This window comes from Sapajus apella, unplaced genomic scaffold, assembly GCF_009761245.1.
Source record: "Sapajus apella isolate SASKATOON/1434 unplaced genomic scaffold, GSC_monkey_1.0 scaffold242, whole genome shotgun sequence".
NCBI classification, from domain to species: Eukaryota; Metazoa; Chordata; class Mammalia; order Primates; family Cebidae; genus Sapajus; species Sapajus apella.
Window position 1 is genome coordinate 130,423 of NW_022437182.1, and position 71,452 is coordinate 201,874.

General features: G+C 51.0%; 1 protein-coding gene and 2 pseudogenes across 5 annotated transcripts in view; 2 read left to right on the forward strand and 1 right to left on the reverse strand.

Moving 5' to 3' along the window:
* Positions 1-4,601, forward strand: part of LOC116545024 (acyl-coenzyme A synthetase ACSM1, mitochondrial-like) — a 32,976-nt gene extending 28,375 nt beyond the window's left edge. For 2 of the 4 annotated variants that reach the window (XR_004266152.1, XR_004266149.1), the window contains one exon: positions 4,512-4,601. Coding sequence is in view for 1 of the 4 variants with exons in the window: in XM_032271610.1 (XP_032127501.1) it covers positions 455-520 (66 nt within the window). In the remaining 3 variants the exon portion in view is untranslated. Of the gene's footprint in view, positions 1-454; positions 522-1,778; positions 2,230-4,369 lie in introns of those variants that run through there. The other 2 variants (XM_032271610.1, XR_004266153.1) reach the window with 2 other exon arrangements.
* Positions 4,602-31,095: 26,494 nt separating this feature from the next.
* Positions 31,096-34,943, forward strand: LOC116545017 (annotated as a pseudogene). The gene is made up of 5 exons (XR_004266142.1): positions 31,096-31,230; positions 31,310-31,470; positions 33,142-33,242; positions 33,818-33,958; positions 34,398-34,943. The product of XR_004266142.1 is annotated as a protein DGCR6-like (transcript).
* Positions 34,944-40,218: 5,275 nt separating this feature from the next.
* On the reverse strand, positions 40,219-59,450 carry LOC116545016 (annotated as a pseudogene).
* Positions 59,451-71,452: the final 12,002 nt, after the last annotated feature.

Sequence of the window (71,452 nt, forward strand, 5' to 3'; positions counted from 1 at the left end):
TAATAATTAAAATAATAAATATGTATGCTTTACTACAATTTTAAAAATACACGAGGTTAGATGATAAATGTAGTAGCAAGATATATAGATCCACAGAAGTTAAATAATCCTGTAACATTTCCTAAAATGTGGGGATTTGCCTGGACCTTCACATGGGGCAGCAGGTGTGATGAGATGCTCTCGCTGAGCCATACAGTGCCTTTCTGTATTAACCGGTTCTTAGACTATTCCACACTGATGAGGTTGCCCTAGCTAGAAAGCCAAGGCTCTTTCATTTCTTTCTTCCCCTCTCCTTTGCCTTCCTTCAACACCAAGGAGAATGGTCCAGCAGCAGCTCAGTCCGTGCTTGTCAACCGCCCAGCTCCACACACTCCAGCCCCCGTCCACATTCCCCAAACCTCCTTGTGAGATTCCTCAGCAGCACCAATGCACTGACTGTCTCTCTGTATTCTAGCTCCTGTTCAAGGCCCAGAGGAGTGTACAACTGAAAGGATTCAGGAGGAGCCATCACCTGACATAAAGTAAGATGCATTTCTTTATCTTGAAGAGAAATGTCATTTTCTGGGGCTTCTAGAATATCAAGTGAGTATCATTTTTGACTGCCATTGTGAATCAGGCCTCAGTTGTCATGGACTCTAGCTACAGTCGCTGGAGTTTATGACCAACTGAGGCCTAATTGATGATGTCAGTCAAAAGATGACATCACTTACAAACTAGCAGTGAGTATATTTCTCAGTAGCAATGTTTTCTTTTGGAAAAATAATTTTGTATTTGGCAGCCAACATGGATTTGCTAAATATTCCATGAAAACCCACTTCCTCGGTGGCTCACACATGGAATCCCAGCACTTTGGGAGGTTGAGGCAGACAGGGCCAATATAATGAAACCCCATCTCTACTGTAAATACAAACATTAGCCAGGCGTGGTGGCGGGTGCCTGTGGTCACAGCTACTTGGAAGGCTGAGGCAGGAGAATTGCTTGAACCCCGGAAGCTGAGGTTGCAGTGAGCCGAGATCATGCCACTGCACTCCAGCCTGGGTAACAGAGCAAGAATCTGTCCAAAACCAAAGACAAAAACCTACTGCCCTTTCTCCAAGCATCCTCTATGCTTTATTTGGGGGTCAGTGACTTGATCACTGTTTGATATCTGGTTTTCTAACACCACCAAGTGAATAAAAGACCTGTGTAGTCAGGACCCAGTGTGATCTGATCCTCATGATGGTTTTTCCCCTCTTACTGCAGGTAAACTCCACGGGTGAATATCACCACCTTACATATTCTTTTTTTAACATAGCTTTATTGGGATGTAGTTGACATGCAACCCAATTCACCTATTTGAAGTGGGTGCTTCGGTGTTTTTACTATATTTATAGGCTATGCACGCATGTTGCAATCTAATTTTAAAACCTTTTCATTCCTCCTCAGAGAAACCTCATTAGTAGACACCCCTCTGTTTTTTCCAACCTTGTACCCCTGGTTCTAGGCAGCCCTAATGTGCTTCTTGTTTCTATATATAGTGCCTTTCTGTATTAACTGGTTCTTAAGGTGACTGTTTCACTTTCATGAAGTTGCCCTAGCTAGAAAGCCAAGGCTGTTTCATTTTTCTGCCCTTCGCCTTTTCCTTCCTTCAACAGCAGGAGAACAGTCCAGCAGCATCTCAGTTCATGCTTGTCAACCGCCCCGCTCCACACACTCCAGCCCCTGTCCACATCCCCCAAGCCTCCTATGGGATTCTTCAGCAGCACCAATGCACTGACTGTCACTTTGTGTTCTTGTAGCTCCTGTTGATGACCCAGAGGAGTGTACATTTGGCAGTGAGGAGGAGGAGGTGGCCTCTGAGATGGTAACATACATTTCTTTGTCTGGAAATTTTTTTTTTCTGGGGCTTCTAGACTATGAAGTGAATATGATTTTTGACTGCCATCATAAATCAGGCCTCAGAGGGTCGGGGACTCTAGCGACTGGTCACTGGAGATGATGACCAACTGAGGCCTGATGGATGATGTCTGTCAAAAGAGGGCATCACCTACAAACTGGCTGTGAGCATGTTTCTCAGTATCAGCCTTTTCTTGAAAAATAATTTTATATCTCCTAGCCAACATAGAGACTTGCTAAATATTCCAAACTCACCGCATTTTCTGCAAGCATCCTCTATGCTTCATTTGGTGCCACTGACTTCATCACTATTCTCCATCAAGTTTTTTCGTTGTTGTTGTTGTTGTTGTTTTTTCCTGAGACAGTATTTCTGTGTCACCTACAGTGCAGTAGTGTGATCTCAGATCACTGTAACTTCCACCTACTGGGTTGAAGTAATTCTCCTGCCTCAGTCTCCCGAGTAGCCAGGACTGCAGGCTCACACCACCACCATGTCTGGGTTTTTTGTAGTTTTTAGTAGAGATGGGGTTTCACCATGTTGGCCAGGATGGTCTCAATCTCTTGACGTCATGATCTGCCCACCTCGGCCTCCCAACGTGCTGGGATTACATGCGTGAGCCACCACGCCCAGCCTGACATCTGGTTTTCTAATGTCACCAAGTGAATAAAAGACCTGTGCCAACAGGACCCAGCATGATGTAATCCTCACGGTGTTTCTTTTTCTCTTATTGCAGGAGAAACCTGCGGCCCAGTATCACCACCATACGTATTCTTTTTCTTTTAAACAGTCACTGAGACGTAGTTGACCTGCAAACCAATTCACCCATTTAAAGTAGGTGATTCAGTGTTTTTACTATATTTACAGGGTTGTGCAACCATTGTTACAATCTAATTTTAGAAGCTCTTCATTCCCCCTCAAAAAACCCCATTAGTAGTGACTCCTCTGTTTTCCCAAACCTCCACAGCCCTGGTTCTAGGCAGCCCTAATCTACTTCCTGTCTCTCTAGTACACTGCCTTTCTGTATTAACCGGTTCTTCAAATGACTATTTCACATTGATGAGGTTGCTCTAGCTAAGAAGCCAAGGCTCTTTCCTTTCTTTCTGCCCCTCTCCTTTGCCTTCCTTCAGCACCAAGGAGAATGGTCCAGCAGCAGCTCAGTCCATGCTTGTCAACCGCCCAGCTCCACACACTCCAGCCCCCGTCCACATTCCCCAAAGCTCCTTGTGAGATACCTCAGCAGCACCAATGCACTGACTGTCACTCTGTGTTCTCTCAGGTCCTGTAGAGGTCCTACAGGACCTGATAATAGAAGATCTAGAGGAGAAGGAGATGCCCTCTGACTTGGTAAGATACATTTCTTCGTCTTGAAGAGAAATTTTTTTTTTTGTCTCCTAGAATCTCAAGTGAATATCATTTTTGACTGCCATTGTGAATCAGACCTCAGTTGTCATGGACTCTAGTGACTAGTCACTGGAGTTTATGACCAACTGAGGCCTGATTGACGATGTCAGTCCAAAGATGGCATAACTTAGAAACTGGTTGTGAGCATATTTCTCAGTAGCAACATTTTCTTCTTGAAAAATAATTTTGTATTTCCCAGCCAGCATAGACACTTGTTAAATATTCCAAACCCACTGCATTTTCTACAAGCATCCTCTATGCTTCATTTGGGGCCAGTGATTTCATCACTGTTTGACATCTGGTGTTTTGTTTTGTTTTGTTTTGTTTTTGAGACAGAGTCTCTCTGTCACCAGGCTACAGTGCAGTGGTGTGATCCTAGATCACTGCAGCCTCCACCTACTGTGTTCAAGCAGTTCTGCCTCAGCCTCCTGGGTAGCTGGGACTGCAGGCACCCAGCATTTTTGTAGTTTTTAGTAGAGATGGGGTTTCACCATGTTGGCCAGGATGGTCTCAATCTCTTGACCTCATGATCTGCCCACCTCGGCCTCCCAACATGCTGGGATTACATGCGTGAGCCACCGCGCCCGGCCTGACATCTGGTTTTCTAATGTCACCAAGTGAATAAAAGACCTGTGCCAACAGGACCCAGCATAATGTAATCCTCACAGTGTTTCTTTTTCTCTTATTGCAGGAGAAGCCTGTGGCCCAGTATCACCACCGTACGTATTCTTTTTCTTTTAAACAGTCACTGAGACGTAGTTGACATGCAAACCAATTCACGCATTTAAAGTAGGTGATTCAGTGTTTTTACTATATTTACAGGGTTGTGCAACCATTGTTACAATCTAATTTTAGAAGCTCTTCATTCCCCCTCAAAAAACCCCATTAGTAGTGACTCCTCTGTTTTCCCGAACCCCCACAGCCCTGGTTCTAGGCAGCCCTAATCTACTTCCAGTTTCTATAGTACACTGCCTTTCTGTATTCACCGGTTCTTCAAATGATGATTTCACAGTGATGAGGTTGTCCTGGCTAGGAAGCTAAGGGTCTTTTCTTTCTTTCTGCCCCTCTCCTTTGCCTTCCTTCAACACCAAGGAGAATGGTCCAGCAGCAGCTCAGTCCATGCTTGTTAGCAGCCCACCTGCATACACTGCAGCTTCGGTCCACATCCCCTGAGCCTCCTTGTGAGATTCCTCAGCAGCACCAGTGCACTGACTGTCTCTCTGTGTTCTCCTAGCTCCTGTTCAAGACCCAGAGGAGTGTACAACTGAAAGGCTTCAGGAGGAGATGTCACCTGATATAGTAAGATGCATTTATTTGTCTTGAAGAGACATGTCATTTTCTGGGGCTTCTAGAATATCAAGTGAATATCATTTTTGACTGCCATTGTGAATCGGGCCTCAGTTGTCATGGACTCTAGCGACCAGTCACTCGAGTTTATGACCAACTGAGGCGTGATTGACGATGTCAGTCAAACAGTGGCATAACTTACAAACTGCTCGTGAGCATATTTCTCAGTAGCACCCTTGTCTTGAAAAATTATTTTGTATTTGCCAGCTGACATGAACACTTGCTAAATATTCCAAAACACCCCACTGCCTTTTCCACAAGCATCTTCTATGCTTTATTTGGGGACCAGTGATATGTGGTTTTCTAATGTCACCAAGTGAAAAGACCTGCATCAGCCACACCCAGCATGATCTGATACTCACGGTGTTTTGTGTTTTTTTCTCGTTGCAGAACACCGCTATAGCCCCAAGTGACCACCATAAGTGTTCTTTTTCTTTTAAACTGCTTTATTGACACATAGTTGACATGCAAAACAATTCACTTAAAGTGGGTGATGTAGTGTTTTTACTATGTTTACATGATTGTGCAGCCATTGTCACAATCTAATTTTAGAATCTTTTCATTCCCCCTCACAGAAACCCCATAGCCATTAGTAGTCACTTCTCTTTTTTCCCAAGCCCCACACCCCTGGCCCTAGGTAGCCGCTAATCTACTTTCTGTTTCTCTAGATTTGCCTACTCTGGCAATTTCTTTTTTAATTTCAATTTGATTTTAATTTCTGGGATACATGGGCAGGATGTGCAGGTTTGTTACATAGGTAAAAGTGTGGCATGGTTTGCTGCACCTGTCAACCCATCACCTAGGTATTAAGCCCCGCATACATTAGCTGTTATTCTGATGCTCTCCCTCTCACTTCTCCCCCAGCAGGCCCCAGTGTGTGTTGTTTCACTCTCTAACATTGTACATATTCTAACACCACTTTCTTCCTAATGACAAATCTAAGTGATGGGTCGGGGGATTTTCTTGCTTGCTTTTGTCTGGAGAACCCCCTGGCTTCAGGTTCCTGATAGGTGTGAGGATCTGGGACGTGGTATGAGAAACAGATATCTCCATGAAGAACTCGGCTCTGGGACAGGAGAATCTCCATTATGACCTATTGATGCTACTGTTGAAATAGGTTTTTGTTTCCTTCTGAAAACCTTCACACAGAGAGAGCCAAGGTAGCTGCTTTAGGTCAGGATGAAGATCAAGTGGACCACATGATGGTTTGAGGGGTTTTTTGGAACATGCATTCTGTGGAAATGCATTGCTTTTCAGTAAAATTTGATTGTCCTGTATTTGTTATTTTTTTTCTTTTTTTTTTTTTTTTTTTTTCTTTTTTGAGAAGGAGTTTCACTCTTATTACCCAGGCTGGAGTGCAATGGCGTGATCTTGGCTCACCGCAACCTCCGCCTCCTGGGTTCAGGCAATTCTCCTGCCTCAGCCTCCTGAGTAGCTGGGATTACAGGCATGTGCCACCATGCCCAGCTAATTTTTTTTTTTTTTTGTATTTTTAGTAGAGACTGGGTTTCACCATGTTGACCAGGATGGTCTCGATCTCTTGACCTCGTGATCCACCCACCTCGGCCTCCTAAAGTGCTGTGATTACAGGCATGAGCCACCGCGCCCAGCATTTTTCCAATGGAACAAAAGAATGAAACTGTTTCATTGGGCAATGTCACTGGTTCACCCCAGAAGTGATTTTCTCATGACCACATTGTCCTAGAAATCTTTAATCTCTAGACGAAGCTTCCCAGTGGTGCTGCAGGGGCACTGCTGTGTGTGAGTCAAGGAAAATGTCAGTGTTACCAACATTGAGGTTCTCAGAATTCATGGACAGCTGCTCAGTGGGCTCCAAGGGAGAGAGCAAGAGAGAGCCTCGTGCTAGACCTTAAGGGAACATGATTTGGAGGATCAGAGGGGAAAAAATGAGGACATTTGGGACATTGTTAAAAGAGAATATCAGGGTTGCAATGTTAGGGGCATCAGTTCAGCATCATCACCAGGGCCCAGGCAGGATATGAGACCCCTTCTGGGGAGGAGTGAGTAGGACTTGGCCTTCCTCTCTGTCAAAAGCTTGGTATGAACATCTAATGCTTTGAGAAAGGAGCTTCCTTCCTGACCCATGTATTCTCTATCTCTTTGTGTGATGATGGCAATGACACCAGCAGAAATTGCTGAGAGGGGCAGAACAGGAATCAGGTCCCCATTTTTCTGACACAGAGCAGACAGGACATGAGTCAATAGGAATGGACCTCAGGGTCAGGCCAGACACAGAGAGGTCCCATGCCTGATCTTCTTGAGGCTGAGACAGGTAAGTTTTTATTTTTCATCTCTTCTGGAAGTCTCCTGAGGAATGTTTCTTCAGTAGACCCTGTTGGCCAAGAGTCTTCTGGCCCAGAAATGCTTTTCAACTGGACAGAGTCCCCCAGCTCTTGGCCTGGGCAGCTGCAGCACTCCCAAGTAGCAGAGCAGGTGGGGAGGGACATGAGCTCAGTGCAGGGTGACCTCAGCAAAGGGATGGGGACTGATCCCAGAGTCCAGGTCATCCTTTCAACTCTTGTGTGGAACCCATAACATCTCAGTTTCTACTTATTTTGGAGATGGTTTAAAATCTTCCGTCTCAAAGTCTGAGTCTTCCCACAGGTGAATAGAGGAACCCTGGCTATGGATGTTTACTAGCAGGGCAGTGACTGTGTTTTCCTCATTTGTCCTTACCCCAGAGCTCAGTCCTGGGAAGGACACATGGTTAGGCTCCATGGATGTTTTAATGAACACACGCCTGGGATAAGCTCTAGGTCACCCCTGGGCTGGGACCTAGTGCAGGTGTGGAAAGGTATTCTTCTCAGCCTGTCCAGCCTGTTGAGCTCCACACTCATCCTGGAGCCTGCCCAGCTTCTGAGTCAGGGTCCCTGGAGATGAGGGCGAGCTCCTGAGGACAGTGAGACACCCCCACCCCTCTGTTCCTGCTGCTCTGATCTAGTCTAGACAGGGTGTACAGGGCCACGCTCTTCCACTGGTTGCAAGTGCGTCCCTGCTGGAATCCCTCTGGACCTGGATGTTGTCCTCACTGTCATATCCCCAGCCCCACACAGTGACTGGCCCTTGTGCAGATGCCCAGGAAGTAACCATAAATGTGTGGTAGGATCAGAGCAGCAAATGATTCTGCAAAAAAACACCAGGATAGGGGAGGCAGGGCTTCCTCATGTCTGGATCTCTGGAGCTGTCCCATCTAGTGTGCTTCTGTTATATACACGTCTCTTTGTAGTTAAATTTAAATATATACAATGAAATATTCAAAACCTCATCACAACAGCCACCATGCAGTGGTCCAGCAGCCGCACAGCAGAGAGCATTTCCATCCCCACAGAATGCTGTCTTGCATGTCTGCCATGAGCCTGGCCCAGGGTCTGATTGTTGGACTCATCTCACTGAAAGTGTGCACATCAAAGTTGGGATCTCAGGGTTGTGAGATTGGAGGTGAGACCTATAATGGGCCGGTGGAAGGAAAATGGAAAGGTGATTCCTTCAGCTCCTCTTTCTCACTTGAAGGCTGGAAAGTGTGAGCAATGCCTTGTTGAAGACCTCTGGCTCCACAGAGCCTAGAGAGAGTGTGAGAACACTGAGGAAAGCTCAGGGTGATCTCGTGTAATCCAGTGTGACCTCACCTGGAGTAGGAGGGTGGGTGAGTCACTCTCTGAAATAACTTCTTGCTGAGATTTGTGTCTCTAAAGATTGGCCAGTGGACACCATCCATGACGGAAGCTGCAATAGGACAATTTTTGCAGGTAGAAAATGATACCCTAGGCTGGGCGCAGTGGCTCACGCCTGTAATCCCAGCACTTTGGGAGGCTGAGATGGGCGGATCACGAGGTCAAGAGATCAAGACCATCCTGGCCAACATAGTGAAACTCCATCTCTACTAAAAATACAAAAATTAGCTAGGTGTGGTGGCATGCGCCTGTAGTCCCAGCTACTCGGGAGGCTGAGGCAGGAGAACTGCTTGAAACCAGGAGGCGGATGTTGCAGTGAGCTGAATCCCGCCACTGCACTCCAGCCTGGTGCCTGGTGACAGAGCAAGACTCTGTCTCAAAAAAACAAAAATGAAAATGATACCCTAGGAGTATTTCTGGGAGCAGTTGGGTTACACCTGTTGCCTTGGAACCTAGGAATGGGGCTATGAAGCCAGAACAACAACAACAACAACAACAACAACAAAAATAGCTATAGAGGTCTGACTTGTTCCTGTTGTATTTTAATAAGATAGAGATGAGAGGATGTGTGTCCGTGGGCTTTGTGGGCTGCGTTTGTAACCATCGTTTCTTGCTCTGGTATTTAATGATTACTTTTCCCAGGAGACCAGTTTTTCCTGCCTATGTCACATACACATTTATATATAGTTGTTTTAGGACACTAAAAATGCTGATCTTGAGAAAAAAGCATTGGCTACATAAATATTGAAACTATCTGGCATAGCAAAAGTCCCCTTTAAGAAAATGACTTACAAAGCGCAGTGACAGAAAATGCTCATGGCGTGTATATGTGAAGAATGTGTCATGTTGGCCCCAGCAGGCAACATTGCCAGTGTTGTTGCTGTCCTCAGTGCAGATAGCTGCGGCATTTGTTCAGAACCTTCGGATGCTGAAGGTGGCTGAGCCAGCCCTGCCTGGGCCACAGACCCTAAATTGGACAGAGGGGAGGGACTGTGGGTCAGAATCAACATAGTGAGGAGGATGGGTGTATGGAGCAGAGCTGACTGTGGATCCCCTGTCCCCAGGTGAGGTGCCCCCTCTGTACAGTGAGTGAGGAGGGTAAAGACAGGAGCCCTGGGTATGGTTCAGATGCGACTCCGCTTCCTGACACTCTGCTGTGGAGCCTGAGCTTTCTGAAGCCACCTTACATCTCCCAAAACCTTCACGGGAGCAGAGCCACTGCATTTAAATAAGAGCTGCGACCTGCCTGTTCCTGGGCCCCTCTGCCCTGAGTTCTCACAGCTGACCCGGTGGGGTGAAGGTGTGTCCTAGCAGGTCAGTGTTGCCACCCAAACCTACCCAGTGGGCACCCTGATGACCAAACTCCCCTGGAGGCTCTGAGTCATTTTCCAGCTGGGAGAGGCCATCTTAGGAGTGTCCCTCACTGTCCCACACTGCCCTCAGACCCCAAAGCCTTCCTGTTTCTGACACACCGGGGCATCTCAGGTGGAGAGCCTTGGCTGTCCTGATCCTCCTTTCTGAAGCTGCTCACAATGTCAGAGAGGGGCCAGGGCAGCTGGGAATCCTAAATAAATGGGGCATGGGTTGAAGGGAGGTCACTTGTTCCTGCCAGCTGTGCCAGCAGAGCATGTGTGGCACTTCTGTCAGTGTTTCCTGGGACTCAGAAGCACAGAGTTTACTCACACTATTAACACTCTCATCAGCCACCTACAGGCCTCTCTTTCATATTTTTCTTTATCACCATTTCAAATCATGTTTTCCTCCATCTCTGAGTCACCAACTCAAGTGTAAATCATGTGGTTCCACTCCAACTTCCAAATCATCTCTACAGATACTTAAAGAATTCATAGTGTGTTTCCATTTCTTAAGCAAATAATTTTTTCTCTTTAGGCCTCATCTGGTTTATTTTTTATCTTTTCTAAGATTTAAACTCATACTTAAACATTTAATTTCATTCATATGTGCATATGAACCATTTCCATTACTTCCAACAGGTCAGCATTGTGTAAACTACACTTTAGTTATAAACCCTTGTGCTGAGCAGCCAGGTTGCTGCTGATACCACGTAATCAGTGAGGACTTCCTCCTGTGCATTTCCCTCCATCTCTGAGCCACAGTGGACTAACTGCACGGAGGGTGCACACTTAATGTTACTATGTGCTGAGGGACGTCCTGCAGGATGGCTGACCTTGTTAATATCCCAGTTGTAAGAGCTTCTGAAGTTCCACAGCCTGACTGGAAATTTGTTTTATTTTTATTTTTTAAATTGCAACATCAGTTGTCTGCTCAACACTCACTGGTTTCATGCCTCACTCAGAAGTAAGTGCACAATCCTACGGCATCCGCAGGAACCTATAGATTTTGCCTGCCCCTGCCCCTTGCTGGCTGATCTCCAAACCCTCTCCCTGGCTTCCCACTGAGGGGGCTCTGGCAGCTCCTGCCACTCCCATCCTGCTCCCCGCAAGCCCTTTTGCTTTGCTCTCTGCTCTTCCAGGCAGCTCCTCCCACACAGATGTGCTGGGCTCCACAGGGGTTTCTTTCACCTCAGGTGGATCAGAACATGTGTTCATGTGACTTTTATTCATCCACATTTTGCCTTCTCTAAATTGCTTTGTCGTGATATTTGTCCATTTTTAGTGACATTTCCATTTTATCTGTCTTTTCTATTTTTTTTTCTGAAATCTTGATTGTCCTCGCTAATATCTTTCCATTGTTCCTTATCCCTCTGCAGTTTTGCCTGTTGGATCCTTCTTCTAACAAAGCACCTTAAATAGTCATTCAGGAACTCATAAGGTTATGTGACTTATCAAAATCCTAGAAACCTCAGCAAGTTCAGCACATTAAAATGCACTCAATCCCAAGTCATTAGCAGAGTACACATTGAAACTAGTTTCTCACTCTTACACCCACCAGAATAGGCACATTATCAGAGCCAAAAATGCAAAGGTTGGTGAGGATGTGGAGAAACTTGAACTGTCATGTTACTCTGGGAACATACTTAGTTTCATCCATTTTGATAAATGGGTTTCTAGTGTGTACTACAGTCATCAGCACCTGTGACCCTACAGTCTCGCTCCTGCCATCTATGTCCAAGAGACGTATGAGCCAAGGATGTTGGTGTCCACCTGGGGGACTTTACAGAAGCCTTGTTTCAAGCAACCATCATGAGAAACAGCAGAATGAATGTAAAAAACACAGAGGTGTAAACTAGTTGTGCCAACTTTCTACAATGTTATATACTGACTGTTATATACTGACTGTGATGAGCACATGGAACATGGGTGAAATTCACATATTCACATATAATTTTCAACCAGAAACAAAAGAGTACATACTGTAGGTTTGCATTTATATGATGTTTAAAAATAAATTTAAAATGTGTTGATCATGATCAGGGTAGGTATGTCCTGGGGTTACTGCCCGGAAATTAGCTGTAGAGGGACTGCCGGGGGATTTACATCTGTGTGGTGGTAAGACAGTGTCTGTAAGAAGGCAGCCGTCTGCGCATGTCATATGTGTGCACTGTGCCACAGGTAAAACAACCATCACCTAAAAACTAATGCAAATAATATCTTTCCATCATGCACACGTCCATCCTTATTGTCTCCCTGTGAGTTTAACTATATTTTAAATAGAAGTAACTTCAATTTTGTATGTACAAGAACACGCTCACACTGCTCTCTTTTAACTGGGATAATCATGATAGCAAATTCTGTAAAATACATGACAAGAAAGGTGAATTAAAAGTCAAACTCTTTCGAATACTGTTGCCAAAGTATCACACAGTACATTAGCAATCTTGATACCGAGGTTTGTTTTTTTAATTTTACTTTAAGTTTGGGATACATGTGCAGTATGTGCAGGTTAGTTACACAGGTATACATGTGCCATGGTGGTTTGCTGCACCTATCAACCCATCATCTAGGTTTTAAGCCCCACATGCATTAAGTATTTGTCCTAATGCTCTCCCTCCCCTTGCCCCCTACCCCTGACAGGCCCCAATGTGTGATGTTCCCCTCTCTTTGTCCATGTGTTCTTATTCAACTCCTACTTAAAAGTGAGAACATGCGGTTTTTGGTTATCTGTTCCTGTGTTAGTTTGGTGAGGATGACGGCTTCCAGCTTTATCTATGTCCCTGCAAAGGACATGAACTCACTCTTTTTTTTTTGTGGCTGCACAGTATTCCATGGTGCATATGTGCCACATTTTGGTTTTATAACGAAAAGGCTGGGGTTTTAATGTGGATATAAATGTGGTGGGATGAGGACCAAATCCCTACTGTTTAGGATGCTGCTGGGGAGAGTGGTGAGAAGAGACAGAGCCATCAGTTTAAAGGAATGGACATTTGGTGACAGAGGGAAGAAGGGCCTGGGTGGTCCTCAGGGACAGTCCTGGGGTGGGGTCTCCAGGCCATAGCTGTGGAGAGTTCCCTCTAAGAGGAGAAGGGACTCTGCATTGTCCCTGCAGGGCTCAGGATGAAATAGGAGTCTGAAGACACTGACCTTTGGTTTGGAAGAAATGAACAGGAAGAAAGGTCCACTCTATGCTGGTGCAGCCACTGCCCATCCTCAACCAGGCCTTAGTCCAGCTGCACAGACAGTGGCTCAGATCAATATTAAGTCAGGTGGGAAGCTTTATAAACTGAAGTCCTCAAACCACTGACACTCCAGCCCAGGTGCCCCTTATCAGTTAAAGGGCATTAACTGCTCACTCAGAGTTGGCCAAGTGGAAGGAAGCTAAGCAGTCTTGTGACAGTTTAGAATGTTGCTTTCTAATACAGTTAGGGGTCAGTTGGCTGCAGGGGTCCCTTGTAGCCAACTGATGATTAGAAACGTGTAGCCCATGGCAGCTGACTATAATGCTGCTATGAGAGGATTGCCCTGTTTTGAATCACTCTCATCCTTCCAAGGGGCTTCATTTGAGATAAACCACATCCTGTTTGGGGTCTGGGATGGAAAGGGAGAGACAGAGGCTGGGTCTTGTATCCAAGCTCTTTTCTGGGCTCAGGCACGTATTCCAGGACATCCGCCCTCCCACAGAAACCGTGGGCCAGGATGTCTTGAGAGTCAGGGGAGTTCATGTTTTGGGGGGTCTAGAGCATGATCTGGAGGTCTCAAGTGTGAAGACATCTCTGGCCCCAAGGCCTCAGTTACATTTCTGCCCCAGGTGCATCACACAGCAGTGTGGTGATTGGAGAGTGGCATGACTGCCTTTAAAAGAATTTCTTCCAACTGTGAAGCGCAGGCCACAGCTCCTCCTCTGCCCACCCTCAGGGCTGATGTGGGGATCATAGGAGATGATCGCGTGTACTGTCCATGCGCTGTAAAGCCTCCCACACAGGCAAATGAAGAAAAGCCAACCTCCACCCTCCCCTGCCCTGGAGCATCCATGTCCCCTCTCTGGTCACCCACTATCAAGTGTGTAGCTTCTTCGCTCAGGCATTTAATGATGGAGGGGTCATGGAGCATTGAAGAATCAGCCACTTTTTCTAAAGCTTTAGCTCTGTTCAATGATCTTTGGCCTCATCATGCTAACCAGTCAGCCCTATTAAAGTGTTTAGATGGCAGTGCAGAGAACCGGAGGCTGAGGGGTTGCAGGACGTTCCCCGGTTCTCGTGGCTCTAAGTGGGACTGAGCCCAGGCCCTCAGGCCCCAGCCCCCATGCTCAGTCACTCTGCTAAGCTGCCTTTCTGGACCATCTCATCTACATAAAGGCATTTTCCACACAACCTTTCTCTTAGGTGTTTCAAGTGCACATGAAAACCCAAAATCTTCCGAAAGCCCAGCATTGGCTCAGAGGCTGTCAGGGAGTCTGTGCAGTGGGATCCACTGTTTGAGCTCTGCATCAATTATGGTCCATTTCCTCTGCTCTTCTGCCAACAAGATGTCAGCAGCTCTCTTTACTGCGAGTACATTTCCCAGGATCTTAGCTGATGGATTTGAGAAGAAAAGCATTTTCCTCCTTCAAGAATCTATACAGCCTAGACCAGCAGCAAGTCAAGAAAGGGCCCCCGACCAAGCACAGGTGCACCAGCAGACGGTGAGCTGACGGCACTGTGGATACTAAGCTCTTATGTTGATTCAAGAATAACGATTGCAGGTTTGTTCCAAAGTTGAATATTTAAAATAATAAGAATGCTGAGCCATATTGTTATTCATGTTAGAAAATTTTAATTTACTATTCTGTCATTAGTGTTTCAACTGCATAAAGATACATTCACAGCTCAGCTTTGGTTGACATTTAATAGCAAAACACATCTGAAGCTCCTGATTATTAAACATTTGCTGCAATAGATCTGCCCCTAAAATAGTGTTGTCAAATGACTCTTTAATTAATAGATATTATTATTTGGATAAATTTTACATTAACAAAAAAATAGAACAGATACTGAAGTTAGCACGTGGCCTTTTCCTCCACTTCCCCTGTAATTGACATATTGGAATGGTGCATTTATGGTTAATGAACCAATGTTTACACATTATTAACCATATGTGTTAGTTGACATTATGGATTACTCTTTCTATTGTGCATTTTCAAGGTTTTTTAAAAAAATTTACAATGTCTTGCTCCACCTTGCATGCACTCATTGTTCTGCTGTTGACAAAACCCTGTGCTTCAGCTGTTTTTCCTTGTCTTTTCCTTGGAAACAGCTAAATTTCTTTTTGCTTTTTTAAAATAATTTTATTGCATTTTAGGTTTTGGGGTACATATGAAAAACATGCAAGATTATTGCATAGATACATACATGGCAATGTGGTTTGCTGCCTTCCTCCCCATCACCTATATCTGGCATTTCTCCCCATGTTATCCCTCCCCATCTCCCCACCCCCTTCTGTCCCTCCCCTAGTTCCCCCCCCACAGACCCCATGTGTGATGCTCCCCTCTCTATGTCCATGTGTTCTCATTGTTCAACACCTGCCTATGTGTGATAACGTGGTGTTTGATTTTCTGTTCTTGTGTCAGTTTGCTGAGAATAACAGGTTCATCCATGTCCCTACAAAAAAAATGACTCATTGTTTTTTATGTCTGCATAGTATTCCATGGTGTATATGTGCCACATTTTCCCTGTCCAGTCTATCCTCACACACTGGGGTCTGTTGGGGGGGAACTAGGGGAGGCACAGCGGGGATGGGAGTTGGGGAGGGATAACATGGGGAGAATGCCAGATATAGGTGATGGGGAGGAAGGCAGCAAACCACACTGCCATGTGTGTATCTATGCAACAATCTTACATGTTCTTCACATGTACTCCAAAACCTAAAATAAAATAAATTCAAATGTAGTCCACGGTGGACAAAATATCAACTCCTTGATTAAAGCCAGTGTCTACCCAGGCCCCTCTAGGGGATAAGCTTCCTCCTCGCCCCTCTGGCTTGTCTCCCCTGCAGGACTCCCACATTTCCTGGAATATCTCACCCTTTACTGCCCCACAGGCTCTGCAGGCTGGGCTGGACTCTTTCCACCCAGGCTTGCAGCTCCAGCGGGGAGGAACAAGGTGGGGCCTGTTTATGAAGGAGCCATGCCTCACTGTGCCTCTCCTAGTACCTGCATTTTAACTGTGCAATGTGGAGCCCTCTTTCCCGTGGGACCCCAAGTGTCTTCAAGACACCTTGGCCAGAGCCTATGGCTTCCCATCACCTTTAGTGACACAGCTCTTTTTGGTGTATAAGACACTGGCCTACACGTTAAGTCTTCTGCCTCAGAGCTGACTCCAAGCCCTTCCCCAGGGCCAGCCAGACCAGTCTGGGTTGTCCAGTGGCTTTGAAATACTTCGGGTGGGAAAGGGGCTTGACTGGCTCCCACACTCAGGGGCAGGGTAGGGAAGAATGGAGAATCTCCTCGTGTGCCTGGGCCCAACACAGATGAGTTCCTGACTTTCCCAGGGGTGGCCACTGCCTCTCAGAGTATGCCTGCTATGGCAGTTGACTCCTGAGACACTGGTGACCAAAAGCTGGTCCTTCCCAGGTCCTCTGCTCCTCCCTTCTCAGCCTCTGACATGACTGTCACTGGCAGTCTCCTGCTGGCTGCTCAGGCCTCTGGCTGGGGAGCCGAGGGACACTTGAGGATCCTCTTGTCAAAGCCACCACCTGCTCTGAAAAACCCTCCATGAGACCTGAAGACAAACCGGCATGGGTGGGTGTATGGCCGACCCTCCCTCAGCATCCTTTCCTTTCCTGCAGGGCCAATGGCATCAGCAAAGGTCTATCCCCTTGCTGGTGTGGAAGCTGTATGAAGAGAAGGAGCTCCAGGATCTCATCCTGGACCTGCTGGCCCCTGCCTACAGGAGGAAACAGGACGTTGTTAGGCCTCCTCTCCATGAGAAAGGTGAGCACAGAAGCAGCACTGGTGACAATCATGACACCGAGTTGTCACTTAGTGCCTCTGATGTGCCAGGCATTGTCTACAAATCTAACATTTAGACAACTCTCTAGGAAGGTGATGTCTCCTTTTACAAGTGAGGAAACTGAGGCACAGTGTCTTGTCTCTCACCCACAGTTCCCAAGGCAATGGGAGGTGCAGGGCTCAGGCTTGGTAAAGGTCCTACCAGGAAAGGAAAGAATTCAATGGGTACTGCAGGAGGGTAGTTCCACTGCTCCCAGTCAATTTTTAAATCTCTAATCAAATAATTTTTGTCTCTGAAAACATGATGATAAAGTATATGTTGGCAATGTAAAAGTTGAACTGAATAAAAAGTTACATTTTGAGATTTACTGGTTTGAAGAAAATTAGGTGTTAGTTGAAGATGGAACAACAACAGTCACTTCCTGACCTAGGCTTCATCAGAGCCACCAGCAGGGTGAATGGACCAGGTTGGGAGTGCGGGGAGAGGTTTTTTTTCTTGCTTCCCTGAGGGTCTGGAGCACTGTGTAAACATCAGTGCCATCATGCTTTAGTTCACAGTAATAGCCTCATCCTCAGGCTGCAGCCCAAAAATGTGCAGAATCTCTGAGCTAGTTGAGGCATCTTTGGATCTGGAAAGGCAGCTGGAAACTTCGGAGCCCTGCTGCTATATTTGACTCTGAGGAGCACAGCTCAGGAGATACCGGGGACTGCTCCCTGGCTTCTGCTGGCACCAGTATTCAACTTTTCCACCGACATTGACATCACTGCTCAGGGTGAGGTGAGTCTGGCAGATGCTCCCAGGGATGCAGAGAGGGAAGATGAGTCAGCACAGGCTGGAGAGGGACCCTGCAAACACAGACACATTGTTGGTGGAGCTAAGTGTTAAACTCCCTGGGGTTCAAAGCCAGAGATGGCTGACACAGGCTGGAGGCTGCCCCAGGTCCTAGAAAGCTGTCCTCACCTGTGCAGTGGGAGAGAAGCACACGGAGAAGAGATATCCATGCCATGGTGGGCACAGCTGACACGCCAGCCCCAACTCTCACCTGAGGCTGCTTTAATCTTCTTCATGGGCCTGCCAGGGGAGGGGCTGTGCCCACACCTTTGTTTCTCCCCCTGGTGATCTCAGGCCCACCCTGAGAAGCAGCTGCCATCTGACCTTGGTTCTTGGTACAGAGAGGACTAACATGTGAGACTCAGAGTTGGCCCCATAGGAAGGGCCAGGAGGAAGCAGCTGCTGGGACATTCCACAGTTCTGTGGGCAGGAGTACACTGCCCTGCGGGGTTTCCGGGGGTGGCACAGCTGTGGGTTCCCTCAGTGCAGACCCTGAGGTAGACCCACAGTGCCCCCTGCTCCTCACTGGTTAGATTACAGTCTCTCAGTGGAAATTATGTGAGTGGAGTCCCCTGAGAGCCTGGCCCCAGTCGATCCACAGCATCTATGGATCACACACTCACACTGTCTTGAGTTACTGATATTGATAAATAGCTTTTCCATGAGGATTTCTGAGTTACTAAAAGAAGGGCATGTAGGGAAAATGAGGACCATTTAATGTGAGGAGGCTGCAGTGAGGGGAGAATGCAGGGGGCTCTGGAAGCAAAGGCCCGAGCAGCTCCTTCCATAGAGAATGGATTGGTTAATTGTCTGGGCTTGTTAGAGGTATAAACAGGAGACAGGATGGATGAAATGGACGCTTTATAGAGACATCTTTGGTGCCACTTTCAACAAAGAGCCTGAAGGCAGCAGAGCAGGTGAGGATGTGTCAGGGGAGCTGAGGGCTGTCCTGTGGGATCTGGATGAGGCTGAGAAGGAATCCATGGGTGACTGTGGCCTTTGACAAAAAGTGAAGGAGGCATGGGGATGAGGCTGATGGTTGCAGCTGGGTTGATTGGGTGGTTTTTGTCTTCATTTGCTGTTATTGCAAGATGAGAGAGAGTGAGAGAACAATATGAAGAGAAGCAAATTCATTTTGGCTTCTTTTTGTAAAATCAAGTAGGAAACAGGCACATTTTAGTCCACTTCGTGCAGCTCCACCAAAATCCCAGACAGGGTGGTTTCTAGAGAACAGATCTTCATCTTCTCCCAGGTTTTGAGGCTGGGAAGTTCAGGATCAAGGCTCTGGCATCTGAGAAATGTCTTCTTTCTGTGTCCTCACATGGCAGATGGTGGAAAGAAGAGAGAGCACACTGTTTCTCCAGCTTTTGTAGAAGGGCCCTGATCGCAATCATGTGGTCTCCATACTCAAGACTATATCACCTTGTCAAGGCCCACCTCTTAGTACTATCACATTAGCGATCCAAATCTATGCATTTTGGAAGGGAGACATTCAAACCAGAGCATGATGAGAACAGCAGCACTGGAAGGCAGGGTTTCTCATGTCAGTCACTTGCTAATGGGGGTATGGAAGCCACCCTGAAGATGCAGCTCAGTCTTGGGGAGAGAGAGGACAGGATCAGAACAGGACTAGAAATAGACACAGGAGCGACCCTGCTCACAGAACAGAGAGGAGAAGCCTCATATCAGGTAGAAATAATGAATGCCTCATTTATTTCTTCATCCACTTATTCAGTCATTTTAATAACATATTTATTAGCCAACTCCTCTTCAGATTTGGGCCCCTGGTGTCAGTCAGTCTATTTGGATAATCAGGTTGGTCACATATTTTGATGTGTAATTTTTTTCTGCTGATTCACTCAGTTAATAAAAGTGTGACTTTTTTGGGGGACAGGATTTCACTCTGTCACCCTGGCTGGAGTGCAGTGGCACTGTCTTGGCCCACTGCAGCCTCCATCTCCCAGGCTCAAGGGATCCTCCTACCTCAGATTCTCAAGTATCTGGTACTACAGGCACATGCCACCACACCTGGCTAAATTTTTTTTTCTACTTTTTAGAGTGAAGTTTTGCCGTGATGTCCAGGCTGGTCTAGAACTCCTAAGCTCAAGCAATCCACCCACCTTGGCCTCCCAAAGTGTTAGGACTACAAACATCAGCCACCACTCCTGGACTGATATGTATTGTATAATTGTTATGTGTTCTTGTTGAATATTTCATTTTACACACATACAATGTCCCACATTTCCTGATGTCAATAATTTTTATTAAAATTAATTGGTCTAATAGCAAGATAACCACAAGAGCTTTCTGCAGGTAAATGTTTGCATAATGTCTTTTTAGCACCCTTTTACATTTAACACACAAGTAACTTTATTTTAAGGAAATGTATTTTTATCTGGCTCATCAATACATTTACATTTAATACACCTGCACCATACACTTCTTAAAACAGGATTTCATAGGGAAATCGCTATGCTGTCACTCACAAACCTATTTCTAATAAACACAGATACTGAATATGTATTAAAGAAGACTATATTAGATGAACCACACCCTGCTAAACACATTGATTCTCAGAGATAATGCGAGGCTCATTCACTCATGTTAAACCTGCTAAACTTAACATTTAAATATGTATCACAGAAGATGATAGCACATGAACCTCATGTTTCTAAATGCAATGCTTCACAAGGTAGCATTATTCTCAATCACTCATACATCTACCTCACTTCAATACAGAGCAAATACGTATCAATGAACAATGCACCACACACACTATACGATGCTAAACACAGTGGCTCATACAGTTAACATAATGTGTTCATTCATGAACCCAGCTCTCTTTTTTTTTTATTTTATTATTATAAGATGGGGTTTCACCATGATGGCCAGGCTGGTCTTGAACTCTTGACCTCAGGTGATCCACCCACCTCAACCTCCCAAAGTGCTAGGATTACAGGCGTGAGCCACCGTAACCCAGCTCTCTTAAACACTGAAATCAAACACATATGTGGGACACAGCACACAGTGTGATTTGTATCTGCATCTCCCTCATGCCTGTTGTGTATTTCATCTAATGTAGGTACAAAATGTGACCTTGGTCTTCACCCCCATCAGCCATCACCGATCACGTTACAATAGTGACATAATGCAACTCAGTTCTGCATCCTCCTCTATCATACGATATCATGTGACAATGTGACCCAAGGTGAGTAATGACTATCCCCTCTCACCTGCTGTATCACGTCGTGACATCTGTGACTCACATGCACTGTGAATCAGGCCTGCAACCCTTCTATCAGTTGTTGGATGACATTGTATGTGCCATAGTGACATAATGCAACTGAGGTCTGGGCTCCTTGATGTCATAAGTGACGTAGTGACATGGTGTGAACAGGGCGGCCTCCCCCTTATCATTGGCTATCATATATGACATCATGATACAAAGTGACAAGTATGTGCCCCCCTGAAGTGTTCTATATCATATGTGACATAGAGTAAGGTGAGCCTGAGTCCCTCTCTTGGTTGTCTTACATTATTTTATTTTATTTTTTGAGACAGTGTCTCACTCTGTCCCCCAGGCTGGAGTGCAGTGGTGCAATCTCAGCTCACCACAACTTCCATCTCCTGGGTTCAAGTGATTCTCCTGCCTCAGCCTCCTGAGTAGCTGGGACCACAGGTGTGCACCACCTCACCCAGCTAATTTTATTTTTTAGTTACACAGTGACATATGTGACTGAGGTCTACCTGCCCTCTCAGCTGATGCATGGCACCCTTATTGCCTAAGGGTTAATGTTTCTCAGGCCTGCACCCTGCCTCTTCTGTCACACACTAACATATGCTATGTAGGATGAGGACACAGAGCAGACACACTTAGTCACTGCACCTTGTATAATATAACACAACAGCTGAGAGAGTGGGAGACATTTCTCATCGCATTCTGCCAGTGTATCATAGCATACAGCAGCTGAGAACGGGGTACATCCCTGACTCACATGCTCACATAATGTCACAATGTCACATATAATATCATAAGTCATACAGTGGGCCAATCATGGTGGCTCATGCCTGTAATCCTCACACTTCGGGAGTCTGAGGTAGGTAAATTGCTTGAGCTCTGGAGTTTGAGACCAGCCTGAGCAACATGGTGAAAACCTGTCTCTACTAAAAACACAAAAATTAGCCAGGTGTGGTGGTGTGTGTCTGCATTCCCAGCTACTCAGGTGGCTGAGGTGAGAGGATGGCTTGAGCCCAGGAAGCAGAGGCTGCAGTGAGCCAAGATTGTGCTACCGCACTCCAACCTGGGCAACAAAGCCAGACCCTGTCTCAAAAATAAAAAAATAAAAATGAGTCATCCAGTGACGTGTGACTCACATCTGCAGGCCATCTCTTGGCTGCCATATGATATTGTCAACCTTAAATAACAAGTTTCAGGGAATATGGTTAAATGGGGAGTTTGAGCACAAACCTTGTCAACAGCCATCAGAAACACAGATTCCAAAGAGTGCAATTCAGTGCTCCAAAGTGGAGAAGATTTGGGGCTTGTTTACATATATAAGGTTTGGGAAGCTTAGCAGGGTTTCAACATACTCCCCACAAGGCTAGCACACAGTTACAGTAATCTGATTCATCAACGCAGTATTCTTTTTGAGAAAGGCATATTTAACCTTCCACGATGAAGATGTAAAAAGTGTAGGGTCTTTTACACCATCTAGTCTGAGTTAGGTACAGGACAATAAAGGACACAGTTAATCTATGACCCAGATCAGCAACTAGAAGGGGAGGCCTGGTCTCTGTTTTCTCCTGGTCACTTACAGAATGTGGACAATGAGGAAGAGACACTTTATAATCTAGGAGGCTGAAGTTGCATCTATCGCTACACGGCTCAGACCAATCACAGCTCTCTCAAGGCCCAAAGTGTCTAGGAGGTCCCAACAGCGTTTACATTTTGTCTACTTTCACAATTGCACATGTTACATAGCGGCATAATGTGTCTTCGGTATGTGTCCCTGGTTTTGGCTATTTGTGATGCCACATGTGACACAGTGTCACAATTGAGTCCGGTTCCTGTGAGTGATTTGCCAGTCCTGACCACAGGCAATAACAAAGGCTTTACTTGGCAGGGCTGATGGGAGAAACCCCCTCCCACACCAGGTGTGGTGCATGGCCAGTGCATGGGCAAGCCCTGGCTGAGCACAAAGGCCACACACATGGCCTGCTGGGTGGTCTCTAGGCTTGTTGACTGAGTGGCCACGCAACAGTGGCTGCCTTTTAAAAGATCTTATGCAATAAGCTGAGCAATGTCCCCAGGTGAAGCGTGAGCTGCGGACAATACTTGAGCAAGCGAATTGCAATTGGAGTATCGGTGCCTCCTCTTTGTTCGCTAGAGGTTTCTCTCTAGCGAGCTCAGAGATTGTTCATCAACCCCCATGGTCCTGTGGTGGTTAATTTTATGTCGACCATCCTGGCTGGGCATTTCCAGGTGCATTTAGCATGTGAGGCAGTGGGCAAGGCACATGGTCCTCCCCAGTGTGACAGGCATCACCCAATCCACTGAAGGCCTGAGTGAAACAAAGGCTGGGGAAGGAGAATTCACTTCCCTTTTCCCCACGTCACTACTGGAGCTGGACATATTTTCTCTTGCCCTCAGACTGCCATTTCCACATCCACCCTCTTGGTTCTCAAGCCTGGGGAGGGAGGTATAAAGGTGCCGGATGTACAGACACCAGTCAGAGCAGCACAGGCCTTCGGGAGGTGTCCAGGGCCTCCAGGAATGGAGGAAACAGGTCATGCCCAGGAAACAGCAAGGGAGATGGGGATCTTTACCTTTATTTCTTTATTATTTTTTTGAGACAGAGTTTTGCTCTTGTCACCCTGGCTGGAGTGCAATGGCACAATCTCTGCTCACTGCAACCTCTGTCTCCTGAATTCAAGCAATTCTCCTGCCTCAGCCTCCTGAGTAGCTGGGATTACAGGTGCACACTGCCATGCCTGGCTAATTTTTATATTTTTAGCAGAGACGGTTTCTTTTTTTTTTTTGAGACAGTCTCACTCTGTCGCCAGGCTGGAGTGCAGTAGTGCCAACTCAGCTCACTGCAACCTCTGCCTTGGGTTCAAGCCAGTCTCCTGCCTCAGACTCCCAAGTAGCTGGAACTATAGATGCATGCCACCATGCCCAGCTAAATTTTGTATTTTTAGTAGAGATGGGGTTTCACCATGTTGGCCAGGATGGTCTCGATCTCTTGACAGACATCATGATCTACCCACCTTGGCCTCCCAAAGTGCTGGTATTACAGGCGTGAGCCACCACACCTGTCCAGGTTTCACCGTGTTGGCCTGGCTGGTCTCAAACTCCTAACCTGTGGGGGTCCACTAGCCTCGGCCTCCCAAGTGCTGGGATTACAGACATGAGCCGCCACGCCTGGCTGAGATGGGAATCTTTACATGTGTGGTCCTTCCATGGCTTGGGAGGGAGAGAACCTCCTCTGTGGGCAGATCATCGATGTCTTTGGGGATACCCTGCTGTCACAGCCAGGCCTACAGGGTCCTCCAGCCTTGTCAGAATCTTCCATCGTGGTCTTTTCTCTGCCTACACAGAAGGGCATTTCCTTTGGCCTAGGTCTAGTCTTCCATGCTACGAGCTTGTTGCGAGGAACTGAAGATTTCCCAAAGGCTGACTCTGGCCAAGAGAAGACTGCATGTCCCCAACAGCGTGGAGGTGCTGATGGAACACACTTATCCATCTCACCCCGTGACTGCCATGGGTTCCATTTTGTCTCCCCTTCCAATTCATATTTTGAAGTCCTGATCTCCAGTTATCTCAGGAGGCGACTGTGTTTGGAGACAGGTTCTTTACAGAGGTGATTAAGTTAAATGACCTCAGGGTCAATGGGGTGAACCCTAATCCCACTCTATAACTAGTGTCTTTATCAGAAGAAATGTGGAAACAGACTGTTAAATCAAGTTTAGCCTAAAACTACCTCCTTATGTATTTTAAGTTCAGCCTAAAAGTTTCTCTGTACATTGTAAACTATAACGTAAATGGAATTGTTAACAGACTCTAGCCTACTTTTGTGCCAATCACTGAGTTTTGGCCACTTAAATGTGGCCCACTGTTCAAACTGTGTTGAAATGAGGCAAATGCCAAGCCGTGGCCAATCTGCCTGTTTCTGCCCCTCACTTCTGTTTTCTGTGGGTCACTTTCCTTTTTCTGTCCATAAAGCTTCTTTCACCACATGCCTGTGTGGGAGTCACTGAGCCTACTCTGGCTCCGGAGGCTTCCAATTCGCGAATTGTTCTTTGGCCAACTAAAAGAAAAATGTCAGCCATATTACATTTAAAAGAGTTAAACAAGACACACAGAGGGAAGACATTGTGAAGTCACAGGGAGATGTCAGCCATTGATGAGTCAAGGAGAGTCAGAGAACAGACCCTTCACTTGCAGCCCTCAGAAGGAACTGGGAGCCCAAAGGCATCTGAGACAGGTCTCATTCATCTAGAAAGTTCATTGTGCCAGGTTAAGGACACACCCATGACACAGCCTTAGCAGGTGCTGGTGACACCTGGGGCACAGCTTGCTTTTATATTTTTTAGGGAGACAGGGGACATCAATCAGTACAGTAAGATTTACTACTGGCTCTGTCTGGAAGGGCAGAGCAACTCAAAGCAGGGGACTTTCAGGTCATATGTAGATTTGAAGGCTTTGATTGGCAATTGGTTGAAAGTTAAGTTATCTAAAGACCTGGAATCAATAGAAAAGAATGCCTGGGTTACCACAATAAAGGATTTTGGAGAGCAAAGTTTGATGCAGATGACGCCACCAGGTAGCAGGCTTCAGAGAGAGTGGATTGTAAATGTTTCTTATCAGACTCAAGGTCTATATTGATGTTAATGCTGGTCAGCTTTTCCTGAATTCCAAAAAGGAGCCCACTCCCTACTGCTTCTGGTCACTGCCTGAACTAGTTTTTCAGGCTTACTTCAGCCAAGAGAAGGGGTCTTAGAATTTTATTTTTGGTTTACAGAACTGACCCTACCAACAACTCAATCTGAGACCTCTGGCCTCCAGAACTGTAAGAAAATCCACTCCTGGTATTGCCCTCAATCTGTGGTCCTTGGTTATGGAGCCCAAAGACACACACAGTGACATCTCATCACCTACGTATGCGTGTTTTCCAATCTGAACCCAGGCTGGGGTTATAGTGGCCTGGGAAGATACAGCTGCCCCTCACATTGCCCATGGCACTAAGCAGATGAGGAAACAAATCTGGGCAGGCCAGTGTTCCCTTGTGGAGGTGAAGACCCTTTGCACAAGTCTGGTGGGTCATTGTAAGTTTTTCCTCATGCTTACTTCACTGGCACATTGGTCATGGCCTGGCCGGCTTGGGTCATGGTGGTGGCCATTGGGCAACTGAGTGACATTTACCCCTTCTCATCCCACAGACTGAAGGGCCCCAGTGTGTGCCAGCCAGAGGAGCAGCCCCCTAGAGTCTCACAGGGCTTTTGCCCAAGCCCGTTGGCAACATTCCTCCTCCCATTGGCTCTAAGTGCAGACCTCAGAAGCTGCATGTATTACTGACTGCCCTTGGAGTCTAGGGAGAATTCTCTCCATGTTCACACCCTCCAGTCAGAAGGAGCAATCTCACTCTCCCGTGGTGCAGAGGCTGAGCAGCAACTCTTGAGCGTGGACTGCTTTCCTGCACTTCCAGGGTCTCCCCTGCATTATCTCTAACTAGCCATCAGTGTGACCAATTGGGGGTCTCTGGCACAACAAAGACCCCTTGGCCCCTCATCACCAAACACTTCAACAACCAGGCCCATGCCGCCACCAGGGCTCTGCTTCCCACCTGGCTGGCTGGCATGCAAGGTCTCACCTGTCATTTTTCCAAAGAGCACTATAACCAGGTCAATCTCCAGGAGGGGACATGAAAGGCCCAACGGCACGGATCTGTCTGAAGCATGCAGGGCAAAGGCCCATGGCATGTGGCCTCTTTTCTGCAAAACAAACATACCTGCTTTTATAGGACTTGCAGCTTTGGTGTGAGGAGCCTAAAGTTCTTTACTCTCTAAAAGACACAGGTTGCTCTCTGAGTGCCTGAGGGACTCAGGGCTGTGAGTCCACCAGCATGGTTTCAGGACCTCTACTCAGTCATCCAGCAGAGGCACCATGTATAGTCAGCACTCCACACATCCTCACTTCATGAGCATCGACAGTGCAAACCAACACACCCATCACACTCACACAACAGCACACGCCACACATCGGTCTGAGCCTCCCTCACAGATTGCTTTCATCTCTTTTTCTCTCTTCACTGCAAGTTTTTTGCCCAAATGCAATTAAGCACTTTTGTGTGGAAACACAAACCAAAGAGTTTTAACGAGGCACCACTCTAGCAGTGGCTGTGGACCATCATCTCCTGGCTGGAAACAGGGAATTCTGTTGGTGAGGGAGGAGCAACGCAGCAGCAGAGTGGGTTGATGCACTCTGGGGTGGGTGGATGGATGGGTGGAAGAACAAATTTACTTACTTACTTACTTATATTTGGTTCGTGCTCTGTTGCCCAGGCTGGAATGCAGTGGTGCAATCTCAGATCACTGCAGCCTGGACATCCCGGGCTCAAGTGATCCCACCTCAGCCTCCCAAGTAGCTGGGACTTCAGGCACATGCGACTACACCAGCTAATATTTTTTTTGAGATGGAGTCTTGCTCTGTTGCTAGGCTGGGGTGCAGTGGCGCCATCTCAGCTCACTGCAACCTCCGCCTCCTGGGTCCAAGCAATTCTCCTGCCTCAGCCTCCCAAATAGCTGGGTCTATAGGTATCTAACACCAGCTATTTTTGTATTTTTTAGTAGAGATAAGGTTTCACCATGTTGACCGGGATGGTCTCGATCTCTTGACCTCGTGATCCACTAGCCTCAGCCTCCCAAAGTGCTGGGATTACAGGCATGAGCCCCCATGCCCAGCCTACACCAGCTAATTTTTTAAAAAATTTTTGTAGAGAAAAGCTCTCACTCTAGTCTTGAACTCCTGGCCTCAAGCCATCTGCCCACCTTGGCCTTCCAAATTGCTGGGATTACAGGTGTGAGTCACTACACTCAGCCCACTCAATTGTAAGTGGCTATTTGCTTTGACTCAACAAACACTGCTGATGGTAACAAGCACTAACTCAGTCCTAATCTTGCCACCCAACACAACATTTTATCAACACGGAGCAAACGTTCTCAGATCTGAGGAGCTGGCCGCACTGCCCATCTTGCTGGTGGGGCAGTGGGAGGCCCCGCCCTCCTCCCATTCCACACCACCTAGGTGAGAGCTGTGCCCAGGCACTGCCACTTGTAACTGGTCCACAAGGCGCTGTCTTCTAAAAGGGTGCTGGACCTCCACTGCCCCCGTGGGCAACACATTTGCCAAGCACGCACAAGACACACCAAGGCCAAGGCCTGTCTGATTTGACAATAAAGACACAATGAGCCCCTCTCATTCAGAGCTGATTACTCACAGAGTAAAAACAAGAGAAGCCTGAGATGGCAGCTCCCTGCCATCCTCATGCCACACACTAAAAAGGACAGCACCGAAACAAAAGGGGTCAGAGAGCATGTGTTTCAGGACACCCACTGCAGAGGAGCCCCTCCTCACTGCAGGTGGGTGGTGCCCTCTTCTGCAGCTCTGTTGTGCGGGTGGGGCAGGGAGCCTCACACTTACCAGGGCCAGTGAGGCAGGCAGTGAGGAACAGTCTCAGGAGACAGAGGGAGTGAGTGGGGCCTGGGTCCAGCCTGATGTTCTGGGAGGAGCAGGCTTAGGTCAGCTGCTGTGCACACCTCTGTATGGTTGCTGGTGATCCTGCAATGGCTCCAGGCCCCACAGCAGAGCTATTTTTCCTCCCACACAACGGACACCCAACCTGACACAGGAAAACTCACAGAGAAACACAGAAAGGCACATGTGACACTCAAAGACAGACCCACACAAAAGCCATGCAGCAAAGCCTTTTGCCACACGTGCGTACACGCATGCGCGCGCGCGCACACACACACACACACACACACACACACACACACACACACACACAGGTGCTCGTCCCTTTAAAGCATAGGCTAGGTGTGCTTGCCTAGACATACCTGTGTCACAGACCAGGGACCTGCAGCCCCCAACACACACCAGCCACCCCACACTAACCCAAGCTGTCACCAGCCAGCCGGGAAGACTTGGGAGGCCAAGTGGAGGTGGACAGTGGCCTCAGAGCAAAGGCCTTCGGTGGATACCACCTGACATGAAGAGCCATGGGGCCCACTGTGTCCACACACACAGGGGACACGCATGTCTGTGCACCAGTGTCCCCATTCCTACACACCCATCCCTGGGGCTCTAGGGGATGAGACCCCTCTTTCCAGATCAGGCCCTGCCTGAAGACCCAGAGATGGCCCAGGAGTCCCCATACCTGAGTGACCCATTGCTCATGTCCATGAAAAAGAAAAGGAACTTTTTATCTGAGGAATTTGAGCTCTCTTTAGTTATCAGGCCCAGAGAGGCACTGGAATGAGACAGCAGTCACATCTAACTCCCACTTGAGCTAAAGACCTCGTGAAGCCACTTGCTCTGTGGGCTCCATACTGATGCCGGTTGACATAAAAAGCCACATGCTGTACACCATAACTCTTACCCTGTCGTTCAACACTGTCTAGCCCATCACTAAGGTTCTCTCTGGAAACCAGTCAGAATTCCTGCTGACTTCATGTCAGCCCACTCCTTGTCCCCTTCGGTCTTGAAACACTTCCTGGTAATAAGGCTGAATGGAGCACTCCCAGGGCACCTTGGCGTCCTGGGCAGCTCTCTTAGCCTTGGCCCAGACAAACTCTCTATATGGATTGTGGTTCCATTTCTTTCTTTAGGTTGACATCCACATTAGGGGAGTGCTGTTGCTGGGCTCGGGGGGCTGGGGAAGCTGGTTCAGGTCGGAAGTTGCACCAAGGGTGGGAGAAGAGGCCTTCCTACATCAGCGGCCAAACAAGGCAGAGGAGCAGGTGTCCAAACCCAGGCCTGGCCTGCTCCTGCTGTGGCTCACAGCCTCCAACTCACCTGGCAGAACCAGGAGGAGCTCGCGACAGGGGTGCCCAGCCGGCCGCAGCATAAATCATTATCACGTGGGGCTGCCCTGTTTAGGCCCCAGTCCTCACACACGCCCTGCATGGACTGGGGGACTGAGGTCAGGAACACTGGTGAAAATCTTCAGGCAGGCATCTTCACCCAGCTGCTTATCCCACCCACGACTTCTGGGGGAGGGGACAGTGTGACCAGGCTCAGCCCCAGCTGGCTCTTACCACTCGCTGCAGGCTCAGCTCCCACAAGCTGTCCCACCTCCAGCTCCTGCCACTCTGAGGGGCCTGGAGGGCAGGGTGCCCGGCGCATGACCAGCTCTCGGTTGTGGCCCACCCTCCACGGCAGTGGCAGTGGCCCGACTGCTTGTTGGCACTTTATTCACTTCTGGTTTCTGGCTGGAAGGGATCAAAAAGACAGAGTACAGGGGAGCGAATCCTGCCAGGGACTGAGGAAACAGATCCTGGGGAAAACCAGAGACCACGCTGGCACTTCAGGGGGACCCCAGTTGGCTCAACGCCCCCACCCTCCCACAGCCAATCACTAACCAATGTTCTCTCTGGAAATCGATCATAATTTCTGACCCAGTCAAAGCAGCGTCATCTCAAAGAGCCCAGCCACCACACAGGCAGCTAAAGAGTGCCTGCTGAAATGCAAGCCTGATCATTTCTGTGTCCCCAAGCACTTTCGTGTCCCCTGGTGCTCTCTGGACAAGCCCCCAGCAGCCTCTGCAATGCACACCCCCTGCCCTTCTCTCCCGCCCTGGCTGGCTTCCGCAGCTTGGCCACACTGGTCCTCATGCCTATCCACCTGACCTGGTTCTGGCAGGACGTTTGCTGGAGCCGTTCCTCCACCCGAACCCCTCCTGTTGAAGCCTGTTGGTTGCTGGTTCAGCCCCAACACCAGAACCCCCACCAGCCCCGGCCCAGCAGCTGGCCCGAGTAGCCGGGAGAGCGCAGTCTGTTTCGAAGGTTCAGGCTGAAGGCCGGGCAGCCCAGGGCGACCAGAGCAGCCCCACATGGGGACTGCGCCTCCGACTGTTCTGGCCCAGAGGCTCTAGGGTGGTCCTGTCAGTCTCATCCCCGGAGGCGCCACTGCTCGCCCCAGACAGTGCCTTAGGCCCAGGTCCTGTGGGCCCTGGCCCGAGACCCCTCCCTCCAGGGGAAGGCCAGTGACCTGGACGTCACAGACGCACCGGCTCGGAGCCCGGACCTCAGCCCGCACTGACTCAGCGAGGGCCTGTGGGATTCTGTGGGATACGAGTCCCACCTGTAAGGTCGTGCAGGGAGCACGCAGGTGCAAGCACTGGCAGAGCGAAACCCTCCTTAGAGCCTCCGCGGAGGGGGCTGGGCACGCCTCCTTCTGAATGACGCAGGGGGCGGGGCGCGCGGCGGGGAGGGAGGGGCGGGCGGGGCTGGCGGGCGGGCACGCTGTGCTCGAAACTGTCGTAAAAGGTGCGGGGCGCGCTGCCCCTGTGACTGTCGTAAAAGGGGCGGGGCGTGCGTCGCTGAAGCAGGCGACTAGCGGACACCCAGGTCATGGAACGCAAAGCGGGCGCCTTGGAGGAGGTGGCGGACAGTACCCGGCAGCAAGAGCGACACTACCAGCTGCTGTGGGCGCTGCAGAGCCTGGTGAAGGAGTTGCCCAGGTACACAGGCGGGGCGGGCGGCGGCCTGCCAAGCCAGCCTGAGTCCCGCAGGCGCTCACCTTGCACCCCCTGCCCGCAGCAACTGCCAGCAGCGCCTGTCCTGCACCACGCTCAGCGACTTGGCCCTGGCGCTTCTCGACGACACCATGTTCGAAATCGTGCAGGGGCTACTGGAGATCCAGCACATCACCTAAAAGAGCCTGTAAAACCAGCGCCTGCGCCTACAGAACGAGCACCGAGGTGAGCCGGGGCAGCGGGATGAGGCGCCTCCTCCTCCGAGTTGGAGGGTCCTGGCTGCTCTTGATATCTGTGCAGATCGGCTCCTTCCTTTGGAGTGTTCGGAAGAGGTCCCTTAGATTGACAAAATCAAGGGCGCAGAGACCGAGCGCCTTTTTGGTGACCAGTGGGTCCAAACAGTTTTGTTTTCAGTTGTGCAGCCCCCCTTCTTAGCAAAAACTGCCTGCTCGGGCTTTCCTGTGCCCCACCCCATTCCAAGCAGGATGGCCCTAGGCCTCGGTGCTTGGTTGGCCTGGCGCTAACTGCGTTGCCCCTCAGTAGTTGAAGGTCTGTTGACAGCTGTGCAGCGCTCTTCAGGGTTAGTTTCCTCTCACGCCTCGTAGGGTCTCATACCAGTTGCACATCAAATTCCTAAGCACTGTCCCTTTTGACACCCTTCCAAACCCGAACAGTTTCCCATTTGAGCCGCATGCTTGGTGGGCTTAGGAGCCCTTTCCTGCAAATTACACAGGTCGGGTCCCCCTGCACCATCAGATTTCCACCTATGCTGTTTTATTTTTACCAAAGTTCTTAAAGTTCAAACATTTAGAAAAGCTGAAAAGATAGTATAGTGCATACCCTTGTGCTCTCCACCAGAAGTTCAATGGTTAGCATTTTGCCATAGCTCTTGATATCCCTAAATACATACACATAACAGCTTAGCAGTTCACCAAGAGTCTTCAGCATTCCTGGAGACCAAGATTTTCAGCCCAGGAATGTTGACAGCTTCCTGGGGAGATGTAGCCATTTGGCACTTACTGGTCACTGGTGCTAGCTGCCGGGTGCTGCATGTTCCCTTTCGCCATGGTGGTTTCTTTGTGTCCCGTGATCACTTCGTCTGTACATTCCCTTCAGACTAGACAGTTTTCGCTCATCTGTGTTTATGCACAGTTCATCAGGGACCATGGAGCTTTGCTTGGTGGCCGAAGGTGAGCCCCTCAGAGCCACACAGAATCCTTGGCCCAGAGCCTCTTGGCACCCCAGGTTCATCCCAAACTTGGGCCTCCCAGGTCTGTGCCCACCCTTCTCCCTCAGGTGCTGTGGGGGGCTGGGAGCTGCAAATGGGGGAGGGAGCTGCCCACCCTGAAGGGCAGCACTGAGGGTGGTGGGGCCGACCACACTCCTGGTATGCAGAGGCCCCACAGTCAGGCCCAGTCCAGATGCTCTTCACCAGTTCTTCAGTGTCCTGTTTCTTTATCTCTTGGATCCTTTCTCATGCCTTTGCCTGAGGTGGTCTCCGACACTTGAGTACATGTCCCATGGATGATGGGGCAGAGCACACACAGCACTGCTGGCCTGTAGCCATGTGAGGCCTGAAGCCCTCAGACTGCAGCCTCCCTCCCTCCCACTGCCTCCAGTTGCCCTGGGTCTGGGACTGCAGCTCTGGCCCCACCTAGCCTTCCCCACCCCACCCTCTTTCAGTGCCCTGCACCTTCTGAAGTCCCCTGGAGACTTGCTGCCAGAGGAGGGCCCGGCCCTGGGTAACAGTGGGCCTGGGAGGATGGAGGAGCTTGACGTCCTCTCCAGTGCAGATACCTCTTTGGCTTGGCTGCTCTGCTTGGAGCAGGGCAGGTGCCCATGGGTGAGGGCTGCTGTCGAGTCCCACCACCTGCTGATGGGCTGTCATCCTTCCAGTGCTCAGGCAGGCACTGAGGCAGAAGCACCAGGAAGCTCAGCAGGCCTGCTGGCCCCACAACCTGCCTGTGCTCCAGGCAGCTCAGCAGCGATAACTAGAGGTACTGGGGGCACAGGCAGGGTGGCCAGCCCAGCTCTCCTGTGGGTACCACCTGGCTCTGCTGACTGGGCTGAGCTAAGGGGTACAGGGGGGCTCAGGTGTGGGTGGCTACCCTGTGCCTGAATGGGCCACTGGAGGCCTAGTGAGTCCCACTAGGTGTGCTGGGGCTGGGTGGAGGGTGAAGGCCCACCAGTGCTCGCCTGGATAGCAGCTCCTTGTGCATTGGGGCCTCTGCAGAGCAGGTGGCCTCGGGGGTACAAGGGCAATGGTGGGGTAATGGAGCCAGCCAGGAAGTGGCCCATCCTTCTCCCAGGGAGCACAGGGACAGCTGGAGACTGGCATTTAACCAACAAGCCATGGGGCAGTGGGTGCCTGCAGAGATGCGTGTGCAGTCCCAAGGCAGCCCCAAGTCGGGCCATTCATGGAAGCCCCTTGAAGCCCCACTTCAGGGTTTGGCTGGCCAAGGAGAGGCCTGGGTGTGGTAAGGATGCATCGGTGGTGTCAGAGCTGGTGCTACTGGGGACAGCAGCAGGCACTTGTGTTTGAGCCGCCCTCACCCTCCCCCACCCACAGAAGGTGGTGGAGCACCTGATCCGTGAGGAGCAGTGGGCGATGGACGGGAAGATCATCCTGGAGCTGGACCGCAAGGTGGCTGACCAGCAGAGCACACTGGAGAAGGCAGAGGTGGCTGGCTTCTAAGTGACCACCAACCTGCAGGTCAGTGCCTGGACCTGCTCTGCCCTAGCCTGAGTGCCCCTGAGCCCTGAAGACCCCATTCCATCTGAGGTTTCACCACTGGTCCCTGGGAATCCAGGCTTACAGTATAGGGGTGAAGTGGAAGGACTGAGACTCCAGAAAGGATTTCTGTGCTGTTCCCAGCACAGAGGCTGGGCCCACTCCCTACAGGAGGGTGAGCCAGCCAACCATGGGGCACTACCCACCCTCCCCAGGCCCACATGGCCCTCTTCTGCTCTCCTCCTACATGCCATTCTGAGCAGCCCTGCTGGGGGCAGAGGCCCAGATTCCACCCCTTACTGGCAGGCCATGATTGGCTTCACGGGATGGTTGCCCCATGGGCTCACTGCCTGGCACCTCTAGGCTGGGGTGAAAGGGGCCTGGGTCACTCTGATGCTCGTAGGGCCCCTCTGTATCCCAGGAGCTGATGCTGCAGATGAACCTGCTGGAGTTCATCCAGAAGCTGCAGCAGAGGTGCTCCCAGGCAAGGAAGGCATCCCTGGGACTGGGAGGTTGCTGGCAGCCGCCTGCTGCCCATGTGACCAGGAAGGCAGCCCTGTCCCAACATAGCCACAGGCAGCAGAAGGCTGGGCAGAGTTCATCTTCTTGACCTTTGGCCACTGCCTTCGCAGCTGCCTGCAGGGGTCCCCCTGCTGAGGAGAGGCCAGGTGGACCCTGACTGCCTGTCCCCCACCTTCATCTGGGACTTTCTGCCAAATGCTAGGATGGACTCATAAAGGGGAGGTGGGCCCAGCCTGCCACTGTCTGCCTCAGGGCCAGGCAGAGTGGGCCTGGGGCTTCTCACACCTTTTCACTCCACGGAGCACATCCCGACCTGCACTGGGGCCCACCCGAGTGCTTGTTCTGGTCTCAGCCACTCCCTTGGCAGCTGCAGCCCCCAAGCAGAAGAGGCTTCGAGGCCCAAGCTCTGTGTGACTCAGAGACATAAAGATGCCTCAGTGTGGCCTGCATGTGGCTTGTGTGACAGCTGTGGGTTCTGCCATAACCAGGGCCCTGGTAGGGCCCCCACCTCTGCTGCAGCAGAGGCCTCTGCCTGGGGGTCCCTTCCTGGGCTGTGTGCCCAGCCCACCATCCCTCCCCCTGCATGGAGACTGGGAGCCTCCAGGCCTTTCCTGTCCCAGCCCTGGTCCCAGGATGCTGTCACTACCATCTGCATGGGGACTCCACCCAAGCCCCAGGGCCTGAGGACCACATCAAGCCTGCTTCGTGGGGCTGGGGGCTAGAGAGTGTGGGAGAAGGCAGGGGGCTGAGTGTGTACCTGCTGCAGCCTGGTCAGTGTCCTGTGGGAACCACTAGGAGGAGCCTGATGCAGGTCATAGTTGCAGTGGGGGGCGGGGAGTGTGGAGGACTCAGGATGCCAGGGAATGGTCTCAGGAGGAGCCCCAGGGGGAGGGGGTATCAGGCCCACCTGGGGAGCTTGGCCTCTGCATCTGCATGAGTCCCCTTCATGCTGCCCTGAGCCCAGGGGCCCTGCTGGATCCTGAGTTGTAGAGTCAGGGTTGGGGGTGTCCAGCACCCTGGGTGACAAGGTCTGCACAGGGCCTAGCCTCCAGGAACAGATGATGCTGGAGGCCAGAGTCTGGACTGAGACTTCTGGGACCTTGTCTGAGCCCCTCCCTCTTGCTGTCCAGAGCTGACCCTGTGTGAGGGCAGGGGCTCTCAGCTGCAGGAACAGTGGTTTATTGACCAGGCAGGCCTCCCCAGCCTGGCTACTGCTCCCCAAGGGGCTCGAGCTCTGTGGGCTGCCCCTGGCAGAAGGCAGACAATCCTCTAGGTCCAAGGACATGTGGGTCATGGAGGTAGGGGCTTGGGCCCACACATCCGAGGAGAGTTCCCAGCGGCTTTCCCAGGCAGGTATCAGGTTTGACCCACACCCTGGGTGGGACTGTGAGGTACCTGGTCCACATCTAGCAGCTCTGAAGTGTGGGGTGTAAAAAGGTGAATCTGTGTGAGGATGGGGTTGGCTGCAGCTGTGGTGATGGCCTGGAGGGGTGAGGGTCCCTGGAGGCCACAGCTGGGTTGCCTGGAGGCCAAGGGTGGGCTCTCGGGTGCTAGGCAGGGTGATGGAAGAAGCTGCCAGTTCGAAGCCACTGCAAGAGCTCCAGCCATAGCAGCTGCCACTCCAGACAAGCACACTTCATGAGGCTGCTGTTCTCCAGGGTGCGGCGGAATGGGTAGGGCAGCACGTCCATCACCGGGCCATAGGGCACATACTTGGACACGGGTTAGCCGGCCTGGCGTGCATGGGGGAGAGATGTGCCATGAGGCCCAGGCCCAGCACCCCACCCCTCCGTACCAGGGAGGGCCCCACTCACCCAGCAGGAAACTGATGTCATCACACATGCCTAGCAGCTGGCCAAAGTACACCTGGTGGCCAGCAGGGTGCAGGCACAGCTACAGCTACTCCATCCTGTGCAGGTGAAGCCAGGAGCTGAGGGCCAGTTCCAGGACACTGCCACTGGTACAGGGGTACAGGGCTTCTGTCCCAGCTCTGAGTCTGTCCTGCCACCCCAAGTCCACCATCTATACTCTCCAGACTTCATCGCCTGTGAGGTGGGGCTGGGGTATAGGCTCTGTCCAATGAGTCCTCTTCCCAGCAGGACTCTGCTGGGTTGCCCTACTCTTCTCCCTGGGGAGGCTCAGCCCTTAGCCAGCAAGGCCCCCTTCCTGCCAGCCCCACCCTTACCTCTCCTCCACCTCCCTTCTTGGAAGTGCAGCCCTTCCTGAGGCCCTGACCCACCCAGCAGCCTGCTCCACGGGGCAGGGAAGCTCCTTGGCTCTCCTGCCATCCCTCCCTCAAGTCCTTCCGGGGTTCTGCGAGGTGACTGGGCTCCGGCCCCTGCCCTTGCACTCCTCTGTGCCATCCCCACAGCTGCTCTGTCCCACACGGCTGCCACCAGCCCCTGAGTCCTTGGAAGGTGGCTGCTGTGAATCGAGATGTGTTGCAAGTGTCAAATACTCACAGGATTTAGACTTTGTAGTAAAATAATGCAAAAATGCCACATCACTTTTCTAAAAGCAACTTGAATACAACTTGAAGTGGCAATATTTTGTATATTTTGGGCTACTTAAAATGTATTACTGAAATTCATTTTATCTTTTAACATAGCTACAAAAAAATTCTAAATTACAGATGTGACACTGCTCAGATAGGGTTGGGGGCCCTCAACTCTGTACTGACACCACCCCTTACAGGGTTTTACAAAAATTCTCATGGTTTGAAATATCCATGTAGTGACAGTTCTCAAGTTTCATCTCCAGCTTCCTATATCCAGGTATCCCGGCATAGCTGGTCTGCACAGCACTGGGGCCCCCACCCTGGGACGAGTTCTACCTGTTCCTCACACATGACCCAGGTGACTGGTGGGGCCTGTGCTGTGCTTCCCACTCCCTCCCCCAACCCACCCCAGCTCAAGCTCCCAGAGTACCCATCAGCCATAGGCCCTTTCCCTCAATCCCTGGGCTGGGTTCCGGTGTTGGGACCACCCAGCTAAAGCAGGCACCCACCTCTGCCACATTGCCCTGATCTCCAGCTTGTGCCTTCCTCAACCCGAAGACATGAACCCTAGAGCCAGGCTGCCACTGCTGGCAGCCCCCTCCCCTGCTGGTGTGCACAGCCTCTGCCATGTGACTGCGCTCCTCCCAGCTTAGGGCAGCAGCTCACTCCACCTGGCATCTGGCCTTGGCCTCATGAGGCACTTTGGCCAACAGGGAGGTAGCAGAAGTGACACAAGCAGAGGCTTGCCCTATCCAGAACTTCTGGAAGCCTGAGCCCACCACACGGTCAAGCCTGGGCTGGCCTGTGGGACACTGGATACAGGACACAGTCTCCTTTACTGCCCCGGCCGTGAATGAGGTTATTATGCCCCACTGGCCCCAGCTGATCATAGGTGTAGGTGGGACACAGGCACGGCCAGCAGCAGAAGCACCAGCTGATCCAGCCTGCCCCTGGCCCATCGAACATGCCTCTGTTTCAGCCTCTGAGTTTGGGGCTGGTTTGTTCCTTGGCTAGAGCTGCCCGGGGTTGTTTGAGGGTGGGTGGGGTGGTGGTCTGGGCCCGGCATAGGACAGAACAGCCACCATAGTCTAGAACCACTTCCCCCAGCTAGCCAGAGCTCCCCAGCCACCCACAGCAGGGGCACAGAGCTGAAGCCTGCAGGGTTTAACCCTCTCAGGCAGGGTTGTGAGCGTGGTATTGGTGTCCAGTGGGGGAGCCACTGCCACAGCAAAATAGTAAGGACAGACAGGTCCTGGGTGGGGTCACAGGGGAGGAAGCCCTGCTGAGGACAGGCTGTCCTTTGAGAGTTGGATGGTGATATGCCTAGTCAGAATGTGAGTCCACCAGCATTGAGAGTCCAAGCAGAGGCTGGGAGTCCTGATGGTAAGTTCCCGAGTGCTAGGCACTGCTGGCCATCAGGCTTGTGTGTGTGGAGAAAGTGAGTCTGTCCCATCACCAATACATCTATCACAATTAGCAGGGGATCGGGGCACAAAAGGGGGTGTGCTGCAATTTCAGGCCATGAAAAAGCAGCAGCGTCATGAACAAAGGCCAAGTGTGGACATCACTGAATGATTTCTGAGCTGTGAGTCAGCTCCCCGAGCAGTGCCAGGACGTGTCCTATTGGCCGCAGCCCTGGCCCTGCGGCTTCACAGCTACTTGGGGAGTCCCCTTGTGCCTCAAGCCCTGGATCTGGGGCAGCCTGCCCTGCTGTGGAGTAGAGCCCCTGCTCAGCTTCTAGGAAGGCGAGAGCTAGCGAGGCTGCTGCCCAGGCCCCTGAGGGTTCTGGGGATCCCATCCCTGGAAAGGCGAAATCTGGGAGGGGAGGGGAATCTAGGACCCCACTGTGGGCATAGCTTGGGCTAAGGCATGAGGTAAGACCAAAGTGACGGTACTGGAATATCCAAAAACTGACTTCACCTAACTTCTGTATTGACTTGTTAGAATTCTACCAAAGTTGTGCTCCTCAGGACAAACATTTAAAGAGAAAACAAACTGTTACATTTCAGATGTACTGAAAATGTTAAGGGAATGGCCAGGCACAGTGGCTCATGCCTATAATCCCAGCACTTTGGGAGGCTGAGGCAGGTGGATCACTTGAGGTCAGGAGATCGAGACCAGCCTGACCAACATGGTGAAACCCCATCTCTACTAAAAATATAAAAAGTAGCTAGGTGTGGTGGCATGCACCTGTAATTCCAGCTACTAGGGAGACTAAGGCAGGAGAATTGCTTGAACCTGGGAGGCAGAGGTTGCAATGAGCCAAGATTGCACCACTGCACTCCAGTCTGGCAGAGCAACGCTCTTTCTCAAAAAAAAAAAAAAGAAAAAGAAAAGAAAAAAAATGTGAAGGGAATTGCTTATAAATGATGCAGTGCTCTGGAGGCCTCCTGAGGGACTGGATTCCAATACTGCATTTGTACCTTTCCGGAGCCATGTGAATCCCCTAATGAAATTTAATTTTTTGATTTGGAACTTTAGTAAGTCAGTTTCTAAAAGGCTGGGTACAGTGGCTCACACATGTAATCCCAGCACTTTGGGAGGCCGAGAAGGGAGGATCACTTGAGGCCAGGAGTTTCAGACCAGCCTGGCCAACATGGTGAAACCCTGTCTCTGCTAAAAATACAAAAAATTGGCCAGGTGTGATGACACACACCTGTAATCCCAGCTACTTGGAAGGCTGAGGCATGAAGAATTGCTTGAACTTGGGAAGCAGAGATTACAGTGAGCTGAGACCACGCAACTGCACTCCAGCGTATGTGACAGAGCAACATTCTGTCTCAAAAACTAGTAATAATAACAAAATGTTACTTTTAAAAACCAAAGTAACTGCAAAGGGCCTTTGCACTCTCATGGTACAATGTTCAGAAAAGCAGCAGGCCCAGGCCTGTGGGTCACTGAAGCTGCCCTCCAGCCCATTTCACTAACCTACCCCACAAATGCCCAACTGCACCCAGCAGGTTGCTCTGCCCACCCTGAGCTCTGCGCTGATGCCAATTCTCCCCAACCAGAGGAGCCAACAGCTCGGGGTGGGGTGACAGTGCAGGGTGGGGCACACCTAGCTCTGGGTGGGGTGACAGAGCAGGGTAAGGCATACCTACCTGCTCATCGTGAAGCACACTGAGTCCTCATTGTGGGTGGCTACCATCACCTTGGCCTTTGCGTTGCACTTCAGCTCCTCCAAAACGTAGTCCAGGCACCTGTGGAGAGTGCCATGTGAGCCCAGTTCCAGGCCTGTGGTTGCCTGTGCCTCTCATTACCAGATGCACATGGAGGATGCCAAGGCCAGGCCCAGGGCCATCCAGTGAGCCGGCTCTTTCCAAGGGTGCCCACAGCATCAGGAGAATTGGGAGCAGCATCTGCCCCTCCCAGCACCTCAGGAAAAAGAAAGACCAGCAACCAAGAACAACTGAACGATGTCTGGGGCAGACAATTCACTCAGAATTGGGGAGCAGCATCTCTGCATCTAATGTGCCATGACTCAGGACCAGGCCAGTCATGCCCATAAGCCTCATGACAACACAGCTTTGCTTCTGGGGAGGAGTCCTGCAGTGTACCGTTGGCCCTGCAAGGAAATTAAAAGGAAGCAGGTCCGTAGGCCACAGTGGGGTTGGGCATCCCAGGGCACCAGGACGCCCAAGCAGTATGGCCCTCCTGCAGAGAGGACACTCAGCAGGCCTGACCATGCATACATTTTCCCTGACCCAGCAATTCCATTTCCGGGAACCTAGGACAGCTGCATCCTCTGACACAGAACCCCTGACAGCCCATGTGTACTACAGATGGTGACAGTATGTCCAGCGAGTCCCTATGACAACAACCAGTCTGAAAACCAGTAAGATCAAAGACGCTGGACACAGCCCTGGGCACCCCATGCTGGCAGTTAAAAGTGCCGCTCTGCAAGCGCACACAAGGGGACCCAGATGGAATGCGAAATAAAAAACGCATTGGGCAGAGGACACACTGTACAACGCAAACAACAATGCTCCAGATGTGTACACTGTGGCACAACATGCCAACCAAGAGACACTTGGGATCTTTGCATTCGCAACATGCACACTGACCTCTAAGGAAAAGCCCATGGTCACTCGGCCTGTGCTACATGAAAGGATCACCAAGAGAACTAGAGAGTAAAAGGAGGTGCAGAGCAGCTGATGGGCGATCCCGCTGTGGAAACTGAAAAGCACAGGCTGAGCCTGCGGGGCAGGGGAGCCGGGCGCTCGTGCACAGCTCTGGATCTAAGTGTCTGTAGGAGCTGGCTCAGGGAACGGTGGCTGATTTTGCTTTAATAGGCTTTTTTATATTTCTAAAAGAATAACCTTAATGTTTTTGAAAAAGCAATACATAACACAAAAGCAGAGGAAATATCAGTTCTGACCTCGGGTCACATGTGGCTGCCACTCCAGCTGGGGGCTTATGGCTCCAGCAGGGTGGGACAGGGTCAGCCCCAGCAGCTTCTCCAAGCCCCTCCCTCAGTCCCGGTTTCTTGGCACCCTGCCCTTGGAAGACGGAGTTGCGGGAGAGCTGCGGACCTATGGTACATGGTGTTGGTGACCTCATATGTGGGGTTGATGGGGTCCTCATAGCCGATCTCTGCCACATGGGCTTGCTTCTGGGTCATGTATGCACCCCACACCAGCTTGGCCCTAAAACGCCAGCCCTCACGGTGAACCAGCTCCATGTCCAGGGTCACACTGTCATAGGCATCCTGTGGGACCAGGGCCAAAAGTCGCAGGGAGCCTGGGCAAGCCCAAGTGACAGCAGGATGGGGCCTTCCTGGGCCCATGTGCCCCCAGGTGCAGTCACCAGAGCCAGGCAGCAGCTGCCTGGGGTGGTGCAGCTCAGGGCACCTGGAGCAGATGTAGTTGAGGATGGGCCTCCAACCTCTTTCCCCAGGAGAAATGGCGGTGGGGACATCTGCAGCATCCTGTGTGGCCGGTGGACAGCCCTGTGGGGGCAGCCCAGGCACCAGTAGCCATCACATGCTCTAGATTCCCAGGCCGACCGTGGGAGGGGTGTATACTGCAGCCTCCTGCCTGGACACCTCCCCATGCCATCTTGTGTCCTCTGGGCACCCGGCTCACCCCTGAGAGCTCTGGACCTGCTAACGTTCCCTAAGCAGCTCGGAGTCCTCAGGCTGGGCTGGGGGTCCTGACTTGAAGCACTCCTGGGCTCCCTGAATTCATGCAACATCCTAGGTGAGTCATTTCAGCAAGGGCCCAAAGAGGGGTGCTCAATTGAAAACAAGCTTGAGGAAATGGTCATGTGAAGCCTTCCAAGTTTGGGGTGTCGGGCACATCTAGTGGATCCTCATAAAGATTGTTGTCCTCCTCCTGCCCATTAAATACTCTTGGCTGATTCTGAGAAGAGGAGGGGCTGCAGGCAGCAGGCATCATCAGTGGCCTTTCTTCCTACTCTGAGGCAGTCACCCCGGCCTCAACCTCCTCTGCAGGCCTGGCCGTGGCCACCACCCAAGGGCCTCTTTCCTGGACCCTGGGGTCCACCCTGGATAAGCTGTGCTGCAGAGGAACCCAACAGCCCCTCGGGGGCATGGCCCACTCTCTCTTCCATCCCATGAGCTCCCTGGCAGGTGCTCAGCATGGAACCAGGCAAATACCACGGAGCTCAGATGAGAGGAGCCCCTCCTGTGGCCGGCCTCCAAGCCCCCAGGCAGGCAGAGGCTGGGTGGGAGCTGACCTTGAGGTAGCACTGGTGCGTGTTGAAGATGAGTGGCTTCTCCACGTTGAACCTGCGCTGCATCTCTAGCATCAGGCGGCTGATGGCCAGCTGGAAGTAGGTCTGCTCAGTGTCCACCAGTAGCTGCACACCTGCCTCTGTGGCTTTCTGAGAGGCACAAGGGGAGGGGGAGGGGGAGCAGCTTTTGCTCAAGTGAGGCAGGTGTCCTCCTGTGCATGAGTCCCAGGTCCCCAGGGCCCCAGCCCTCTGCCTGAGCAGGGCGGCTCACATTGGCCAGGACACCCATCCGCTGCAGCATCCTCGTCATCTGCAGCTCCTCCTCCTCAGTAAACCAGGACAGCAGGGGCTCCAGCAGTCCTGTCTGGGAGTGCAGCACACAGGCCACAGCAAGGGCTGGAAAGTGCCACCCCAAGGCCCAGGCTAAACCTCTCTCACTGTTCCTGGCCCACAGGAATCCTCTCAGCGCCTCCAAGCAGGGCCAGGAGGGAGGGCCTGTAGGACACAGCAACACAATGTCCTGGAAACCCCAACCCAGCTAGTGTACTGCCCTATGTGGTGCCTAGTGGCACCACGACGGAGCTCAGTGCCCATGCCCCTGGGCCCCAGGCTCAGTTCAGGCCTGCACCCCAAAGTGTGTACTCTAACAGCCTCCCCAGTTCCCACTGAGGCCCCACCATTGTGGGAGGGCCCCTGCAGCTACCATGTGACCCTGAGGAAGTGAACACTGATCACCCAATCATCAAACAGAAGGGCTCCACCCAGAGCAGGGAGAGGGCCCAGGAGGAAGAACCCCTGGCTACAGGCAGACAGGACGGCTGTGCAGCACTCACTCACACATGGCCAGAGACCAGGGCACCCTCCAGGGTGAGGCCTTCAAGGAGCTGGTGCTCAGAGGCCATGGGGACCCATCCCGCAGTGTCCCTGCATCACTGGGCCTACCGCTCACCCCTTTGCTGGCCCCAGCAGCCTTGTCTCACTGGGCACAAACAGTACCTCTTGATCCCTTGCTACACCATGCTAATGTCTCCAACAGCTGGCGGCCTTGGTGCAAGGTCGCACTGTACACACTGCACCCCAAGGCTCTGGGTCGGGAGCTCTAAGTTTGAGGCTGGGCCCTCAGTGGACCGGGGCTAGATGTCTGATGGAAAGCTGCCTCTGCAGAGTGTCTTCTGAAGGTGATTCTGTTCTTTCTTCCAATCCCTGCTTAGGTTGTTCTTTCAAGCAGTTTGCCACTTCCTGGGCACCCTCCCACAGGTGCCCAGCATGCCACCCAGCATACAGGCTGGCCTGGTGACATGCTTCTAACAAACAGAACTTGGCAGAAAAATACCATGTGACTCCTGAGGTGACGCAGGAAAAGGTAACCCAGTTTCTGCCTGGCTCTCACATCTCAGGGGACACCAACCTTTATAACCCAGCTGCCATGTTGAGAGAAAGCCCAAGCCACAGCCAGCACCAACTTCCAGACATGTAAATGGGCGCCTCCACCAGGATCTAGGCCCACCACTCTGTGACTACTGCCACCCAGGAAACCCCAAAGGAGGACTGCCTCCCCAAGTCCTGTCAACCCCAGAACCATGAGGGAGAAGCAGAGTGACTGTTGCCATCTCAGGCCTCTGAAGTTTGGGGTGACCTGATGCATCTTGGGGAAAGCCCCCAGACACCCTCTTCTTGTGGTACCTTAAGGCTCTGCATGGGTCTCTGTCCCACCAAGCCTTCTGTGGACATTAGTGGGTTTGTCTTCTTCTCCCTGGACCATAGGGGCTCTGTAGGGCCATAGTGTGCAGTGACCTTGGTTATATTACATTCCCTAGGTGGGCAACAGGAGACACTTGGAGCACGCTGAGTTCCCTTCTTAGCCCAGCACTCTGCTGAGCTGGGCCTCACAGAGGAGCGGAGGTGTTACCTGTGCGTTAGGGACCATCAGGTGCTTGGAGAGCTTGGTCCTGCTGTTGATGAGGCTGTTCCAGTCCTGTAGGTCCACGATGCTGTGGGAGGAGGTGCATCAGCAAAGTCGGTGACCCCACCTGTGGGTGCTAGGGTCCGGTGGAGGATCCGGGCCCAAACCAGTCCATTCACCAACCACCACAAAACCCACCTCGGTGTGCATTTTCAAAAGACAGAGAAAATGTAAATATTGTTATCTGTTTAAAAATCTCAAACCAGTGGCATGCAGTGGCTCAAAATTGTAATCCCAGCACTTTGAGAGGCTATAGTGGGCAGATCCCTTGACCGCAGGAGTTTGAAACCAGCCTGGGCAACATGGTGAGACCGGGTCTCTATGAAAAATACATTCATTTAAAAAATTTAAAACAAAAACACAAACAGTCCTGTTATCTAGGTGGCTATGAAAACACTGAGTACCCTAGGGCTGTTTTGAGCTTGTGGAGAGGCTGAGCAGAGGCAGCCAGGCCAGAGGCGGACACAGTGGGCAAGGCTGGCAGTGCATGAGGGGATGGCTCACTGATGCACCACCTCATCACCTCCTCACTTCAACTGGGGGTCCTGTGACCTTGGTCCCAGTCCCTGGCCCGCAGGATGGTGTGTGGGGCTCTGACCCTTCACCTGCCAGCGTGAGCTCCAGGGAAGGCTGAGAGTGACACCTTGCTCTAGACCCAGATAATTCTAGAAGGAGCCCTCTCTGGGGTCTCTGCTGGTCCTATGTCTATCCTGCCCAGCCCAGCCCCAGCCTCCGGGACTCCTAAGGCCGTCAACTCCTGCTGTGTGAAAAGCAGTGCTTCAGCACTGTCATCCCCAAGGCCCACCCTCTCAGGCAGTGCAGCCAATACCGGAAGACACCACTGGGGCTCTGCTGGAACCATGGCTGATGGTCATGTCCTCTCAGCCTGGGGGCTGTTCTCAGCAAGACACTCCCAGGGTCTCTGCCATGAACCAGTCCTCAATCTCAGCCCTGGATGTGATGCCCGTCTTTGTGACGCTTTCCTTGAGAAGTGAGAAGACCTGGATCAGTCCGATCCACTCACATTTTATCCTTCCCCCAACTCACTGGCCTCTGGTGGCATTTTTGGCTTTATTTATTGTTGGCGAGAACAGGATCCATTTCTGGTTTCTTTCTACTGCATAGACAGGTCTACTCCCGCCCTGATGCTAATGCACACCCACTCCCTGCCGGGCTGGCTCCCCAGCTCTCCTGCCAACATCTCCTCTATTTGTTCACAGTCCCTCAGACCTCCTCTTCCTCCACAGGCCAACCCCAGGAGCTTTGAAGTGAGCCCCATGCCCTGGATGAGTTTCTAAAACCACCTCAGACCAGTACCTGTCATCCCCCACTGTGGGCCCCCACAGTGCTCATGCCCTCACAAGCCCCAGGAAAGGACAAGGGAGGGGGCTGTCCCACCTACAGCACTGCCACCTCCAGCTTGGTGACCATGGCATCCAGGCCCATTTGCCCTTGCTTTGCAGCCATTTGGTGAAAGAAGCATCTCCACTTGGTCAGCACGTCTGAGAACTGCCGCTGCAAATTCAGGCCTGAATGCCATCTGCACACACCCCGTGCCTGCCCCAATCCCCCACACAGCCCCTGTGGCCAGCTCAGGCCTCTATGGCATGGGCACCTGCATTTTTAGTGGATGCCCACAGCTGCCTGAGGACTCTCCCAGTGCCAGACTCTACAGTTGAAAGGTTACAGCCCTTACCAGAAACTGGGGTCTCCCCAGTGCCGTGAGCTTAATGGCTTAGAAGTCGTCGTCGTTGGCTGCACCTGTCAGAAGCCACAGGAAAAGCCTTGAGGGCCCTGAGAGGTGCATGGAGGCAGCACAGGGTGGGACTGGGAGGGCTGGGGCCTGGCCAGCCCACAGCAGGCTACTGGCCCCACCCCACATCGCCCATGAAGGCCTCACACATGGTGCTCCAGAGGCCCTATGGAGATAGGAGGGGGCTCCGTGGTGGGGTTTGTGTTTGCCATGCAGGTGCGGGACACCAGTGGGCACAGGAGCTGCCTGTCCCCTGCCGAGCAGCCCCAATGGGGTTCCTGCCTCAGTTTCCCCCCGTGACACCAGCAACACAGGCTGCTCACACCTGGGTCACAGGACCCAGAAACACCAAGCATAGCTGACAGAAACATCCCAGTGGGGACCCTTTGTTCAGGCCTCTGCCCCAGCGCCAGGCTCTCCCAGGAGGCTCTGATGCAAGTGCAGGCTCATGCCCCCCTGGGCAGCCAGCCCTGCAGTCCCACCCTGTCCTCCAGGCCAGCCCTCCTGCAGCATCCTTGCCCCTGACCCTTCTTTCCAAGAAACACCAGCAATATTCCTTTAAAGTGAAAGCAGATCTTACCATCTCATCATGTATGTTTACCACCACCCCAAAGGAGCATCTGCTTCTGCAGGGCCTTCTCCTTCCGTCTGCCCCCGCAGAACAGGAAATGGGCGAGGAGAAGACACCCTTCACCCTGATGGCCCAGGATTCAGCTGGCCACTCTGACCCCCGCCCCAGTCAGGAGGCAGCTTCCGAGCACTGCTCAGAAAGGCCAAGTGCAATGGCATGCACCTGTAATCCCAGCACTTTGGGAGGCCGAAGTGGAAGGTTTGCTTGAGCCCAGGAGTTTGAAACCAGCCTGGACAACACAGCGAAACACCATCTCTCCTAAAAATATGAAAATTAGCTGGGTGTGGTAGTGTGCACCTATAATCACAGCACTTTGGGAGGCCAAGGCGGGGTGATCACTTGAGCCCAGGAGTTCCAGGCCAGCCAGGGCAACATACTGAGACCTCATCTTTTTTTCTTTCTTTTGAGATGGAGTGTCGCTCTGTCACCCAGGCTGGAGTGCAGTGGCACAATCTCGGCTTACTGCAACCTCCGCCTCCCAGGTTCAAGCGATTCTCCTGTCTCAGCACCCCGAGTAGCTGGGGGATTATAGGAGCATACCACCACACCCAGCTTATTTTTTGTGTTTTAGTAGAGACAGGGTTTCACCATGTTGTCTGGGCTTGTCTCGAACTCCTGAGTTCAGGCAGTCCAGACACTTTGGCCACCCAAAGTGCTGAGATTACAGGCACTTGCCCGGCTGTGAAATCTCTTCATTACAAAAATTAAAAAAAAAAAAAAAAAAAAAAACTTAGCCAGGTGTGGCAGCATGCACCTGTAGACCCAGCCACTCAAGAGGGTAAGAGCATGGCTTGAGCCCAGGAGGTCTAGGCTGCAGTAAGTTATGATCCCACCACTGCACTCCAGCATGGGTGACAGAGCAAGTCCCAGTTTCATTTGGGGAAAAAAAAAGAACACAACAGGCCTGGGACCCACTGCCCTGATGGAGGGCTGCTGGGGCCAGCATGGGGCTATGCAGGGTCAGGTGTATCTCTAACACTGAAGGACACTGGGCCTTGGTGACCTCTGGCTTCGCTAGCCCTGGAAGCAGCTGCTCTCCCCACCTCTGGCCCCCAGAGTCGGGGTCATGGAGGGATTCATAGGCGGAAGATGCGGTACCAGCTCCCTGAATGGAATCTCCACCCTGGGTAAGGGTGGCTCCACAGCTGAAATGGACCAACTTCCTGCAGTTCCTGGTCCTGACCCTGAGCCAGGGAGAAGGGTGGGGAGCATGAGGCAGGGTCAGGGAACAGGGAGCTTGGGCGGGGGCAGGAGGTACCATCTTGGAGGCAGCGGGGCCCCTCAGAAGGGGCTGAACAGTGTGGAACCCAAGTGAGACCGAATCCCGGCCCTCTGGCTCCTGCCCCAGCTTGGCGTTCACCCACCAGCACCACCATGAGCCCAGGGGTCTGCCCAGACCAGGACATGGCAGGAGTATAGCCAGCAAAGAGGAGGCTGCACCTGAGGCCTCGATGCAGCTCAACAATGTCTCCATGTGGCTGTTGCACTTGGCCTTGTTGGTGTAGAAGTAGGTGTGGGCACTGATGATGCCATCCCTGCGGTCCCCGAAGGCCCCAGTGGGCCTCGTATTGCTTCTCCTGCTTATTCGTGCCTGGAATGGTGAATGCATGGCCTAGGCACAGCTCCAATCACCCACCCCAGAACCCACATGCCAGCGTCTGAGCCCCTGCCCTCGGGAGGGCTCCAAGGGCAGTGGCCTTGCCAGCTTGGCCCCGGCACTGCACTGCCCCATAACTCCCATCCCCAAGCCCACCCTCCTCTCTGCACCAGGCTCTTCCACCTGGAGTGCTGTGTCCCTGTGGCAAAGCCTCCTTACAAAGGCCTGGGTCCACCAGGAGGCTGTAAAAAAGAAGCAGGGCATCTCTCTTCAGATGCTTGTGAGTATGTCAGAGCCCAGAGCAACAGCGCAGGTGCCCTGGACATAGGAACCCAGGTACCAACTTGTGTTCCAGCCTAGACACTCCTGAGCCACCAGGGGGTGTGCAGGGTAGGGAGGGCATCTGTTTATGCAAGGAGGCCTCTCACTCACCACTGCCATCCCTCTCTGCAGCTGAGGTGCAGAACCTGTGGGAAGGAAGGGGAGGGCAAAGGTCAGAGTCACAGCACCTAGGCCACAGATGACAGGCAAGTTCCCACTGAGGCTGCCTGGAGGGCCTCACCACAACCCCAAGGAGGGCAGGCTCCAAGGGCAGGCCTCGGCCCCACCCTATCCTGGGGTGGAACACCTGGGCCAGGGAGGGGCAGCAGTTTATGGGCTGCTGTGTCCTAAGGTCTCAGGAGCCTGGAGCTCCTTGTGGGTGGAGAAATCCAAAGGATATGCCTGAGTTCTCTGAACAGCCCAGGGCTGGCCGCAAGTACAGGTGCATTCCTGGTTCCGAGACAGAGCCAGTCAGGGCTGAGAGGAACGGAGGCGGGAAGGCACAAGCACACAGAGGTCCCCAAATCCCAGCGAGGCCCTCTTCCTCAGGCCTCTGCCCCAGAGATAGGGTCTCTAGGCACCACTGATGCAAGTACAAGCTCCTGGCCCTGCACAGCCGGCCCTGCAGTCCCACCCTGTCCTCTAGGCCAGTCCTCCTGTAGCATTCTTGCCCCTGGCACTTCTTTCCCAAGCAACAACCAGAAAAATTTCTTTAAATTGAAAGCAGATCTTACCATCTCATCTTGTTTACCACCACCCCACTGCAGGTTCCCATCACTTCCTAGTAATGCCAAAAGTCCTGAGCCCCTGGCTTGGACACGTCGAGACCAGTGAGGCCAGGATGCAGGCTGCCCCCAACGAGGCTGGCCACACTCTGCTCAGCCAAGCCCCTGTCCTTCCTGCAGGTGCCTCTCCATCCATGCCTGGCCAGCACACCCATGCCCGCTGGCCCCTCCCTCCTTTAGGGTACCTGGCTCCGCTCCCCACTAGCCCCACACCTCTGCCAGAGCCACTGTGAACACCCTCTTTCTCCTCCTCATGGCCACAATCTGCTTTCTGGCACTTGGTTTCAGTGCTGTGTCATTCGGGCTAACAAGAGTTGCTGTGGCTGTTAAATCTACTGTGACAAAGTGACCATGATCTCCCTGGCCCCAGGAGCAGCTCTGTGGTTATCTGACTTTGTATTCAAAGCCTGATGAAGTCAGTGGCCATGGAGAGAGCTCGGCTGCATGGACGACAGGATCCACAGCCTCCCTGAGGCTCCCCAGAGGTGTTTGGACCCATGGGGGCAGCTTTACCCACACTCAAAGGAAAGGACAGGGTACCCCTCAAGTCCTGGGAGGAGTAAAGGCAGAGCAGTGGTCGGTGAGCTGCATCAGAGAGGCCTCCATGTCAAGGGGTGTGAGGTGCCCACTTTCCACCTAGCTGTTCAAGGAGCAAGCCCTGGGCCAGGAGCTCCCACCGGGAGGCCTTCCTTCCCACCCACTCCTGGGCAGCCCCATATGGGCCAGGGACTCCCCACATGCTGCCAGGGCCCCTGAAGCTACAGCCCAGGGATGGGAGCTGGCAGGCAGATATGCTCTGACTGCCTTGTGCTGACAAAGAGAAGTAACCGAAGAGGGTGGAATGTCACCGTGTGACTAGGGAACAGGCAGGTAGCACATGACCCCCTGCCTGGGACAGGGAGCTCCTGGGCCCCTGGCTTAGGCACCTTAAGACCAGTCATGAGGTCAGCCCCATGACCTTCACTCCAAGGCTCAGGCACAGCCAGTCAAAAGCCATCCCCAAGGGGGACCCATTGTCTATGCTAAGGCCGCTCCCACAGGGAAGAGGGGGGCACGTGGCACTGGCAGTGACCCGATGTTAGAGGATGAACGGTGAACTGGTGGATGTGGGGTCCTGATCAGGTGGGGACCACATCACAATGCTTCCTTAAAGCCAGGACCTACCTCATGCTATCCCAGCCTCACCCTTCATCACACCTAGGGCACAGTCTGTGGAAGGGCACGTGCTTGCACATGTGGCCACAACCTGGGACACAGAGGAGGGAAGAGCAACAAGGGGACATGGGGCAGAGGAGGATAAGCAAGAAGGCGTCTTCAGAGACAGCAGGAAGAACCTGACCACCCCCTTGGCCTCTATCGAGCTCAGTTCTGGGTGCTGTCCCTGGTGAAGTGATGCCTGTTTGAAACAAGCAGAGCATGGGGATCCACACCCCATGCTTGTCCAACTCTCCCCAGGAGGGAAGCCCAGCAAGCCCCTTTCTACCTGTACCCACCTCTCCAGCTCCCCCAGCCCCTGCCCACCTCCCCAGCCCCTGCCCACCTCCCCAGCCCCTCACCCCAGCCACTTGCTCAGGACGCACACTGCACATATATCCCAAGTGAGCTGCCCCAGCCTGGGAACCAAGGCCCAGACCCTGCCTCCAGCCAGCCCTGGGCCTGCATAGCCAGACCGATGCCTTCATCCACCCACTGGAGTGTCCCCTCACAGCCTAATCATCAGGAAGATGCCTTGGTCCCTGACCCATCCCCAAGCCCTCAGCCTGCTTGGGGGGCCCCTGGAACTCCTCTCCTGGGGTCGGGTGGGCCCTGGCCTCTGGGAAGCATGGTCCCACCCCTCTCTGGGTGGGCACCGCCCTCTTGCACTTCCAGCTCCCACCTCCTCCTTCTTTCTTGGGAGCACTGCTGGGACTCGCTTTGCTATGCTCTCAGATGCCTCCACCCTCCCTGGGCCTCTCAGAGTTAGGCCAGGACCGCCCACATGGCCTTAATTTGGGGCAGAGACCTCAGCGTCTCTCCCTAGAGCAGAGCCCATGGGCCTTGTGACAGGAAGGTAGGTTAGGAAGGCAGATCTCTAAGCAGTTCCCTACACTAGGGTCTGCATGACTGGTCACTCCTGGCCAGGCAGGCCATGCTGCCGTGTGGACATCAGACCAGCGCTTGTAAGCCCAGCTCTACCCCCAAGGCTCAGGCCCCTCTGAAGGCACAGAGCAGCAGAGCTGGGTGGATGTCCTCACCATGCACCCCTGTGAGGACAGGAGAGAACCCCATCCACTTCCCAGAGCAGGAGCAGGACCCCTGCAGACAGCAGCCACCAGCAGCAATAGAGGTGTAGCCTTTGCAGGGCAAGGGACTCAGGCTCCTAAGGGCACAGTCCGCTGGCAGAGTAGAGGCCAGCCGACTTCCAAACATTCAGCCTGCAGGGCAGGGAGGAAGCCCAGCAGGACCACCCTGGGAAAGGAGTCTTTTCATACCAGAGGCGCCTGAGAGAAAAATCCCATTGTGAAACAAAGTCCCCACCAGACTCCTGAGGACACACAGGCCATCGGTTATTCAACAGGCAGCTCAGCAATGGCTGCAGCTGTGAGGCCCACAGGGCCGGCTAGGAACACAGCGGGGTGCAGGGACTGGAGCACCCAACCTTCAGAACAGTCAATCACAAGGCAGAGGCTGGGCTCTCCTGACCAATCCTCTCTGGGCAGCCGGCAGCCTGCATGCTGAGGCAAGGCATTGACATTCTATTCCCAGGGCTGGAGGCCTCATGTGACTGCCTTTCCCTCCCCTTCCCAAGTCAGCCACCTGGGGAGGGGCAGAGCAAACACCAAGGCCTGACAAGGTCCACAGAGGGCCTGTCCTGAGCCTCAGGTGGGTCAGGCCCAGCTGCGGTCAGGGTGCAGGAGACCCAAATACATAGGGAGACATAGGGAGATCCCATCTTTACAAAGAAAAAAATGAAAAATTATTCAGGTCTGGTGGTGCATGCCTGTGGTCCCAGCTACTTAGGAGGCTGAGATGAGAAGATCACTTGAGCCCAGAAGGCTTAGGCTGCAATGACCCACACACCACTGCACTACAGCCTGGGCAACAAAGCAAGACCCTATTTTTAAGAAAATCGTTGATAAGAAAACAAAACAAGAATAATGTTTTGTCTCACAAGAAAATTATATAAAATTGAAATTACTGTGGCCCTCCTAAGCCAGAATGAAGCCATTGTGGCAGAGAAGGTGTGGTCCAAGGCCGAGATTCTGTGCTACCTGGCTGTTTACACAAACGTTTGCTAACCTGATGGAGGAGGCTCCACTACAGCCTCTCTTCTGCAGGGATTCCTGACCCACAGGCAGGTCTCACTGCCTGACCCTTGAGGGGCCCCAGCCTGCCCTGCAGGTGTGGAACATCCAAGGCCTGGCCCTTGCCCCAGTGTCAGTGGAGAAGGGAAGTGAAGCCAGGAGCAGTGTGGCAGGCCAGCCTGGAGTCTGCTCCTAGAGGCCACTAACCTGATAACAGAGACTCTTCACTGGACAGTGAGTGTAGAGGGCAGTTGGTACCACCCTGACCCACCCTCCTGGGCATCAGGGCAGAACAACAAGACCATGTTGCCCTCCTCTTCTTGGAGCAGTGCCTGGTTCATGGGAGATCAGGTAAGACCAACCATTCTTTGCAAAATGCTTGGTTCATGTGCTGGTGCCTGTGCCCCACCAGGCAGTGGGCTAGATAAGGGCAAGGGCTATTCTGTGCTCAGCCTCCTCAGGCCTCACACACACCAAGCCTCCCATGAAAGCCCAGAGCTGTCATCCGCATGAAGCAAAAAGGCAAGAACTCCAGGCAGAACCCAGGAGGGTCATCAGTATCTGGGCTGACCAAGCTCTCCTAGCCTTGGCCTCTGCCCAACTGAGGCTGAAGCCCAGCAGCTGGACACACCCCAGCTGCTCCCACTGGGTGCTCTGGGGTCATTATCAGAGTGCCTGCAGATACCAAGCAGGCCTTACTCCATCTCCCTGTGCTCAGCCTCTTTGGAGCCCAGGTCCTCCTCCACTCCATAGTCCAGGATGGTGCCAATGCTGAAGGCCCTGTTGTGCCGGATCAAGGGCTTGATAGACTCCTGGTCCTTGCCGGCTACGAAGTGCCCATAGAAGGTCATCTTCATCAGCTGTTTAATAGCCTCTGACCTAGAAGTTTCCTGGCAACATATAGCAGCTGAAAGGCAAAGGGAAGCCACTGTCCTGGGCTGCCTGAACTTCCCTTCCCCAGCAGGGCACCTCTGCTCATCCCCAACCACAACACTTAACGCCAGCCATGGGGCCTTGATACAGTTCTTTTGGTGACTGGGCTTTCACTGTTGACTTCATGGTGAAGACCACCTGAAGCTGCCTGCTTCTCCACTCTATCACTCCAGTTCCCAACCAGGGCAGAGAGACCATAGGAGGTGCTGCCTGCTTGCCTGAGTACACTGTTCTCACCTGGACTCTGCCCCTTCAGGAGCCCACTCATGGATCACTCCGGCAGCACAAAGCTGGTGCCTGACCACCACTTGGCAGATAAAAAGCAGAATGGTCAGCCTCCCTGGGGACAGCAGCGGGCATTTTGAGACCATCCTATGTATCCACACTTTGGCAGTTCTGCTGGGGAAGAAGAGAATCTAACCTGACTTTCTAGTACTTGAGTGCCCAGATTTTTCAATGTTTTGTTTTCTCTTATCCAAAGTCCCTAAAACATTAGTGTTACAGACACACAGGAAGCCCCAAATGGATGCTAAATAACAAACAGGTGAAACTCAGGCTGAGTCTGCGCCCAGCTGGAGGGAGGCATGCCCTGGCGACAAGGACAATGAGCTAGGAGACTGTCCACAGAGCCTGTGAGATGATGCCTACCCTGTAACCCACAGGCTCTTCAGGGTCATCTGGGGCTGACCAGCCACTCTGACGGACGTGCCCCAAGGAAGACACTGCCCAGGAACTGCTCGGCTGTCTCCTCCAATCACATTTCACCACATCGCTCATTCAGATGTCCCAAGCTGCCATGCACTAAGCACTTTTATGGACTGGAAACAACCAAAAGAAACCAACCAGGATCTCACAACCTGGTGGTAAAGGAACCCCAAAGGGAAAGGAGTGACTCTGCCTATGACTCAGGACAGGGGGATGGGCAGTGCCTGCAGGGTGGCAAGGGGTATTTGCTAACCTAGGTCCAGGAGTGGGGCTTGCTAAGGTGAGGAGATGGCATGGAGAACTGGGGGAGCTCCAGCACAGGGGATAGCCAGGGCTGGAAGGACAGGGACAACGAGAAGCTGCTGGGAGAGGAGAGCTGAGTGTGATGCTGAGAAGCACATCTCCGCCCTGTGTCTGCTGCCCCTGCCAATCGGCCCCAACACAGGAAGAGCCTGGGATTTCTCAAACCCGATGGATACTTAAATTCCTTTTTTTATGGGGAGCATGTCTTGAGACCATAGTTTCAGGAGCAACTTCTAGTCTAAGCAAAAGCATTAGTGAGTCAAACACTGTTACCCCCAAGCCAGGCCTAAGCACTCACATGCAGGCCCACGGGCAGACACGGCCCCCCGCCTCCCCACCTTACCCTCAACATTGGTGCCCCATGGAGACACCTCCTGTCACCCCTGGGTACGCCATGGGCAGCCCCAAGGACCAGGGTTTCCCAGGCAATCACCTCTGCCTTCCTGCAGCCTCCACAAAGAATCTAACTTTACTGCATTTCATTATTTTATAAAGAGGATTAGAAACTGGAAAACGAGCATACCAACATCTGAGACGCAATGTTCTCCGTCTCCCACTGAGCCTGAGCCTGGCCTCATTCCTGCTGGGCAGCACCCAGGGAGAGCTAAGAGGACAGGATGGGTTTGAAACATATCAAAGATCACCCAAGTGGCAGGCAGAGAACAGGGGACCTGAAAACCATCACTGGGCTCAGCCACTTCCATTCTGAACCATCAGAAACACAACAGGAGGGAAGGTGGCCGCTGTCCGCTGCAGGGGCTGGCACGATTGCCGCACAGGGCCATGCAGTCCACCCTCTACCTAACTGCTCACCTCTACACAGCCAGATCCAAATGAAGGGGTGGGAGCCAGGCTGCACTGGCTCCAGGGATGCTTCTTCACAAAGATGGGGGGCTGTGGGACTGGGCCCGGGCTGAGGCTGGAAGCTCCCTGCACAGGGCTGCAGAAGCACACAGGCAGGGCTGGCAAATTTATTTTTTTAGAGGCAGGGTCTCACTCCTGGGCTCAAGCGAAACTCCTGTCTCAGCCTCCAGAGTAGTTGGGAGGCTGGGACTATAGGCATGCACCTCCAGAGTAGTTGGGACTATAGGCATGCACCACCACGACCAGCTACATTTTTTTTTTGAGGCAGAGTTTTGCTCTTGTTGCCCAGGCTAAAATGCAATGCCTCGATCTCAGCTTACTGAAACCTCCAACTCCCAGGTTCAAGCACTTCTCCTGCCTCAGCCTCCGAGTAATGAGGATTACAGGGACACACCCCTACGCCCAGCTAGTTTTTGTATTTTCAGTAGATATAGATATGGGGTTTCACCATGTTGGCCAGGCTGGTTTTGAACTCCTGACTTCAGGTGATCCATTCACCTCGGCCTCCCAAAATGCTGAGATTACAGGCATGAGCCATGGCACCTGGCCTCAGATAACTTTTAAAAATATTTTGTAGAGACAGGGTTTCACAATGTTGCTCAGCCTGGTCTTGAACTCTTAGCATTAAGTGACCTTCTGGCCTTGACCTTCTAAAGTGCTGGAATTACAGGCATAAGCCACCATGCCTAGCCTAGGGCTTGCAATTTTAAAGCTGACTCCAGAACAAAGCAACCACTTTAACACCATCCCGGTGTCACTGATGCCCCTACATGGCACAACCTGAGACCGGGGCAGCCCCACAACTTCTCCAGGTGGGGAGATCTTTCGAGGATTTAGAAATTTCCACCAGTAACACACACTTGTATCCTCTGCCAAAGACTCAAGCGGATGTGTGCAGAGCAACACTAGTAGTAAAGCAGGAATGGCCGAAAAAAACAGACAGCAAACTAAAAAAGGAAGGGGTTTTATTATTATGGCCCGGGAGCAAGGCTTTATGTTTTGTCCAAACAGCCAAGCTCCCCTAACAAAGAGAAGCTCTGCCTTTATATAGGCTTACACTCTAGATATTACACTTGAAAAGATCTTAGGTTTACAGCCTTAGAAATTACAAGTGAAAGGGTCTTGGGTTTACAGCTTTAGAAATTACATATGAAAGGGTCTTGGGTTTACAGTTTTAGGAATTACATGTGAAAGGGTTTCTGGTCTCCAGTTGGAGGAGTGGGGTGGGGGTTTGATCTTGTTTAAGTAAAAACAGTGTCTTCCAGAGAGATTTCCCCATACTATGCCTGTTATTTACAGGAAGGTGATTTAGGAGGCACTAGTCAGCCAAGCTTTTCTTCTATTGAAATGCAGTGTGGAGGTCAAGGGGTAGGTGATTCTAGATGCCTGGGTCTCCTTCCTCAGTAGAGCCTATTCTCTTCCCTCCCCCCACTCAGGGAACCACTGTCACCATGGGTCCTACCCCTTCTGTGAGGGGGCAGCTCAGTGTTGGTGCTGTGGAAAACCGGAGCCTAAACCACCCTCAAAAAGTTGTGCTTTCAGGCAAGGGCAGGCCCCAACGCCGTCCCCATCCCAGGACACAGCTCAAAGCTCAGCTCCTGCAACCTGACACTCCTGTGGCAGATGTGACTGCCCCACTGCCCCAGGGCCTCACAGACCTGTGCTGGCTCAGCAGGAGGAATGTCCCCACAGCTTAGAGGGTGAGGGAAAGGCCACCCTCTGGCCTGCCCAAGGACCAGGTTTTAGTGAGCAGCTCACAAGCCCAGGACCTGGCCTCTGCCTTCTTCCAGTGCTGAGGCTGCCGACACCCATGGGACCACTAGCAAGAGAACAGCACAGACCCCACGGAGGGGCTTCCCAGGGCACAGGCAAGACCCTAGGGGAGCCTGGGAGAAGTTATCTCTGGATACCCTGCCTCCTTCAGGTACCCACAGGACCATCCCTGAGGCCTGGCACTTGCCTCAGGAAGGCACCCAAGGGACAGCAGAGCTGACACGTCCCTCCTATGGTCATGGAACAGCACCTGGCATTCCCCTCAGAGGACTGGGCACCAAACCCCACACCCAGCTCTGCTGACTTCTCAGTGCAGCAACTGGTCTTGAATGTAGACAAGAAAGCTTAGTGCTATGCTTTGAGAAACTTGACCTGGCACATTCCTAGCCCCATCTCCATCCTGGCCAGGTGGGCATGGCTTCTGTATGACTGGTCTGCCCCATCCAGTTGCTACCTAGGATGCCCGTCCTTTCCCTGGGCAGGGACCTGTGGCTGGCCACTCCCTCCCCTGGCATTCCTGCCCCAATGCCTCCTCCTCCTATTGCAATTCCACCAGCACTGGCTGCTCTTTCTGGATGTCACTTAGATGTGGGCACTCCCCAAAGCCTCCACATTGCTGTCCCTCCCCCTGCCAGTTCCTCTACCTGGGATGTCCCTTCCCGGCCTCCTGTTCCATTGGCCTGGGCTCTCCAAGGCCACAGCTTGACCTTAAGGCCATTGCTGTGCTTGTGCACATTTTTATGACCTCCCAGAGGTCTCCACCTGCCCAGTTTAGCGCCTTCTTCCTCCACCATCCTCCCTCCACACTCCCGCCACCACTGATCCTACGCTGACCCTGATGCTCCCCATGGGATAGGGGCCAACAGCATCTGATTCTGATTTCGTGGACCTCTGCCCTCACCTCCCACCCGCCGAGGCCTCACATAATCTGCAAGTGTGGCTCAGTGCTTCTCATCTCACACTGCCCCCCCGCCTCCTGGTGAGGCCAGAGGTGCAGCCCCCGATCTCCACAGTCTCGCCTGAGAAATCAACACAACCCCCCGGCGCCAACAAATGGAATTTGCAAACTCTTCCCAGGGTCACCTTGAAATAACAGTCATCTCTAATACCCCTAGACTGATGCGGCTGAAACAGTGTTCTACTTGTTGCCCCCAGAAAGCCCTCACACTTTTTAAAGTTACAATGGGTGAGATCAAAGCTGGGCGTCTGTGTGGCTTCCCATTTTCCCCCAACACACTGTGCTCAGAGTGGCTGTGTCTGGGAAGCCGCTAGGTCCCGGGGAGGGGACTCTGGGGCCCCAGGCTAGGAGCCCTACACCAGACTTTTCTTGTGGCAACATGAAGGATACTCCATTTTAAATTCCAAGTGACTCTGTTCCCACAAGCGGTATATATGGTAAATATTAAAACGATCATTGTTTTAGTTGGGTGACTTCAACAAGTAGGAAAATTCGCGAGGTCAGAAACGGACTGCAGGAAACACCTCCCTTTCTGGCTTCCCTCGCTCCAGGCCAGGACGCTCTATAAAGGCTCCCGGGACCGGCAGAAGCCCCGCGCCCCCGCCTGCACCCCGCGCACCTGCTCGTGACGCGCCAGCAGCGCGGGCCACACGCAGAAACTCAGCTCCAGCAGGCTGCGCGCCAGCTCCCAGGTGCGCCGGCTACGGTACACCTCCTGCGTGTTGCCGAAGTCCACGGCGGGCACCGGCGGCCGCACCGCCTCGGCCGACCCACGTACTGGCAGTGGCCCGGCCCGTGGAGGACTCCTCGCGGGGCGGCCAGCGCCGTGGACAGTGGAGCGAGTCGGGGAATGCCTGGGTGCGGCGCGGACAGGACCCACCTCAGAGCCATTGCGGGACGCCAGTACCCGCCCGGCCCACTTAAGTTTGCGCAGTGGGTCCCGCCCCGCCCCGGAGGCCCCTACCCGACCTCTCTCCTCAGAAGTGCCAAGCTCCCAGCCGCGTCCGCTCCTCAGGAGACACCACCCCGAAGACCCCGCCCCATCCGAGAGGCCCCGCCCCTCCCTAGGATCTGCACCCGCTCCTCCAGAGGCCCCGCCCCGCCCCGCCCTACAGCCCACTTGAGGCTCTCGCCCCGCGCTCCAAGTCCTTCCTTCGCGCTCCAAGCGGTTCCTTTTCCTCGGGAGACGCGGGTCAACCCTACGACCCCCACTTTCACCCCTGGAATTCCCGTCCCAGATCCCAACCCCACCCTTGAGGCTCCGTTCCAGCCTGAGGCCCAGCCCGCCCCGGGTGGTCATATCCTAGAAGACCCGCGCTTCCTCCTTAGGGGTTCTGGCACGCCCTGGGACCCACCACCCCTTCACCTCTTGAGGCTCTTGAGGCCCCGCCCCACGCTCCCCGCCGCGCCAGCTCCTCGGGAGGACCAGCCCCGCATCCACTTCGCGCCCGCTCCCTGGTTGGCCCCGTCCGGCGCCCCCAGCCGCACCCCCTCCTTCGGAGGCCCCGCCTCACACCCCCGACACGGCCCTCTCCTAGGGAGGCCCCGCCCCACGCCCCCAGCCACGCCCTCCTCTGTAGGCCGCCCTCCTCTGTAGGCCCCCCCCCCTCCTCACGCCCCCAGCAGCGCCTTCTCCTAGGGAGGTGCCGCCCCGCGTCCCCAGCGGCGCCCTCTCCTCCGGAGGCCCCGCCCCAAGCGTGGCTGAACTCCGGGCGTCCACAACAGGCCCCGCCCACCGGGCCGCTCCCGCGCTCGGTGTAGGGCCTTGGCAAGCCGTGGCCACACCCCCGCGAGAGACCCGGTCTCTGGGGCTGCCCACCCCAAGCTCTGCGTTTACTTTAGGAGACCCCGCCCTCTTGAGAGCGGGACCCCGGCCCCGGCTTCCAGTTTCCCCCGACACCGGGTTTCCGGGTTCCCCAGGCGGGCCAGGTGGGTCTGGAGCCTGCCGGTCAGCGCCACACACTTGGGTTCCTCCCTGGTCCTTGAGCCGCGTGGACCCACAGCTGAGGCCGGATTGGCGGGGAATCAAGCCCTCAAAGGGGATACGCTTCTCCTCTGGTCTAAATGGGTGTGTGGGAAGCCGTCCTCTCCCTCCCACCCCACCCCGCCTCAGGCGTCTTAGGGGCTTGCCCTGGGCTCCTCTCCTGTCCTCCCAGTCCCACCGTCCACCCACGGCAAGCGCAGACCACAAGGCCCCCTCAGAACCCGTGCAGCCCCGTGGTTCTTCCCTTCCCTACCACCCCACAGGAGTCCACTGGCCACACCCCCTCCCCTACAGCCCTGGCCTCTGCCGCCCGTGGGCCGTCTCTAGAGCGCCTTCCCACTCGCAGCCCTTCTGCCTGGATGCCCCTTGCAGATGTCACCTTCGTGGAGGGACTGGCCCTAACGGCCTGCCATAGTGCACCCCTCCCCATCACCCACCACTGGGCCTCTCGTCACCTCACGACATTCCTGCACCCCACAGATGCTGGGTCTGGCTGTGGGTGCCAGGCTCCTCCCACCTCACCCACCTGCTTTGCCCCGTGCTCCTTGCACCTTGCTGGAAAGAGCAAGAGGTACGTTGCACGCCCTTACCTGTTCTGCAATGTTGACATTTGAGGCTGAATAATTTCCTTATGGTGGGAGCTGCCCTGTGCATTGCAGGTTGTGTATCAGCATCCCTGGCCTCCACGCACCAGAGGCCAGTAGTACACACACACAGACACATAGTTGGGACAACTGTGTTTCCAGACATTGCCAGATGCCCCTGGGGGACTGATGTCATCACCACCACTCGAGAGAGAGGGGCTTCCTGACACACAGAGCAACAGTTTTTCTGCTCCTCTTCCTCCTGCTGGCATCAAAGAGCAAAGGGGAGAGACAAAAGGAGTGGATGAGTCCAGGCTCACTCTGTTGGAGAGGGTAGCCTCGGCAGCCTGTCACGACCACCAGAGAATCGCTTGAACCCAGGAGGCATAGGATGCAGTGAGCCAAGATTGTGCCACTGCACTATAGCCTGGGTAACAGACAGAGAGAGAGAGAGAGGAGGGGAGGGGAGAAGGGGAAAGGAAAGGAAGAAAGAAAGAAGGAGAGAAAGAGGAAAGAAGGAAAGAAAGAAAAAATAAAGAACAAAAAGAAAAAGAAGGAAGGAAGAAAAGAAAGGAAGAGAGAAAGAAGAAAAGGAAGAGAGAAAGAAGAAAAGGAGGAAAGAAAGAAGGGAGAGAGAGGGAGATAGAAGGGAAGGAAGGAGAGAGAGGAGAAATAAAAATAAAGGAAAAAAGAAAGAGAGAGGGAAAAGAACTTGGATCATACGTTTGTGCCAGAAAGAGAGAAAAGAAAGGGAGGAACTTAGATCATACTTTTGTGCCAAAAGTAAGGAAATGCACAGAAACTGATGGATACAAGAGAAGAGGATGAAAACTGATGGATACAAGAGAAGGTGGAAACTGATGGATACAAGAGAACAGGATGTAAGCTTCAGCTTTAAGAGGCTCCCACTGGCCAATTTTAGAACAATGTTTATTTTCTTTATCCCAAATGCACTAGTGGAATTTGAGAACAGTTTGAACTCCAAATGGGTAACAAGACTAAAAGGTTATATTTAAAATTCCATAAGTTAATACAGATAACAAAAAAGGTTAAATTTTTAAAAGGTGTGAGTGCAGCAGCCTGAATAGCTCAGAAATATTGTACTGAAGGAAGGAAGCCAGACTTAATAGATACTGTATGATTCCATTTATAGGAAACTCTAGAAACGGCAATATTGGTGAATGGTGGTAGAAATTAGACCAGTGGCTGTTCTGTAGAAGATGGGTTGACCAGGAAGGAGCAAGAGAGAGCTTTAGAACTTACCTTCACACGGGGTCAGAATCACATGTATGTTCGCATTCACCAAAAACTGATTAGACAAACAATATATGGACCAGGTGCAGTGGCTCACACCTGCAATCCCAGCACATTGGGAGGCCAAGGCCAGGGATTGCTTGAGCCCAGGAATTCAAGACCAGCCTGGACAACAAAGGGAGACCTTGTGTCTACTAAAATTAATAATATAGGCATGGTGGTGAATGCCTGTATTCCCAGCTACTCGGGAGGCTGAGGCAGGAGGATCGCTGAAGCCCAGGAGGTCAAGGCTACATTGAGCTATGATCGCACCACTGCACTCCAGCCTCGGAGACAGAGCATGATCCAGTCACAGAAAAAAAAAAAAAAAAAAAGAGAAGGAGCCAGTCGTGATGGCTCATGCCTGTAATCCCAGCACTTTTGGATGCCGAGGTAGGTGGATTGCTTGAGCCCAAGTTCAAGATCAGCCTGGGCAACATAGCAAAACCCCATCTCTACAAAAAATACAAAAATTAGCTGAGCATGTGGGTGCATGCCTGTAGTCTCAGATGCTTAGGTGGTTGAGCTGGAAGGATTCCTTTAGCCCAGGAGGAGGCTGCAGTGAGCTAAGATCAAGCCACTGCACTCCAGCCTGGGCGACAGATCAAGACCTTGTATTAAAAAAATATGCATTTTTAAAATTTATTTATTTTGGGGGGGCTTAGTCTCGCTCTGTTGCCCAGGCTGGAGTGCAGTGGTACAATCTCAGCTCACGGCAACCTCTGCCTCCTGGTTCAATCGATTATCCTGTCTCAGTCTCCCGAATAGCTGGGATTACAGGCAGGCATGCCCAGCTAATTTTTGTATTTTTAGTAGAGACAGGGTTTCACCATGTTGGCCATGCTCACTGGTCTTCAACTCCTGACCTCAGGCAATCCGCCCAGCTCAGCCTCTCAAAGTGCTGGGACCACAGGTGTGAACCACCATGCCTGGCCTATATATGCATTTGATATCACAATAATTTTTTTTTTTTTCTGAGATGGAGTCTCACTCTGTCACCCAAGCTGGAGTGCAGGTGCATGATCTCGGCTCACCACAACCTCCACCTGTCTGGTTCAAGCGATTCTCCTGCCTCATCCTCCCAAGTAGCTGAGATTACCAGCATGTGCCACCACACCTGGCTGATTTTTATATTTTTAGTAGAAACAGGGCTTCACCATGTTGGCCAGGCTGGTTTCGAACTCCTGACCTCTAGTGATCCACCTGCCGTGGCCTCACAAACTGAATTAAATTTTTTAATGATATGCAGGGAAAATGGAAAGCTAGTTTTTACAAAAGAATGCCAACTAAAAATGTAATAGTGTAGAAAATAACCTATATGTGATGGTTTATTTGCAATTCTAAGTGCCTTAGTCTTAAGTCAGCTACATGGAAATAAAGAGATAAAGAAGCAGAGTGTACAGAGTCACCGGCCCCTCCTTCCTGCCTTCCCTTTCACCCAGGAGCCAGGTGCCTATCAGTAAGGGCCCCCTCAACTACCTGCACCCAACCCCACAAATAATTTAGTTTAGGCTAGCTTGCAACATAGATAATTGTACCCTTTCTTTTTTTTTGGAGACAGAGTCTCGCTCTGTCACCCAGGCTAGAGTGCAATGGCGTGGTCTTGACTCACTGCAACCTCCGCTTCCCAGGTTCAAGCACACCATTGCACTCCAGCCTGGGCAAAGAGCAAAAACTTCACTTAAAAAAAAATAATAGGCCAGGCATTGTGGCTCTCACCTGTAATCCCCACATTTTGGGAGGCCAAGGCGGGTGGATCACTTGAGATCAGGAGTTCGAGACCAACCTGGCCAAAATTGGCCAAACCCCATCTCTACTAAAAATACAAAATTAGCCAGGTGTGGTGGTGAGCACCTGTAATCCCAGCTACTCTGGAGGCTGAGACAGGAAAATTGGCAGAACCTGTATGGTGGAGGTTGCGGTGAGCCAGGATCACACCACTGCACTCCAGCCTGGGTGACAGAGTGAGACTCCATCTCAAAAGAAAAAAAAAAAAGAAGAAAGAATGTGTGACAACTTCTCACACTTCTAAATTTGAGCTGGAAAAAGGGAAAAGAAAACAATCCTTTTACCCTTAAACTTGCACGAAGGGACCCATATGACTTGCCAAGCCAGACTTCAGACTGTTAAATGTTTGCAAACATAATGTATCACATTTTGTGGTCCAGGTTTTATCAAAGTATTAATAATTGGCTGGGTGTGGTGGCCCATACCTGTAGTCCCAACACTTTGGGAGGCTGAGGCAGGTGGGTCACCTGAGGTCAGGAGTTTGAGACCAGCCTGACCAACATGTTGGAACCCTGTCTATACAAATAATACAAAATTAGCCAGGTGTGGTGGTGCATGCCTGTAATCCCAGCTACTTGGGAGGCTGAGGCAGGAGAATCGCTTGAACCTAAGAGATGGAGTTAGTCTAAGATCACACCATTGCACTCCATCCTGAGCAATAGAGTGAGACTCCATATAAAAAAAAATGTATTAAAAAACTAAGAATCCAAAGATGTAATTGGGTTTCTGTGCCTTGGGGTTTTAAAATCCCACCTCTTTTGGCCAGGCACAGTGGCTCACGTTTATAGTCCAAGCGCTTTGGGAGGCTGAGGCGAGCAGATCACCTGAGGTCAGGAGTTTGAGACCAGCCTGGCCAACATGTTGGAACTCTGTCTCTACAAAATATACAAAAATTAGCCAGGCTTGATGGCACACCCCTGTAATTCTAGCTATGAAAATTGCTTAAGCCTGGGAGGCAGAGTTTGCAGTCAGCAGAGATCCCACCACTGCATTCCAGCCTAGGTGATGGAAAGAGACTGTGTCTACAAAAAAAAAACAATAAATAAAATTCCACCTCTCAGAGAGTAGTGATGGGAAGGTAGCAAGGGGGTTTCAGGGCTGCTAGAAATGTTCTACTATTTTTTTTATCTGGGTCCTGGTTATGTGAGTGTTTTCAGTTTCTTAAAATTCAGTGTAGTGATATGTTTTCTGGGAAAAATGTAAATGTCTAACAATGGGAATTGAAGACAAATTATGCACTTCTGGTTTCTTTTTTTTTTATTTTGAGTCTTTTCATTTCTTTTTTTTAATTGCATTTTAGGTTTTGGGGTACATGTAAAGAACATACATGATTGTTGCATAGGTACACACATGGCAGTGTGATTCGCTCTCTTCCTCCCCATCACCTATATCTGGCATTTCTCCCCATGCTATCTCTTCCCAACTCTGCACCCCCCACTGTCCCTCCCCTCTTTCCCCCTGACAGAACCCAGTGTGTGATGCTCCCCTCCCTGTGCCCATGTGTTCTCATTGTTCAACACCCACCTATGAGTGAGAACATGCGGTGTTTGATTTTCTGTTCTTGTGTCAGTTTGCTGAGAATGATGGTTTTCAGGTTCATCCATGTTCCTACAAAGGACACGAACTCATCGTTTTTTATGGCTGCGTAGTATTCCATGGTGTATATGTGCCACATTTTCCCTGTCCAGTCTATCATCGATGGGCATTTGAGTTGGTTCCAGGTTGCACTTCAGGTTTCTAATTCAGCATATACATGTAAGAACTTAGAAGTCATAACTATCCCCCTCACAAAAAGAAAAAGGCTGAAGGATGGGCACGGTGGCTGACACCTGTAATCCCAGCACTTTGGGAGTCTGAGGAAGGATCACCTGAGGTCAGGAGTTCAAGACCAGCCTGACCAACATGGCAAAACCCCATCTCTACTAAAAATACAAAAATTAGCTAGGCATGGTGGTGTGTGCCTATAATCTCAGCTACTTGGGAAACCAAGGAAGGAGAATCACTTGAACCCAGGAAGTAGAAGTTGCAGTGAGCCACGAATGCACTATTGCACTCCAGCCTGGGTGACAGAGTGACACTCCATCTCAAAACATATATATATGAACAAATATATATATATATGAGTGTTTGAAGACCACACCTAACTCTTTAAGAGTATTTAGGGTATTAAGAAAGGTGGAGACAGAGATGATTAGGTTTATGCAATATTTAGTACACACCATATCATCACTGATTAAATTAGCATCGCACTATCATTGTGATGATATGATTCAATATGATCTATAAGTTCAGACCCTAACATCAATCAATTTTTTCAAATATCTACTTATTTTCCTCATTATGTTATTAATTCTGGTTACTGCCAAGAATCTTTTTCAATTCTTTATCAGATTAGAAGGTGTAGGAATCATATACTTCTTACTAATTTGCTGATGATAAGGTCAAGCAGCTGCTAAAACAGTAGCCTTGCAAACAATTCTGCACAACCGCATTTGTGATATTGGCTTTATTTTAGCTACAGCATGATTCTTCTTATTCTCCAACACATGAGACTTTCAACAAGAATTTATTCTAAATCTCACCCCCAACTCCCTTTCATTAATTAGCCTTCTCCTAGCAGCAGCAGGAAAGTCAGCTCAATTTGTTCTCCATGTCTGACTTCCATCTGCTGTAGAAGGCCCAACCCCAGTTTCAGCTCTGCTCCACTCCAGCACTATACTTGCAGCAGGGGTTTTCCTGCTTATCCTTTTCTACCATTTCATAGAAAATAACACATTAATCCAAACTTTTACATCATGCCCAGGGGCTATTACCACCTTATTTACAGCAATCTTCACTCTAACACAAAACGATATCAAAAAAATTGCTGCATTTTTCACCTCAAGGCAGCTGGGCCTTATAATAGTCACAACTGGCATTAATCAGCTACACCTAGCATCCCTTCACATCTGCACCCACGCTTTTTTTAAAGCTATATTAATTATATGTTCAGGATCCTTCATCCATAATCTCAATGATGAATAAGACATTCAAAAAATAGGAGGATTACTCAAGATTTTACCATTCACTTCCTCTTCCCTTATTACTGGTAGCCTAGCACTTACAAGAATGCCTTTCCTCACAGGCTTTTACTCCAAAGACCTTATTATGAAAATGAGAAATATGTCATATAGCAGTGCCTGAGCCCCTTCTCTTACTCTTATAGCCAACTCCTTGACAGCTGTCTATAGTGCCCGGAGTATTTTCTTAGCTCTGATAGGACAACCTCACCTCTCAACTTGGATTATCATTAATGAAAATAACCCCTTCCTAATTGACTAAATCAAGTGCCTAACAATTGACAGTATGTTTACTGGATTCCTTATCACCAAGGGTATTCTTCCAGCTTCACCTCCCTCATAACTATACCACTTCACCTAAGGGTCACAAACCTTGCTGTGGCTCCTAGTATTAGTTTGGACAGCCATGGTGGTTCTCAGCTACCCTTAAACTATGTGAGACAGACACCTCTTCCAGTTCAAACTGGAGCCACAAAAAAAAAAAAATGAGAGGTTTGATCAGGCTGTGTGAGGACACTGGGCATATGAAGTATAAAATATGGACTGAAGCCATGTGTTCTGGCTTTGACATTTTTCCCAATCAACTAGGTGGGCAAAAACTCAGGACCCAACTTTCCTTTGGTTCAATCATGGCCATCAAGTGTCTTTAAATAAGCTCCCATAGCTTAGGGAGGCCTAGCTCTTAGCTTAACAGGTTCAATGGAAGGCTTTACATTACTGATTATCTCTGAGAAATGAACCTTGATTTCATGGGGTTGAGAAAATTACAGATTATATAATGTCTTCACATTTTAGTCCACGTTTATTTCAGGAGTATGCTCCATTTTTTTAAAATCACTTTCTTTTTTTTTCGAAGACATGCCTTCATTTTTTCAGTCCACCTTTATTCTGCAACTATGCTCCAAATTATTTTACCACTTTCTCACTCTTTTTTCTTTTTTTGGAGTCATGAGTATCTCACTTTACCATACAGTTCTGCATTCTCTATCTCCTTATTCTTTCAAATCTAAATAGGATTTGTACTATCCACTCCATAAGTAATTTATACTGCCTTTGATTTAATAATTTATTATGTGCATTGGTTTATTACAGTTTGTGTTTCTGTAACAGACTGCCTGAGGTCAGGTATTTTATGAAAGAAAAAAGTTTATTATGCTCACAATTCTGGTGGCTAAAAATCTACCATTGGTCAGCTACACTTGGTGAGGGACTCAGGCTGAGTCCATTTATGGCAGGGAGTCAAGAAGGAGCAGGTGGGTCCGAAGAGATCATGTGGTGAGAGAGAAAGCAAGAGAGAGAAAAACCAGGAAGACAGACTCTTTTCCACAATGTGTTCTCTGAAACAATCTCATTTCTGCTGAAGTTAAATTCACCACACCATCTCACTCCAAAAACATAAAGGCATTAATCTATATGTGAGGGATTGATTCCCATGACCCACACACCTCCTAGTAAGCCTTGCCTTTCAACACTGTCCAATTGGAGATCAATTTCAACATGTGATTTCACAGGAACAAGCCAAATCATGGAATTTATGATGGTTTAAATGATGACAGTTTCCATTATTTTATATCTGATTTTCTCATTCCCTATCACTTTATCTTTTTTTGTTTATACTGAAGACCCAGGTGAAGTTTCAAAAGCAGCAGTATTAAATAAAATTTTGCTGTCATCATCTGAAACCTAAAAGTGATGGTATTAGACTGTGAATCTGGAATTCAATCTCTCTCTTGATTTTGTTGACTTTGTCACTTCAACCAGACCTCACAATCTAGTAGAAGTTACAGACACACAAAGCAATCATCTCAGTACAACACGATAACTGCCACAAAGATCTATCTATTAGGCACACAGAATCAAAGATCAACTCTGGAGGAGTCTTGAAGGATGAATGAAAATTTTGCTGGTGAATAAACAGTAACAGTGGTCCAGGTTCAGAGATATGCCTGCCTAAGGGAGGGCAAAGACATTTTTTAGCAACTCAATAAAAGCAATGCCAGAATGACCCATAGGAGGGAGATTTTAAAAGGAATGTAGGAGGAGCTGAAGGAAATGCACCACGACCCAGATGTGGGTCTACTCCTAGTATTGACCAGGAGGCATCAGAATGTTGAACATTCAGGAGCATACGTGTTGTTTCTGTCTCCTGAAATGCATTCTTCCTTTTATTTCCATGATTTGTTTCCAGAAACACATATCCATAACTAATGCAACTTCCTGGATTTTACCAGAACAAAGGTCTCTCTTACCTTGTCCACCAGCAACAAAATGTGGAATGGTCAAGGTAACAGCCCCAATAAATATTCCCTAACTAAAGTCAATAACATATTTTGGTTTTTTGAACATTTATAAAATAGTGAGTGATTCATTTACATTAGGTTAATTTGGAGACACAGCAAGGTTGGGAGTTTTGGGAATCTAAATATTATTTTTCATCCACTCACTTTTGTAATAGGGCCTAGGGAAAATGAATGAGTAGTTTCTTCATGGTTACCATGAAAAATAGACTCTCTGGGTTTTTTACTCTTCATTTGTATAAAGAATGTCTTCAAAACTCAGATTGTATCAGGACATTAATTCATGACCATATGGTAGACTAAGTTTTTCATTAGAGAAGAAATGTAAAATGCTTTCCTGAAGGGGAAATGGAAGGAAAATAATACTTTCAGAAGCTGCCTCCAGATCTTATGCTGAACTTAGTGGAAGATTCATTATGGAGAAAGCATAAAGACTTTTCATTAATTTTTACAGGTGTTTGGAGACATATTACACGGGTGAGTGTATACCTGGATTTTAGCAGGTGTTCTTTCAGTTTCCACAAATACCAAATAAGATCTACTGTTTATGGAGGGCATACATGATTAAGATATCAATATTACTTATTCCTGGATCTACTTTCACTCTCCACCTTATGTAGTCATCTATTATGTTGCCTTGCTAAGTGATTTTACTTGACAGATTCAAAAACATGTTGAAAAAAAAGAGAAGCAAACACCAAAATAAGTAAAGAAATAAACAAAAAAGTAACGAAAGAAAACAAGCATCTCAATTTCTGTTTATTTTTATTTTTATGTTTTATGACTCTAAATCCTGAATAGGTGAAAGATAAAGTGTTGTTTCCTGCATAATGAGAAAGTCGCCAGAGGAAGCAGCAGGATGGAGAAAGGGAAAGCATTTTAGAAGTGAAATAGTGTTGATGATTTGTTGTTTACATATATACACATATATATACATATATACACATACATATATACATACATATATACATATATATGCACACACATATGCACATTTATAATCAGTTGATATTCTGAAAAATAGATAAAAGAAACTGTAAAGTGTTAGAACCCTGTAAGCCTCTAGGGAAGCTTGGCCCTAAAGAAGAGCACACCAACAGGGACCAGCAGATGCAGCAGGTCATCAATGGTGGAGTGACAGGGAATTCAGCTGAGAGCAGCTGGAGGTGAACCCTGTTGCTGAGAGGTTGTACTTCAGGGGAAGACCACCTTCCCACTCCACCCTCCTCTGGCACTCTATTTATCTGCTGAAAGCTACTTTCGCCACTCAATAGAACCATGCACTCCTTCTCCAGGCTCACAAGTGAAAATTCTAGGCTCAAGTGATCCTCCTGCCTTGACCTCTGAAAGTGCTGAGATGACAGACTCTAGCTGCTGTGCCAAGCTCCAACTTATAACTTTGATATTCAATCCTGATACGTGTATTACAAGAAATGAAAATTGCAGTACAGACTCTAAAGTAAATTTTGGTGCACAATTCAATTATTAGCTGGCCAGGAGCAGTGGCTTACACCTGTAATAGCAGCAATTTGGGAGGCTGAGGAGGGAGGAACACCTGAGGTCAGGAGTTCCATACCAGCCTGACCAACATGGTGAGCAGTGTTTTTCTATTTTTTGTAAAGAAAAACAATATTTATAGCCTCTTCAACTTTCTAAACATAACTTACTATGTGCAAAGACATTTGGGATGGGTTGGGGTGTTTCTGGATTATGACAACACAGTTGAGAGCTTTTATGATGTTTGTAAAGCTTCCCTCATATATAGAGCTTTCTCTCTCTCTCTCTCTCTTTTTTTTTTTTTTTTTTTTTCTGACAGCTTTCTTTTGTCTTGGCTTCCATGATAGTCTGGTTTCATGAAGATTTCTTGGTGAACACACCTGTTCAAAGA